General features: G+C 43.6%; 2 protein-coding genes across 2 annotated transcripts; one reads left to right on the top strand and one right to left on the bottom strand.

The window, feature by feature from the left end:
• Positions 1-210: 210 nt before the first annotated feature.
• On the top strand, positions 211-6,787 carry IL12A (interleukin 12A; the record flags this gene model as incomplete). The annotated part of the gene is made up of 7 exons (XM_081029783.1): positions 211-388; positions 1,080-1,234; positions 4,213-4,326; positions 4,691-4,726; positions 4,804-4,845; positions 4,943-5,086; positions 6,632-6,787. The coding sequence occupies exons 1-7, from the start codon at positions 373-375 to the stop codon at positions 6,785-6,787; spliced, it is 663 nt and encodes a 220-aa protein (XP_080885909.1). The 5' UTR covers positions 211-372.
• Positions 6,788-13,223: 6,436 nt separating this feature from the next.
• On the bottom strand, positions 13,224-51,290 carry CARD8 (caspase recruitment domain family member 8; the record flags this gene model as incomplete). Its single annotated transcript, XM_081079342.1, has 17 exons — positions 13,224-14,707; positions 16,446-16,709; positions 19,648-19,725; positions 20,050-20,103; positions 22,401-22,539; positions 27,311-27,445; positions 29,596-29,846; positions 29,956-30,173; positions 30,437-30,486; positions 30,596-30,642; positions 30,811-30,858; positions 31,475-31,519; positions 34,582-34,611; positions 34,933-34,974; positions 38,107-38,151; positions 40,699-40,730; positions 50,914-51,290. 17 exons carry the CDS (start codon positions 51,288-51,290, stop codon positions 14,688-14,690), a joined length of 1,875 nt encoding a protein of 624 aa, XP_080935468.1. The 3' UTR covers positions 13,224-14,687.
• Between the last annotated feature and the right edge of the window lie 20,799 nt (positions 51,291-72,089).

The raw sequence follows: 72,089 nt of genomic DNA, 5'->3' as shown, positions 1-72,089 counted from the left end.
GTGACTAAGGGGGCCGTCAAGGGGGCAGGCGTGCCCGGGAGCCCTGTGTGGCGACTCGGCGCGAATTTCGCTTTCACTTTGGGCCAGGCCGGAGGCGGCGGGGCCGTCCCAAACGACTGCGGCTGGGCACCCGGGGAGTTAATCCGAAAGAGCTGCAAGTCCCACGGGCTGAACTTCAAGTGTCACCGAGGTGATGTAGAGAGAGACAGAGAGAGAAAGCAAGCAAGAGACCAGAGTCCCGGGAAAGTCCTGCCGCGCCTCGGGGCAATTATAAAAATGTGACCCCCTGGGTCGGCCTCCGCAACAGCTCACCTGCCGCATCCGGCCGTCGGCATCCCGCTGCTGGTTCAGTCTGCGCAGAGCCCGCTCAGCATGCGCCCGCCGCGCGGTGAGTAACCGGGCAGCCAGCGGAGCCTCCGGGCTCTGGGGGGGAGGGGCGGCCACGGGGGAAGACGAGGCAGAAACTCGGGACTGCAAGGGGAGACCGAAAACAATCAACAACTTCGTGTGGAGCAGAGAGAAAGGGTGGGGAAAGACTTATAGAGCGCTTACCATGAGCTAAATAGGACCTGTCTCTTTTGATCTTGAAACAGCCCCGTGAGCTACATATCATTATGCCCACTTCGCGACTGAAAAACTGAGGCTCCACGGGATGGTTTCTTGCCCAGGGCCCCTCAGCTACAGCTCTAAGAGGGCAGATCCCAGCTGACTTCAAAGCGGGGCTTTGTCACTCCACTGGGGCGCCTCTCCACTGGGGCGTGGGTTTGGGCCAGTCACTTCACCACTTAGCCTCAGTTTCCCGACAAGTGAAATAGAGACATTTTCTGGGTGAGCTGAGTCCAGCACCCTTGTGTGAGCTATTAGGGTTTCCTCACAGCGAGTTGGCCACTAACCCTGCAATAGAGCACTGCCTTCCAAGAACTTGATTCATTTCTCAGCTGTTCAAGGAAGATTCAAACTGGGTGGAAGGGGGTTGGTGCCCAGAAGAGGTGGATGAGCGGAGATGGCCAGGATGGATGGAAGGTAGAGTCAGGACACATCAGGCAGACAAGCTCAGTCAGCCCTCCATTCCCTTCCAGGCCTCCTCCTTGTGGTCACCCTGGTCCTCCTAAACCACCTGGACCACCTCAGTTTGGCCAGAAACCTGCCCATAGCCACACCAGGCCCAGGAACGTTCCAGTGCCTCTACCACTCCCAAAACCTGCTGAAGGCAGTCGGCAACATGCTTCAGAAGGTGAGTGTTTCAATGTCCTTGCTCCCACTCAGCAGTCTTTCTAGGTAAGGGGTTTCTCTGAACCCGTCACCTGAAGGAACTGCAGGTAAATTGTGGAAGTTAATCAGGAGCTGTCAAGAGAGGAAGAGGGAACTTTACAAATGGCCCAACTATTAGCTAAAGAGGTCTCAATGAAATTGTGTCTCCAGAGAAAGCAAGAGTGGTAATAAATTATAATGGCATTCATTTTGGCTGTGTCTACACAGAGGAAAGTGGATATTTACAGTGTTCCCTGTAGCCTGCCAACAGAGATGGAATTGTGTCAGGCCCACACTGCTTCTCTGACACACTTATCAATCCAGGAAACTGTTATTAGGTGCAGCCTCTGTGCTCCAGGGGCTACAAAGATGAATTAGATTTGCCCTTCACACCGCTCGCCAGCTTCCAGTGTGGTAACTCAGTTCGTTGTTGGAGCGACGCATTTCAGGAAGCCTGTGACGGTCCACATCCAGCCTTCATTTTCTAGGAGAAAAGTTATATAAATTTATTTACAGCTTCATTCATTTTTTAGGTTTCATATTTTAATGCCAAAAAAAAAATCTTTTTTCCTTTTAAAAGTGCTCTAGTAGCTATTGCTTTTGCTGCAATGGCCAAAGACTGATGTTTTAAAAGGTGTCCTTTTGCCTTCCTGTTCTCTAGTAAATCTTTCTTGAATATTTTTAGCTTGCTCTTGTATGAGTATCTTAAAATAAACTCAATGCCACAAGGCCTTCTTAAAGAACTCTTTTATTCCTTCTTGTCTTTCGTAATGTGCTGCCAATTGCTCCTTACAGTTCAATCAATCTTAATTAAAAAGGTGGCCTACCAAACAAAAACTGCCAAGATAAGTACTTTGATTCCTGAAGAAAGGTTCAATATGGGCAAAATTTAGGAGCTCCAACTTAAACAGATGCATTCTGTGAAAAAGTTGACTGTTCTACTCTCAAATGTAGCACTAAAGTTCAAAAGATTGCAGAACTCAATTTGATATTTTCTTAAATATCATTCCTATGTCAAATTGGCCAGAACAAATACCTGGCTACTACAGAAAACAGAGGTGGCAAATGCGCAGGCCATTCACAGGCCATATCCAGCACACAGATTTGTAGAGTTTGACCCATGTCTTTTATATTTTATTTCGAAATTTTTCGTTTGATGCCATCGAAACAGTGGACCTTTCATAAAAGAATCCAAATTTCCAGCTTCTCTTGAAAAGATCTGAAGAACTATAACATGGGCCCACATTTGCAAATCTAGCTTTTTACAACCTGCTCAGAATAGTGGCTGCCCAGGTCTGCTTGAACACCTCCAGGGACAGTGTATTTGTTTTCTACTGATGCTGTAACAAATTACCACAAGCTTAGTGGCTCTAAACAACACAAATTTATTATGTTACAGCCCTGGAGGTCAGAAAGCCAAAATGGGTCCTACTGGGCTAAAATCAAGGTGTCAGCAGAGTTGTATCCCTTTCTGGAGACTCTAAGGGGGATTCTGTTTTCTTGCCTTTTCCCGCTTGTAGAGGCTGCCCACTTTCCTTGGTTTGTAGCCCCCTTTCATCTTCAAAGCCAGCAATGGCCAGCTGAGTCTTTCTCATGCTACATCACTCTGACCTTGATTCTTCTGCCTCCCTCTTTCCCAGTGATTACATGGGACCCACCCAGATAATCAAGATGACCTATTTTAAGGTCAGCTGCTTAGCAACCTTAATTTCCTCTGCAACCTAATATTCCTCTTTCTTTGCTTTTAAACATAACATCTTCTCAGTTTCACGGATTGGGAGGTGGGCATCTTGCGACAGGGGTATTATTGTGCCTACTAGACAGGGATTTTACTACCTGTTCCCAAACATGTTCTACACTCTTAAGCCTTGATTCATGGCTCATGCAGTTCCCGCTGCCTGAAATGTCCCCTGCCCTGCCAGTCAGCATTCTAATCCTCTTCATGCAGATGTCCCATCTCTGGAGAAGCCTTTGCTCCCCTTTCATCCCCTCCTGGGAACCTTCATACCTCCTCAATACTTCTCACCTGCTTATGTGTCTCCTACCCTGTTTCTCCGAAAATAAGACCTATCTGGACAATCAGCTCTAACGTGTCTTTTGGAACAAAAATTAATATAAGACTGGGTATTATATTATAAAAGACTCGGTCTTACAGTAAAATAAGACAAGGTCTTGTATTAATTTTTGCTTCAAAAGACGCATTACAGCTGATTGTCCAACTAGGTCTTATTTTCGGGGAAACAGGGTAGTCATTTGTGCACTTGCCTGTCTCCTCAAATGAACTTGGAATCCTGGGAGACATAACACAGTCCTCTTTTTTGTGATGTTCCTTAATACCTAGCAGACTGCCTGGTACACATCAGGCTTGCTGAATGGAAAAATGATCCCAATCTTCAATTCAAAAGTCATTACTTCTTAAGATAAATTTCATAATTATATTCAACTATGCTTCCCAACATGTTTCTAAGGGGACGTGTGTGTGTGTGTGTGTGTGTGTGTGTGTGCCACAAATTAAATCTCAACTTGTCTTTAGGGTTGCACGTTTGTTATATCCATCAAGTTGTAACCTTAACAGTTCCCCTTTGAAGCTGTAATTGAAAAAGATTGTCATAAAACACGGGCGCTTTGGCAAAAGAAAAAAAAAAACTGTTTTCACCAGAAGCAAGTGTCACAGCGTGGTGTAGATGCTGATTAGCACAGCCCGTTGAAATGATTTATAGTGTTTACATAATGAAAAAAACACATCATCCAGGGAAACATGTCCTAATAGCAAAGGTAGATGAGGGAGGGAGAGTGTAAATGACCTGTTTCCTTTTGTCTTATGAAGAGCCCAAAGTTCCTACAGGTCAAAAGAGTGGAGGTCAAGGGTAACCAGATCTGGCTTTGCTGGTACCCCAAGGTATGGGGAGCCAGGTTCCTTATTCATATTATAAACTGGGTTTCTCCTTGTGTTTTTTACAGGCCAGGCAAACTCTAGAATTTTACTCCTGCACCCCTGAAGAGATCGACCATGAAGCTATCACAAAAGATAAAACCAGTACAGTAGAGGCCTGCTTACCACTGGAATTAACCACGGTATGGATGCTTTCCCTCCAAAACCACATAAGGCAGTTAAAAGCTGTGCATCAAACCTCGTCTTCTTACAAAAATGTACATGTTTCTGGTCTCCACCATCATGGGACTTTGGTCCCATGGTATATTTGAAAACAAGTTAGATTTGAAAAAAAATTATAAAAACAGATAAGGTTTTTCACAATATGAATATACTTAACATTACTGAACTATACACTGAAAAATAATTAAGATTTATTTTGATGGTAAAATTTAAGATGGTAAATTTTATGTTTTTTTTAACCACAATAAGAAAACAAGTATGTGAGAAGTCAGAAAATTTTATATTCAGAATTACTCTTTGATGTATGATTTTTTTTTCCCTTAGAATGAGAGTTGCCTGGTTTCCAGAGAGATCTCTTTTGTAAGTCAAAAAATTAAAAGTTTCAGCCCATTTTCAGCCCATTCCTGTCACTGATGTCTGATTATTCTTTCTTCTAGCATGGGGGTTGCCTGGCTTCCAGAAAGGCCTCTTCTGTGATGGTAAGACACAACACTCTTTCCTTAAATGCAATAGGTGGAGGGGGGTAAGTGTCCAGCCCATCTCAATAGATTCTCTCCTGTTTGTCGCATCACCCAGACCCTGTGCCTCAGTAGTATCTATGAGGACTTGAAGATGTACCAGATGGAGTTCAAGGCCATAAATGCAAAGCTTTTGATGGATCCTATGAGGCAGATTATTCTGGATCAAAACATGCTGGCAGCTATTGATGAGCTAATGCAGGTAAGGCCTTCCTCCTATCAGTGAGAGCAATTTCCTCATGCTGAGACAGCCAGCCAGGGTCCCTGACAAAGAGGAATACTGTCAGTCCTTCCTGGACTGGGAGAGGCCTGAAATCCCCTTCTAAAACCCTTGCAGAGCTACAGCCTTGAGAGCGCCCTCTAGAGAAAGGGCAAAGCTGATCAAGTCTAATTAAGGAAAGCAGCCACCTGTTTGTTGACCAAGTGGTATGCACCAGGCTCCCTGAAAATATTTTCATACATTTTCTTATGTCATCCTCACAACAACTATATGGGGTTTGTACAAAGGAGGAAACCACAGCTTGGAGAGTTAGCCTCTTGTCCACAGTCATACAGCTTGTAAGAGACTGAGCCAGCATTTAACCCCCCGTCAAAAGGATTTCACTACGCTTCTCACTCACCTCTACAGGCTCCAGGATGGGTTTGTGAGGGGCCAGCATGCCTATCTGCAAATATTGTTCGAGAAAACAAACAGTGTTAATGCCTGGATATGACACATTCTGAACCAAACTTATGAATGAAATAAAAGAATGACCTATTACCTGGGGTCCCCCCCCCCCGACAATGTTATTCACAGACAAGAACTTGCTTTGTAAGTTCTGAAGCCCCATAGCACACGATGCTGATACAAAACATAGCAATACTCACTTAAGGAAGAACGGGGTGAGTGCCATGGTTACCAGGGCATGGGATAAAAATATGGTGTCAGAAATCATTGTCTAAAAGGGAATTTATTTTTATTTCACTCATTCATTCATTTTGTGAGTGTGTGGCAAATTACTTGTTTGAAAGGCAGTGAATGCCATCCAAGTATCAGAGAATGTTACCATCTAGAGAGTTGTAGATAATATTTCATTTTGAGGACCAAGTCGGGTAATTTGGGCCCTGGAATCAATTCGAGTAGACTATACCAGGCTATTTGCCCCTCAGTGCCTCAGTTTCTTCCTCTGTAAAATGGGAGGACTTTACCCACCCTACCTTTCATTTAGGCTGTTTGTGAGGAACAAGTGCAAGTACTGATCATTGGGCAAATAGAAGGTCTTGCATTGTGCTGTCAAATCCAAGGGCTCAAACTGGGTGATCCATTGCCAGGTTTATTTAACTGACATAAATCGGTCTCCAGTAAACAGGTCTTTTATTGACAGTGTTTCAATCAATAGCAATCCATCACCTCCCTGTTCTAAAAACGACTTAGCTTCTTAATATAACATAAGAATCAATTAGATATTGCAGCAGATGTCATCTTCACAGAATTGTTCCTTTCTAAAATGCAACTTCCACTGATGATTTTCTAAATAGCTTTAATGGTCTTTCCAGAGCTCACTGAAGATACATGTGCTTAGATAATGAGATTTCTTCTCTCAGGTTCTGCCTGGCCATCTGGCTGGGAGTAGACTGGGCTGGGTTGAGATGTAATGAGGGAGTAGGTTGCAGGCTCTGAGATATGTGTCGGCTTCCCCCATTTTTATAGATGAATGTTTTAATTTTGGAATACCATATATGTCGTGCTCAATATTTATTCTCCTAGGCCCTGAATTCCAACAAGGAGACCGTGTCACAAAAACCCTCCCTTGAAGAACTGGATTTTTATAAGACGAAAGACAAGCTTTGCATCCTTCTTCATGCTTTCAGAATTCGTGCAGTGACTATTGATAGGATGATGAGCTACCTGAATTCTTCCTAAAAAGCCGAGGTCTCTCCCAACCTTCAAGTCATTTTTATAAAAATCTGAACCAAAGAAATTTTAATAGGATGTGGGAAGAACGAGGGAGAGGGAGAGGGTGGCTTTACCTCGTCCTACTACTGTGCTTCCCCCAAAATAAGACCTAACCGGAAAATAAGCCCTAGTATGATTTTTCAGGATGACATCCCCTGACACATGCCCTAATGCATCTTTTGGAGCAAAAATTAATATAAGACCCGGTCTTATTTTCAGGGAAACACAGTAGTTCAGTAATTTGCATGTTGTTTATATTTGTCACCACCCAAAAGTTGAACTATTATAGTCACATGATTCCTTTCATCAAGTATGTTTCACATTTCCTATGGATAAGTTGTTTTCAAGTTTTAATGAGCAAATTGCTAAGGAGGGAAAAATTTCTTCACAGAATGTTTTTCTTTTTAATAGAAGAGCAAGAATTTATAAGCTATTTCTATATCAAAGTATTTGTAGAAACTTTCAAGCATAATTTATTTTAAAATATTTATTTATATAATTTTGTGTTCATCAAGGCATGTGAACTTTTGTTAAGTTGTAAGTTTATAAATTATAAATAACATATTTATTTATGTTATATTTATTAAAATATTTATTTTCAAATGGATTTGAAAAATACCATATGTTCTTCTAAAAATAAAATGACTAAATTAAACTAATTCTCATATTTTTCTAATGTAATTGGAGTACTTTAAGTGTTAACATACACATTGTGGGAAAATTCAAAACGCTGATGCAAGTTGAACAAAATTACCGTGGAGAGAATTCTACAATATTCTTACCCACTTCCTAATTCCTTTAATCCCATCATTTTAAAGAGAGCTAAGACTAGATATGCTTTAATACTAAGGCCATTGAATTACGGTTTTGAGAGTATATTTTATTTTTGTTCACATCTGAATCTAAAAGTAAATTAGGTAAAAATGTTTTTCCCTGTTAGGCACAGCTCCATAACATACTGTGCATTAGACAAATACATTGTAATACCTTCCAACTGGGAAAAACATCATTAAGAGGCATTCTAGTTAAATTATTCTAATTTTCGTGACCCTTTGGGCCCTCGGGAGAAGTTGTTTCTAAATTACAATGAGAAAAACTCTCCATTTGCTTTAAATTATATAGAACTTCTGCCTGAACCACATGGATAATTGCCTTGCTTTGGCTTAAGAGATGTGCTCTTAATTGATAGGGTAGGTAGATAGAAATGAGCAGGAGGAGAGAGACCCAGCCCCAGTTAGAAAGCCCCTTGCTGTGGCTCCTACTTGGGTCAAGACCCCTTGCAGCTGCCCTCACTTAGGGCACCAATGTCTTACTAGCCCAGCAGGATTCCAGGCTTACACACACCCCTAAATCAAAGGGATATGTCATTAGAAGCTTAGAGTGTTGGGACGTTGTTTCCGTGGGCACCACCTCTAGGAGCTTCCATCCCACTCCTCCGATACCTTATCGGAGCAATTTCCTGCAAACACAGCAGTTAGAGGCTTTCCCGTCAAAACAATGTTGAGCAATCACAGCTGTTAGGGACAGACCTCCCGGGCACCCCAGCCAGATGACCCTCCCCCCCACAACCCGGAGGCCTAACTCTATAAAACAAAGCGCCTGACCCCAATAAATGCTCAGTCTTTGGGAACAATCCTGCTGAGCCCACCGGCGTAATAAAGCTGTGTTCTCCCTCATCTCTGCGTGCCGCTTGTCTCTTGGTCCTCGCAGTTTTTCCGCAACAAGAGAGAGAAACCATCCTGCTTATCACAATATGTATCCTGCTTCTCAGGACCATTTTTAATGAGCTTCTCAAATAAATCATGGAAAATTAACAGGTAATAAATCGTGGGAAATTAACAATTAAATCATGGGAAATTAACACACTTACACTCTGAGGCAGCCTTGAGAAGCAGATGAGAGGACAGGCACCTCAGCAGAGAAAGAACAGGGAAGGAGATGGGGAGACAATTCTACCCATAGAGATAAAAACCTTCACACAATGTGAGAGGCTGCTTCCCTCTCTTATGTCAGCCTGTTCCACGTCTCAGAGTGCACTCGCTTTTACTAATCAACTTTTTGCTGTTCTATGCTGCACAAACATAATGAGCCAAATATTAAATTCCATCTTTTTCAATTCTCTAAACCATTGAATTTTGAAAGATTCACCTGACAGAATACCACATAATTTTAGTTCTCTGATCATATTTCCTCCTTAATATGAACAGGCCGCAAGAAACAAACTATTTAGGGTGGCCTCCCCCTTACCTCATGTGAATCCTCCCGCCCCAGACCCCAATTCTTATATCCCTGTGAACTGTGAGGGGAATGTGTTTGGCCACCCCAGGTCCTCATCTGTGTGACACATTTTTCAGATTCTCACTCCACTTCATACCCAATTAGATAGAAATCAGTGGCACCCAGATCTCATCATATATCTCCCTTTTCTTGGGATAGATTCTTCCACAAGTTTGAAAGACCCACAAGTGATTCACAAGACAGGAGTTTCTTGCCTTTAAAGTGCTGGATTTGGGGTTTCAGCAGCTTTGATTGTGGGAAGAGCTCGATGGCTTGATGGGGCTAGGACTGTCCAGTTGCTGCCACTCCTCACAGACTGGCGACTTGTCTCATCTGTGCCCAGAAACAAGGAGAGGCAGGCAGATCATTCATACTATGGGCTGGGTTTATACAGAGGAACACAGGTGTTGCTTTGGTTCTAGAAATTACCATGACACAATGCTTCAAAAGCATGACTGGCACCAGAAACGTCTTCACAACTAATTCTATCCTTCATCACCTGGTTAGTTTTCCAAGTTTTTCTTTTAAGCCTGGGTCTGTAATTTACAAGTTGTATAACACAACCATGTTGTTTTAACCTCTCCCTGTTTCCTCTTCTAAGAAATGAATACTAGAACCCGCCTCAAAGATCAGCACCAGGGTTAAATAAAACAACTCATACAAAGCACTGGCATTGGTCTGGCACATAATACACGCACAATAAACATGAGCAATTTTTGAAAAGTATTATTAGCCTTTGGGTTTGGTGACCGGGCTAAACTGGTTCAAGTCTCTTTGCTACTATTATCTGTGAAATTCAAACAATTGTAGCCCCTATTTCCCAGTGCTTCTGCATGGATTAAATGACACAGTACAGTGCCGGCTTCTAGTCAGTGCTCAACATCAATTGTTTTACATTGTTAAGATTGTTTCCCTAAAGACCTGAGTGACACAGCCCCTCCACAGCCCTTGGCAGGCCCTAGGCATGGGCGTTCACAGGAGGCCATCTGGTGCAATACAGGAGGGCAAAAAGGCAGGGTCCTTGCCTTTACAGAACATAAGGTGGGAAGAAAAGTAACATAGCAAGACCAAGGCCAAATCCCCCCAAAAAATATTCCCGTCCTAGCCTGTTAGAGATTCACTTGATTAACAAATTACTTTTTTTAAAAGGAAATAAACAGTGAAAGTGTTTCGCATACCTGAGAATGACTTAATCAGATAATTAACATGAAAGCCAGCTGCCAGCTGCCCCACTGACGACTCAAGAGCTTTGGAGAACAGGGAAGGTTCTCGGGAGCTAGCCCGACATCCAAAGGTGGATATTGTACAACTCAAGAGATGCAAGGGTCCATATGTTCTTTGCAGCATTATTTACAATAGGCAAGATATGGAGAAAACCTGGGTGTCCATCAATGGATGGATAGAGGTGGTACACATGTACAATGGAATACTACTCAGCCGTAAAAAGGAATGAAATCTTGCCATCTGCAACAACATGGATGGATCTAGAGGTACTGTGCTGAGTGGGTTAAGTCAGACAGAGAAAGACAAATACTATGATTTCACTTATGGAATCTAAAGAACAAAATAAATGAACAAACAAAACAGAAACAAACTCACAGATACAGAGAACATTTTGATGCTTAACAAATGGGAGGGGGGTTGGGAGGATGGGTAAAAAGGGGAGAGGGATTAAGAAGCACAAATTGGTAGTTACCAAATAGTCAGGGATGTAAAGGTTAGCATAAGGAAAATAGCCAGTAACATTGTAATAACTATGTATGGTGCCAGATGGGTACTTGATTTATTGGGGTGATCACTTCATAAGTTATATAAATGTTTAATCACTATATTGTACACCTGAAATATATTATTGTATGTCGACTAATTGAAAAATAAAACATTATTTAAAAAAAGATTTAAAGGGGCTTAAACACCCTAAAGGGGAAAGAAAACATGGGGATAACAAGGGAAGAAAGCCAGCTTAGTCTGGGCCAGCACTGAAGAGATCATGAAACCCCTTGGCCGTGTCACCCTGGGCTATTCAGTTGTCCTTAAAGACTAAACATTTGGTTGTAGATAGCATAATTTTGGTTTCCTAGTTTAAGGCGAAGTGCATTACACTATTGCTATGGGTCTGAATGTGTTACCCTAAAATCCTTATTTTGAAGCTCTGATCCCCAGTGTGATGGTATTTGAAGATGGGACTTTAGGAACTTAATTAAATCATAAACATGGAGTCATCGTGATGGGGTCAGTGCCCTTATCAGAAGAGACTCAGAACTATCTCCCCACTCCCATATGAGGACACAGTGACAAAGTGACCGTCTGCAAACCAGAATGGTTCCACGGAGCCTGTGCACGCAACCACTGCACCCTTTTGCCTCCTGCATTAACGTCCCAGTTAAGTCACGGGACACTTTCATCATGACCATACAAACATCATCCTAGTTTTTATGTATCTCTTCTCTCCCCCACTACACACGAGGAGCTCAAGTATAGGAAATGTCACATTACTCATGCATTTGTGTTCTCACTCCCTGGCACTCAAAAATGGTGGAAAGAGAAACGCAGATCTTCATGGGTTCCCACTCACTATACATTTCTTTTCCTAATCTAGGAATAAAGTTTTTACAGTCTTTAAACATCAAATTATTCCCAATTACAAAAAAATGTTAAAAATTGTAAAGGCACATGCTTGCTTGGTTCAAAACAATTATATATGCTTATATTGGGGGGAGAAATCCAAAAATTCATAAGCCTGTTGATCTAAATAGTTGATGTATCTGTGGTTTAGGATTCTGTGGTTACTATCCTTCAGAAACGATATGCCAACATACCACAGTGGGGAACTGGAACACGGCTTACTACACATTGCAGATGTCTTAGAAATAAACTCCCGGATGACAGTTTAAGAGACCCTAGCAACCCTGTCATCGGCTGGTTCCCCATGCCTAACAGGAATGGCTCAGGGTCCAGCAGAGCTCTTCACAAATCCCTCAGTAGTGCTCAGAACCTCGCCCACACCAGTACCGCTCCACTTTTAAATGCTTGGCCAATGCAGGTTCCAGGTAATATTTCCTTTCACAAATGGCTTCTACAGAGAAGGAAAAGTTAAAAACTCACTGAACTAGTCCAAGCTCCTCCCCGCTGCGGTTACATTTTTATAAGTAACAAAACCACCTTTTAGATTTCCCAACTTGCTTGAAAATAAAACACGGCTAGCCATGCACAGAGCACACCCCCATCGAAAAACGAAACTCATGCTGGAGGTTAAAGCAAACAGCAAGATGGACTTCCACAGAACAAGGATGGCTGACTCCCTCCATGCTAGCTAACGAGGAATCGACATCGCGACTGGAACAAACTGCATCTAGGTCCACTGGAGGGCTCCAGGGCAGAGCTGGAGGTCCCAGTGAAGCAGCGGGCAGAGCTTCAGAACTCAGAATTCAACCCCAGGGACTCTAGCTAAGGATCAGCAGCTACGGAGCCATAATGAGAAATGCTCAAACCACGGTCCGTGGGTTGGAAAAGACACAATCCCAGCAGCACCTCCCCGGTTACCCAGTTGGGGATCACGCCCTTCACCGGCAGTGCGCTGCTTCACCGCAAGAAGGACTCTCAGCACCGGGCAACGGGCTAGGCTAACTGCTGAAACCACCATCCTCCTGAGACACAGTTAAAAATCAGCAAATACGGTGGCCTCTTTAGAAAATGGAGTGAAAACACGCTTCCACATGACAAAGCAAGGGAAGAAACTTTTCCCCTAAAGCAATACAATAAAATAACACAATTAGTCCCGAATGTGCAAGAAAATCCTATTAGAGATGTACACGTGGGGAACTAGTATGAGCCCACTTGGTTCTAAGTAAAAACACACCATCCCATCACAGCAGTGGGGGGGCGGGGGGGCTCTAAAGCATCCCTGTGGTGAGATGGGTTAAGGGAAGGCGCAGGTTGTTCCGAACCTGTGCAAACTCCTGGGAGAACCAGAACTCGGATTTCTACTCACTCGGCTTTGGTCCAAGAACTGGAGTGCTGGTCGCAAAGCAACTAACGGCTAAATAGTGAAGGTAACAGCAGTCGAGGAACATGATGCTTTAAAAAATAATTTGTAAGGAAATAAGAATACAAAGAAGCCACATTTACACTGTACAAATGCAGATTTATTTTTCTTCCCTTCAACCATAGTATGAAAACGGTTGTAAGTTGTTAGGAAACCAGCTTATATACAAAGGATTTCTGCAATTATGCTTTTCTTCAAAAAACAACTTATAAAAAATAATAAACATTTAAAAATTCAAGTCCTTTAAGTAGTTTATACTTCCGAATGTTAAAACTCCATGTGTTTCCTAAAATATAGTACAATTAAAAAGAAAAACGCATAAAGTGACACTGATTTGAATTCCACAGGATCCCTGACAATTAAAAATATGTTCTTCCCTATAAAGTAAATTTGTTCTTCACAGGCAAAACAATAAAGTGTGTTTCTCTGATTAATTCATTGAGATTTATTGTACTCTCCTGCTCATGTTGACAGAAGACCAACGGTAATTTATAGTTTCTTCAAATAAGTTAACAAAACATATCCAAAATGTTAATCACCACATGCATGATTCTGGGAGAGTGACAACATCTATATATACGCCCCTCCAAAAAAAAGACATTTCACCAATTAACAAGAGCCAATGTGGCCCATGATTCCCTGGGGCAAGTCTTCTTCAAGAAGAGATGGCAGTTTTCCCTTGGTCCTGCTAAGGCTATTTCTGAGTGGGTTTTATCTTCCCCCCCCCCAGGAAGTAAATGACCCCAGGGTAAAAGTCAAGAAATGTAGTGTTTGGCCTGGTGATTTTGGAAAGTTGATGAAAACTGCAGCAACTCTGACAATTGATCCAGTTGAATTTGCCCAGTAAGGTGAGAAGATCACCTCTGAGTGTGCATACAAACACGATGGGAGAGGATTACATTCATTTCTAATCACTCTAGGGCTCGATAACATGATTGGTCTAAGGGTTTAACAGGCCACTAGCTAGATAGGTTAGTAATGTGAGAAACAGAAATCATATCCCACATAAACAGATACACTGTAGCCAGAGGCATGTCTGTCTGTCTGTGTGGGAGCTAAAAGAGCAGGAACCTCTCTTCGTTAATGGCAATACAATAAAAGCTAAACTAAATGGGTGCAAGTTTAACTACACCACCATTTAATTGCTAAAAATGTTTCAAACATTTGTTAGGAATTTCATAGTCCACAGACTCCAAAAAGAAAATTACCACATTTCTCACCTGAGTTGAGTCATTTTTAAGCACCCCTTGTAATTATACCTGTTTGGGTGGGGTAGCAGGGTGGGACGGTGTGAGGAGGAGGTGCAAAAAAAAAAAAAAAAATCTTGATATAATAGGGGCATTTTCTTCCTCAAGTTTTCCAAATAGTTCACATTCTCTTTGCCCCTGGATAATATGAGCTATAGAGTGGCTGACTATAAAAAAGTTCCTTCCACAGACCCGTGAAGTTCAAGGTCTCCTCAAGTTTTTAACCAATGAGCAGTGGAAATGGTGTTTTGCAGATACAAGTTCCTGAGGCTTCCTTTTTCAGTTCATCCTCCACATTTCACATGGCCTGTAAGAAACCTAACAAAACAGAGAATCAAACAAATTCAGGGATTCATTGTTGGGGATAAAAGAGGCATGCTTTAAAATAAAATCACTTGTCCATTTCAAAAAGGAACTCCTGGAAGTTGCTGCGTTTTCCTGAACTTCAGAGAAGCCATTCCGATTTAAAGGCTATTGTTAGAAGACACTAAAACGTGCAGCCAATTAACTGGGTACTTTGACTATAAAAGGGTATAAAATACTGGTAAATTGGGGGGAGGGGTAGCTTGTTTGTCTTTAACTCATAGATTTTTTTTTTCCTATTTAATGAAGGGCTTGGACTAATAAGTTTTATGATCTCTTTACTACTAAAATATGTCACAAACCCTTTTCTATTTCTAATGTATCAGCAAGTTAAGTGTCAGTGAGGTCAGGGGCAGATAAAAACAAACAAACAAAATAACTCATTACCAAGGGTTTGAGATTTTTCTGAGCCTTCCTTTGACGGAAGACACTGTGATTCTTTGGTTATCACAGCACAGTGACCGCTGTTGTCAACTGGCAGAAGCACCTACATGCAAATAAGCAGATTTCCACACGTGCACCTCAGTCATTTGCATAACTTCAACATAGCCAAGAATAAGAATCAAAAATTGTACATTGAAACCAGCTATTCTAATTGCTTGAGGCCTCTGCATCCAATGTCTACAGGGTGAGTTCAGAATCCGTCCACGGTGTCTGAAAGCTTCCTGATAGATCACCGAATGCTTTTACTTTTCATATAAACTTCTGGGGCTTTTACACATTTACATCCTTTTTGGAATAAAAAGTCCAAATAGCACTCCAAACAAAAGCTTTTCTCTTGATATTACTGAGGGTTCCGAGATGTAACACTGCATCTGTTAACTACAGTAACGATATATAATCATCAAAGTTTTGAATTGGTTTGACCTCGGGTATAACAATGTGCTAAATCAAACCACAAAAGAAGTGCTTAGAAACAAAGGAAGGAACCCTGTGGTTTTCTGGACTGAGACGAGAAACACTCCCTGTAGCCTCACTGGGATCCGCTTTTTCCCCTTCCCCTCTTTGCCACTTGAGGTTCGCTGGTGCCACCCAGTGGCCTCTCCGAGCACTGCTTCAATATCACAGACGGCGCAGCAGGCTCAATGCCACCACTGTGTTTCCCCGGAAGTAAGACCTAGCTGGACCATCAGCTCTAATGCATCTTTTGGAGCAAAACTTAATATAAGACCCAGTCTTATTTTACTATTTCACTATAAGACTGGGTACAATATAAGACCCGGTCTTCTATTAATTTTTGCTCCAAAAGATGCATTAGAGCTGATGGTCCAGCTAGGTCTTACTTTCGGGGAAACACGGTAGTTGTCTCAAGTACCACGACATTCGTATCTGAGCCTTACTACCTGCCTGAAGCTTTGCATGTGTAACCTCTTTACGTTCTCACAAGAGACCCAGGACACAGAAGTTTTTGCATCCATCTGACAGATGGGAACAGAGAGGCTTGAAGTTAGGTGAAGAATGTGCTTAGTCACAAAGCTAGCCAACACGTGAGCAGGGATCTGAACCCTTCCTCTGACTCCAGGCACAAATCATCATTACTTAGCTCACAGCACTTCACGTACTTACTGCTACATCTGCGTACTTATCTGAACCCAAGCTTATACATAACCAAGCAACACAATCTACAGACATTTGCTCTTCACCAACATACAGCTTGATTCCAAGTAAATGACAAAGATAATTTCCTGCTCACCTTCCAGCACAGCTTGGATTTCAGCGGAGACGCTTTTCAGGCAGTTATATAACTTCTGGACTGTGGCATTACTCTGCTCCTTTTCTTGCCACTTCTTCAGCATCCTAAACTTACAGGCTGTATCAGTTTCCTTCTTCTCCCGGATAGTATCAATATCGCTAATATCCAACTCCAGGTTGACAAGGGCAACTTTTATCCACTCCTTCCCCAACGTCTCAGCAAGGGTAATCAACTGGGGGTCTGTTAAAGGGGTCTTCGCTCCATCTAAAAGCAAATGAGGAATTCAGTAGCTCTTCTCAACACTTCAGTCATTAATAGCAACTTACAATGAACATGGATTCTGCTTCTATTAAAAAGGATACTATGATTTATGTAACTGTTACTACTTTTAAAATATTTTTAAATGCCAAAAAAAATCCCTGCTTTCCAAAACATCTTAAGGATGGCGAGGGGGCGGGGGACTATTTTATATAATTAGCATTAAACTGGGGTATAATGTTCACAACGATAATTCAGGGATGAGACTGGGCAGCACAGATTAGACTGGAATTAAAAAATTCAGACACCAAAAAATAATTTATGTGACTCAAAAGGCGAAAGGCATAGCTTTGCCCTTGCCCACCTCTGCATGTCTACCTAAATGTTAGCACCGCTAAAGTAGGCGGCAGGAGATCTGAACTGCAGTCTCCATTGTGCCATCTCCTAGCTTTAGAGGAAAAGCACATTGCACAGAAAAGTCAGGTATCTGTAATACCTGTTGACCTCTAAGAAAGTGTCATAATCTTGGAAGGGCATATATTTTCCAACGCAAACAACTGTCCCCATAAAAAAACATTAGCCCTATCATTAAACTAGATTTTCAACAATCACTTTTATTAGCTGGTTGTGCTCTGGTGTGGGTGCGCTAGCTGGCTGCAGTTTCTTCAGGTAAAGATCCTCAAGGCGTTACAAATACTGGAGGGGACATTAGAAGGGAGTGAGACGTGAGAAGACTTCCTGCCCCTTCTCCAGGACTGCAGCACCTCTGCTCATCCAAAGCCAACAATGTATTAATGTGAATCTAACGTGTACTCGGACCATTCCCCACCTCGGTTTCCTCTCCAACTTTCTAGACTCAAGAATGGGTTCTGGAAGATGGCCTGCGCCCTCTAGTGGTTTCCTGATACACAGCCGTTCTCTCCTTGCTCTCAAAACCTACTGCCAAGGAAAACTGTGCAGGGAACCTATTAAAAATGCAAGTTCTCAAGACTATCCCAAAACCCACTGTATCAGTCTCTGAGCTGAAATTTTAACAAGATCTCAAAGTGATTCTGTTCAAGTTGAGCGCTGACCATATTTTGAAAAGCAACAGAGTGGGGGATCAAATATATGGTGATAGAAGGAGAACTGACTCTGGGTGGTGAACACACAATGGGATTTATAGATGATGTAATACAGAATTGTACACCTGAAATCTATGTAATTTTACTAACAAATGTCACCCCAATAAATAAATAAATAAATAAATAAATAAATAAATAAATAAATAAAAAGAAAAGCAACAGAGTGATATACCGAGTCTGAAACTACAAGGCTAGTGACTGGCTATCTCAAAGAATGCTGTGGAAATACCTAAACAAAAATAAAGCTGTATTAATTTGTTTATTGTGATCCCATATTGTCAACTCCAAAAAGACTTAATCTTTCTAAGTGTGTTTGATAATTTTAATTCTATTTCTAGCTACTTGGTATTGGCGCTAATTTTAAGTAGCCAAATAATTGCATGAAATAAGAAAAATTTGTTCTATACATCAATTTAATATAAAATTGTGTCCCATTCAGTTATAAGATGAGTAAGTTCTTAGGATCTAATGTACAGCATGGTGATTACAGCTAATAATACTGTATCATATACTTAAAATTTGCTAAGAGTAGATCTTAAGTGTTCTCATCAGCAAAAAAAAAAATAGTAACTATGTGAGGTGATAGATACGTTTGTTAATTAACTTGATTGGTATTTACAATTTCACAATGTATATATACCAAATCATCATGGTGTACTTTAAGTATATACAATTTCATCTGTCAATTATATCTCATTAGAAGTAAAAACAATTGTATCCCAACTTAGTTACGTCTAAAAAATAATTCCAGAGCCTCATTTATTTTGTTGACTTAATAACAAACATTTCTATAGTGATATACAGTAAAATCACACGTCATCCTCAAAGCCTCCTGCTCTATAAAGTGAAGAATACCTTATTTCACTTTAAAGAGTTTATCTGCTTATAGAGATTCATACCTTCTTACAATAATAGTAAAAGATATTTCGATGAAAAGGTTAATTTGGAGACTTACATGAGATCCCTAAAAGCTTGAAACCTTGTCTCATATAATTTGTGCCTGGATTTTTAAACTTAGATTTGTGAATTCTTGCTGGACTTGCATTTTCTTTTTTTAAAACTTTTATTTATCTGTGTTTTTCCAGGACCCATCAGCTCCAAGTCAAGTAGTTGTTTCAATCTAGTTGTGGAGGGCGCAGCTCACAGTGGCCCATGTGGGGATCGAACCGGCAACCTTGTTGTTAAGAGTACCGCGCTCTAACCCACTGAGCTAACCCGCCGCCCCTGTACTTGCATTTTGAGCTACACACTCCATCTTCTGGCTCCCTAGAGTACTGTACATGTTTTAAATCTCTTACTGTATTTTCACAACTATAGAGCCTCGGTCTCTGCCATTTAATTGAAAGAAACTGAACTCTGCCTCCAATACCTGAGCTGGAGGTGCCCCACCTGGATTTAAGCTAAGAACTGAGAAGTCAATGAATGCACACAGGGGCAGGCATGTGGACACGGACAGTCATTCACTCAGTCAGCGTTCATTATCGTCTACATAAAGGCTCCATGCTCAGCGCTATGGGAAAGGTAAAGATGGACCAGTTATGACCCTACCTTTAAGGACTGCAAGGGACCCCCCCCCCCCATCCTTCAATGCTATTAGGACTGAGTGAAGTGTTGGAGGGGGAATCAAGCTGGAAAAGTAGGCCGGGGCAGGCCAAGGAGGACTCTTACACATGCCTGGAGCACAGGGAGGAGGTACGTAGGAGGGCAGGACAACTGGGATGTGGTTCTAGAAAGACCGACCAAAGAGCACGTGTGCTGGATGAACGTCATCGGGGAGACCGGGAAAAGGATTTGCAGCCACTAATGACACTGTTACAAACCTGAGGTGTCCACCTTCATTCTTTTATCACAGACCTCCTCAGCAGGTAGGGTGCTGCTCAGTTTCCGTCGCCTCTTACCTTAAATAAATCAACCAAATCAATCAACAAATTTATGTTTATTGTTTTCTGGTCTCCACTATCTTTATTGTTAAGTTTTTATTAATCCATCACGTTTATTACTTTCTAGCGACCTTCAGTCTGGATTTCCTTTTTAAATCACCATTCAGGTAGAAACACACTGAAAATGGGATTCTAAGGTGATTCGGCAGATTAAGGGCGTGACAGAGCACTTACCGGATTCTTAACAAGACCACCTTTGCGCAGCAACGTAGAAATCACAGCGGAGGGAAGGAATACAAAAGTGAGTTAAAATTTGTTTCGTGTCTAGTTACAAGCACTTACCACTTGTGCTGCTTTTTGAAATGTTCCGACTCTGCTCCTGCTGAACCCAGTCACCTGTTCAAGTACAATGAGCATCAGTTAGAAGAAGTGGCATGAAATTGAATTCAAGAAATCAGTGTGTGAAAAGTGTGCGAAGCTCCAGAGTCTTCGCTACCTCTCGGAAGTGCAAATACGGGTTTGGGGTTTAACTTTAGGTATGTAGGCACATGCACTAGGCTAGACTTTTTGAGATAAATAACAAGTACTCCTTCCAACAGGTCTTGTCGGGAAAGTGTTTCCCAAACATAAGTCCTCTGCACACCACTGTCATGACTTTTGTCACAACCATATGCCAGGTGAAATGTTCTTTACTTAGTGGTTCTTTAAATCTATAGCTACTACACAGAGAACAACACTGGCGTCAATCGCCATATGGACAAGGGAGACATAAAAGTAAGCACCTTTTTAAATATATCTATATGTACTCCACCCAAAACAGCCTCCTATGTTTTCATTCTGTATTTTGGAAAACATTGTGCTTGAGGTTCCTTCTGGACACGTCACTGTGATTCAACACCACCTTCCTTCCTCGTGTGAAATTTAGCCCCGGCTCTACGAGGCACCTACGTCTCACACAGGTCTTCTCTAAGTCCCTTTAGTGAAGGTCCCTTAAGGTTGATGACTAATCTCACTGAACCATTAGCTTAGGCCAAAAATAAATGAATAAATATGGAGACCAGAAACATCTTACAATGCAGAGTACTAGTAAAGAAGTTGTTAAAAAAAAATCAAACATAGCAAGAAGTCTTATGAAGTGGTCTTTAAAACTGCCAAGCGACTTGTTTTTAGTCCAGAAGAACATCTGCTAGGCAGGTTGCTACATGTTAAATACCTCTATTACTAGAGCCTTCGTGGTGACTGAAAAGGAACATCTTTCAAGTTCATTTTATTTGAACAAATTAATGAACACCAAGAAGAACAATACAATCCACAACACAGAGTCCCAGCTAGATTCTTTACAAGTAAATAATTTTAGCTTGGATAAAAGTGCTTGTTTCAAACTGGCTAATTTTAAGGGTATAAGGTTGGGAATAAGAACCAATCATATCTAAAAGGTTCATGCTTAAACTAGGACTGAGAATTCCAAAATAATTAGATCAGGTTTTGTTTCTAGAGTATAAAGACATGACAGGAAAACCAGACTACAGACATAACCCAATGGATACAAAAGAAACGAGCTGAAAAAGTGTTCAAATGTTGTTCAGAAGATAAAGAGATTTTCAGAGCACTTAACAAATCCTCCATGTTACAGCATTTGTGCAGCAAAATAAAAATTCTGGAGGACAAAAGGAATGAAAGAGTGGGTTACAACTCCTTCAACATCCAGTTACTGGCACTTACCACTCGAGCTGCTTTTCGGAATCATACTGTAGTCAACGCTGCACTATGTGTGACACTGGGAACCAGTTAAGGTAGCATAATCCAAAATGCAACTGATGCAAAAATAATTTCTACTACAAATATGTGGCACTGGCAGGAGCGACCTCAGTGCCATTTGCAGATGAGGATACTGCAGCCACACGCGGACGCGGGTGAGAGACTGGTCCCCACTCCCATACGGAGCTGGTTAATTCCAGGGCTGGAACTAGAGTCCATACAACCTCACTCCCAACCCAATGCTTCTGTCTCCCTCTGGCTCCAAAATGTGATCACTGTACACATGTCTGTTATTCGATAAACTTCCTTCAAGTAGAATTGCAGGTCAAACTCAGATCTGCCTGAGGAGCAGGATGGGGGCACAGCTACCTGGTGTCCCCTGAGACTCCTCTCTCCACAGGGGGGCCCCTCCTACCTCTCTCAGAGCAGGAGAGAATGTTAAAGAGGGGCTTGTGAGAGGGCTTCCCAGCACCAAAATGCTAAACAGGGAGAATGCAGTACGACTATAATCAGAGACAGAGGGAGCTACCAGCTGAAGACCCAAGAGGCAGAATCAGGCAAATGAGACATGTAATCAGCCAAAATACAGACTTAAATCCAGGTCACGGAAGAGACTTTGTCACAATACCCCTAATTCACATGAAAATATCTGAGATCCAAACCTCAGAATGGTAAGGGGGAAAACACAATTCTACGGGCCAGACCCACCCACCGTGTGAAGCCTGCCTGCGTGCCTGCACCACCCACTGACCTCCAGCGATCTGCATGTGGGTAACTGAGAACCAGAGCTGCACTTCTGCTCGAGGAGCTGGGGCCTCTGTTTCTCTTCATCAGATTTTTAAATGTTATGATGATAGGACAGACCATTACTCTATTTGCTTACCCATCCCCACCGCCCCACAAACCAGTTTTCGTTCAAGAAACAAAACACTTACATTCTCTCAGTTTCGCTTTCCATACAATTTCATCGGAATCCATTTCAACCAACAGTAATTTAAACTCCACTGGTTGCTCTAAATACACTTCAATATAACTTTTCAATTTTAAAAGTGAACCATCCACAAATTCAATTTCCTTAAAAAAAAAAAAAAGTGATTTTTTTTTTTTAAATGGAAAAGTTGCATTAATTGACAACATAAATATCAAATAAAGAGTGATGACAATTAGGAGGGTTAGTGCTCACTTGAATGCTCACTGACGGTTGGACCATGGAAATCTCATTCCTTAATCACACACCCTCTTATCCTCTTGCTTCTGGCCCCTCCTACTCCAACTTCCTTTTCTGCTTCATTGAGGCTTCCAGTCCCTTGGCCCCATTTTCCAATAGCTTAACTTTCCAGCCCTTTCCTGATTTCAATGTTTCATATTCCCAAATGAGAATGTGTGCTCACCCTTTCCTAAGTGTTTATACACTTCCTCACCATCTTGTGCTTAGATCATTCGACAATCTGGAACAGATTCAACAACATTTGTAGGACAATGCTGGGTGTTTTATGCACTCATTGAACGTGGCGCCACCTTCCCCCAACAAATCTTTTGTTTTGTTTTGTTTTGTTTTTGACTATTTTATGGATAAAGAATCTCAGAGATGTGAATTAACTTGCCCAAGTCCACATCTACGAAGTGGTAGGACTGATTGTGAACCCACACCTTCCGACTCCAGAGTGTGAGCTCTGAACCACCACACACACTGCCTCCTGCCTTCCACCTCCTCTGCTCCTCTCCTGACTGGCTAGCAAACCTGAAGGAAGAAACGCATTTTTAAAAAACACAGGCATACCTCAGTTTATTGCGCTTTGCTTTACTGTGCTACGTGGATCTTACCGTTTTTCTAAGTTGAGGTTTGTGGCAATCCTACATGAAATCTATCAGCACCACTTTTCTAGTGGCATTTGCTCATTTCACATCTCTGACACATTTTGATAATTCCCTCAATATTTCAGACTTTTTCATTATTATATTTGTAATGATGATCTGTGATCAGCGATCTTTATTGTTACTTTTGTAATTGTTTCGGGGCGTCATGAACCATGCCCATACAACAGCTTAATCGATAAACATTGTGTGTGTTCTGACTGCTCCACAGACTGACCGTTCATTCCCCCGTCTCCTTCCCCCGTTCGGGCCTCCCGATTCCCTGAGACACAATAATGTTAAAATCAGCCCAATCAATGGCTCCATGAGTTCAAGTGAAAAGAACAGTCATACATCTCTCACTTTAAATCACAAGCTAGAACTCCTTAAGCTTAGTGAGGAAGGAGTGTCAAATGCTGAGACAGACCAAAAGGCCTCTAACGCCAAACAGTTAGCCTAATCCAAAGCAAGTCCCTAACTCTCATCAATTCTATGAGGCTGAGAGAGGTGAGGAAGCTGCAGAAGACAAGTCTGAAGCTAGCAGGGGTTTAAAGAAAGAAGCCGTCTCCATAATATAAATGTGCAAGGTAAAACAGCACATGCTGCTGTAGAAGCTGCAGCAAGGTATCCAGAAGATTCAGCTAAATGATAAATGAAGGTGGCTGCCCTAAACAAAAGATTTTCAGTGTCGCTGAAACAAGCTTATACTGGAAGGTGCCATCTAGGACTTTCATGGCTAGAGAGGAGAAGTCAATGCCTGGCTTCAAAGCATAGGCTGACTCTCTTGTTAGGGACTAATGCAGCTGGTGATTTTAAGTTGAAGTCAATGCTCTTTTACCACCTTCCAAAAATCCTAAAGCCATTAAGAATCATGCTAAATCTACTCTGACTATGCTCTAGGAACAATAAAGCCATATGACAACACATGGCTTACTGAATATTTTAAGTCCACTGTTGAGACCTACTGCTCAGCAAAAAGATGCCTTTCAAGCTACTACTGCTCCCTTACAACGCACCTGGTCAGCCAAGGGCTCTGACGGAGATGTCTAACGAGATTACTGTGTCCATGCCTGCTAAGACAACATCCATTCTGCAGCCCATGGACCAAGGACTAATTTACTTTCCAAGTCTTATTATTTAAAAAATACATTTCCTAAGGCTAGAGCTGCCATAGATAGTGGTTCCTCTGATGGATGTGGGCAAAGTCCATTGAAAATGTTCTGGAAAGGATACACCATTCTAGATGCCATTAAGAGCATTTGCAATTCATGGAAAGAAGTCAAGTATCAACATTAACAGGAGTTTGGAAGAAGTTGATTCTTCCAACCCTCAGAGTCGTGGGTGACTCTGAGGTGTGCAAGACGTCAGTGAGGAAGTAACTGGAGACGTGGGGGAAACAGCAAGAGAACTAGCACCAAAAGTAGGGCCTAAATATGTGACTGAATGGCTACAATCTCAGGATAAAACTTTAACCGATGAGGAGTTGTTTCTTATGGATGAGCAAAAACGTGGTTTCTTGAGATGGAATCCACTGGTGAAGATGCTGTGAAGATTGTTCAAATGACAAAAAAGGGATTTAGGATATTACATAGCTTAGTTGATAAAGCAGTGGCAGGGTTTGAGAGGATTGTCTCCAATTTTGAAGACGTTCCACTGTGGGTAAAATGCTATCAAACAGCCCTGCATGCTACAGAAAAATTGTTTGTAAAAAGAAGAGTCCATCAATGGGGCAAATTTCATTGTTGTCTTATTTTAAGAAATTGCCACAGCCACCCCAGCCTTCAGAAACCACCACCCTAATCAGTCAGCAGCCGTCAACACTGAGGCAAGACTTTCCACCAACAAAAGTTGCCATTCACTGATGGTTCAGATGATGGTTAGCATTTTTTAGCCAAGAAAGTATTTTGTAATTACAGTATACGTTTTGTTTTTTTAGACATAATGCTACTGCACATGTAACAGGCTACGGTACGGCGTAAACATAACTTTTATATGCACTGGGAAACCAACCAATTTGTGACTCACTTTATCATGATATTCACTTTATTGTGGAACCTTGGACCCGCAATGTCTCCAAGGTCTGCCTGTGTATCGCTGAACTGTACTAGGCATCGCCAGTATAAATCAATGGCCTTCACCAGTCCCTCTCCTTTTCCATTCCAAATCACTAGCATTATCCTCTCAACCTTCAAAGAGTCACCAGGGCCTATAAAGCCTAGACAACATCTACACTGGCCCCACTCTTCCCAAAGTCCTCCACTTTCCAGTTTCCCAGAAGCCATCTCAGTGCCTTGAGCCCAGCTACACATTCCCAAGACCTCACTTAGGCCCTGCAGTTCCTTCTTCCAGGAGCGTTCATCTCTTCCAGTGGATTCTCTCACCCTTCACACCCAAAACAAATGTCACCACACGGAAAGCCTCCCTGAAAAACCACCGCACTTTGGACCCCCCTCGATGGAAATACCACATTATTATATTAAAACTATTTCTTTACAGGACTATAATATTTCTCCCTTTATGCTGGCATCTTTGGAGGGAAAAGATCATGACTTACTTATTTTTTAATTCTTAGGATAATATTCCAGACTGACTTGTTATAGGCACTATTTATTGGTAAATGTCAGTTAAACAAATCATTAATGGTATAAAACCAGTAAGAACACATTGGATTTACATAGTTTTACAAACTTCAGAGCGCCCCCAAACCATTACCTCATATGATCCTTAGAGCAATCCTGGGAGATTATTTCCATTTTAAAGGCCCCAAATTTGGTGAAGAGAGAGCACACAATTAAAGTCCTCTAGCCACCAACATCTTTATATGAAAGAATTCTTGCAACCATCTCGGTCTCTTCCTGGTCACATTCACCCATTCAGTACGTCCTGTTCCCTCTCCTATTGGCTTTTAACCTTGGCAGCACATTCCAGTCACCTTGGAGCTTTAACAAGCCCAATGCCCTGGCCATTCCCGGAACAATTAAGTGAGTATTTCTAGAGGTTGAGATCCCAACCACAGACTTCTTTAAAGCACCTCAGGGAATTCCATTAGGCAGCAAAGGCCAACAATCACTGTTCTAGGCAAACACTTCAAATCCATTCCCACCTCCCAGACAAGGCTGCAGTTTGCTTCTTGTGCCTGCTTTGCACAACTTTCCTCAGCAGCACTGTTGTTAAGGCTCAAATGGTACTGGGTTTGGACGAGACCCTTTGAAAGGGAACAGGTCAGTCTGCGTGCAAAACTTAAGGCTAATCAAACAGATCGCTTCTACGTAGGGCACTAAGACCCTAATACTGTAATAAAATAATGCAACATGAACCACTACAATTAGCTCTCTCTTGCTCCACATTTTAATATAATGGAATGAAAACATGTTTTCAACTTTTCATATGCTATAAGAAACAAACAAACAAACAAACAGAATGAGGTATACAAAAGGAATTTCCACACAGATGTCTAGATAAGCTATGGTACACATTCGGAGCACATAATGAAAATAGGTTTTAAAAATAACTTAGTCATTTCCGAGAAACCAAAATCACTTACAAACGCCATGGTGTATACAGTGAATAGTTTAAATCTAAATGAGAGTATGTTCCCCTTACTGTTCTTCAAATGCCTTCCAGTAAGAAAAGCTGAATATCCCTTGTTAGCAATTCCTTTCCATGAACCTTTAATGCTCTGTGACTTAAAATTAAACGTAAGTTTTTTTATTCCTTTGAAGCTAACACTGTTTGAAGAATTTAATAAAATATTCAGGAATGTTTCAAACCTTTCATAAAGGAATGTGATTAGCTAGTCTATTTTTGCAATGGTTGCAGATAATTCTGAAATTCAATAAGCTACAAGATTAGCAAAGCAGCTGTTTTTTTTTTATAAATAGGAAATTAAAAAATGAGAACAAAATGCATCATTTTTAAACTTTCAAAATACCATATATCTAAGAAATATACATCCCTGCTCCTACTCCAAGTGGATTTTTAAAATCTATACCTCTGGGGTAATATCAGCTTCTGGTTCACTGATCAGCTTGTATCTCTTCCCATTCTGCAGTAACTTCTGGCAAACAGGAGGCTTGTCGATTTTCATGAATTTCTTAGAGGAGTGCTTTACAGACTTGGAAATATCCTAAGGATGAAAACAGGTTTTGGTTTTGAAATTCATCAGCAACAACTGTAAGAACTGTAAGCATCCAAGCGGTGCAGTGCCAGCCTGCATTATCTGCATTCCCTCCTACAAAATGACAGCAATGGAGCAACTGTCACAGTGCTCTAAAGAAACACCACAGAAGCCGCAGTGCCTTCCATCTGCACTGCAGCCTCCTACATCTCCAAACGTCTTTCCAGCCAAAAGCAACACATACGACCTGGGTGGCACCAACAGTTTGCTCCTGAAGGACTTGAGAAAATAAAAGGAGCACCAGCATTATACATTTGTACTAATTACAGGCCCGTCATGGGAACAGAAAACAACTATTTTATCAGACTCAGTTCCAGTTGACTCAGTGTTTGTTTCTACCTAGCACTTTATATGTTTCCATCCTTATTTTCATACGTGTCCCCCTGACATGGCCTTAGAGGGGACACTGATTTTATATGCATTGTGTGTATGCCCCAAAGAGGTTAAAGTAACCTTTGACCCTTGTTCTCTTGGTAAAGCAGCTACACAGCTGACATGAAATTTAGGTTTCCTGAAGGCAAAGTTCAAGGAAATGTTTTCCTGTACGGGAAAAAAAATCAATCCAAGAAGAAGAGTATAAGCATAAAAAACCCACCAGGAAGGACTTCCTGCCTGAGCCAGGCATGCTCCCTATTGTCTAGTGACATTCTCCTCTACCTCTGCTGATACCATCAGCTCCTTAGCCCAGCTCCCCAGCAAGCACGGATAATGCCAATTTACTTTTCAAAAATAAAAAGTTCAAAACATACATACATATAAAGTTCACTAAATAACAGTACTTATTCCAAAGCTATGCTAATTATATTTTAGATGGGATTGTTTTTATACCATTGGAAGACTAGCTTCCCAAGTTGAACATATTAACTTTAATGCGATTACAGGAAGTATATTTTACCTTCTTAGGAAGAAACTAAAAGCCTATCAGTTAATAAAGTTTTTAAACTTTCATAATATATATTGCTGATTATAATCACTATAACTTATTTTTAAAGACAAGTAAACGAACATGACAACCTAACGCATTGTGAGTAGTTTGATGTAAATTCCACAACTCAAATTATAACTCATCGATTTTTACCCTTTATTATAGATCTAATGCTTGTATTTTTAACTTACGTCAAACTCTGATCTCAAATCTCAAAGTACAGTTTTGAGTCACTGTTTTATGTCTTTACTTTGTTCATTTCAGTTCTCTAACCACCTCTAAGCCATTACAACTATACTGACCATGGCTAAAGGTATGAAAGGAGGTTCAATTACAACTATTCTAATTTATATAGGAGTTCAGAAAATGGGCTAAATATCACAGCCTTATTCTACATTCTGGAAAACTGAACCATGATGAATCCAAACCCCAAGAAGAATATCCAAATCCCCCTCTCCTTCCCTCAAGTACAATAGGTGAATCATGAAGATTTGCTGCTACAAAACACAGAAGGCTGAACGCATGAACCACAGGTCAATTTTTATCCAAACCATTGTCCTGAATGAAATGAGTTAACCTGGGAGGCCCATCTTATCTGAGGAGCTTTAGGCCAAGGAGAAATCTCACGTCAGTCACCCTACATTTGACCCAAAGACCTCAGACGTCTCCCCAGTGTTTTTCAGAGCACGTGTTTCTCACACTCTAAAGTGTGGACGGCTCCCCTGGGAATCCTGTCAAGTGCAGGCTCTGATCCTACATGTCGGGAGTGGGACTGAGGTTGGGCTAAAATTGTAAGAAGCTCCCCACTGATGCCAATGGTCCTGGTCCCCGGACCACACTTTAAGTAGCAATGCAGCAGAAGACAGCTGGCCTCGGCTGTCCGTGAGGCAACCATCTCCAAGCCAGGCCTACTTGCCTGGGCCAACCTCATCCCTGGAGAGCTATTTCCCATCTGTTGTCTTCTCGATGCTGTTTACATGTATAGACAACCATGCTCCACGGATCTGAGGACTCGGCACACACCTAGGCGCTGACCTGATAGTCACTGTAGCTAAGCGCCAAGTTAGACCCAGGCTGTGGGGCTATTTAACAGGGACAGGGCCTGCCCCTAAACATGGTGCAATGTTTGAACACAAAGTAGTCAACATCTACCATTCATTTTTATTGGCTTTACCTTGATGAAGGACTCGTTATTGGTTGCTACGTACACGCGAAAAGACAAGGATGGATTCTGGTCAATGACTTTGTACAGAACCACAGCCCCGTGGTGGTATAACGTCTCTTCACTTTGAATAACAGGTCCCACAGGAGAGAGAGAGCTCACGTGCCATTTGACATGGGACGCAGAATGATCCACAGGATATTCTAATGAGGCCCCAGAAGGTTTGACATGTAAGACTTTGAATGTCATATTAACGTCATGGTCTGTTAAAACATGAAAGTGAATTAGTGTTCCAGGTGTTGTGTGGGTTACACAATACTCTCACACAGACACACATGCGCACAATTAAAATTTTAGCAAACAAGTACTTACGACCCAAGCAGAGGGAATGTGGCAATTGAATGGAGGTAAGACAGGTTGGGTCACATTTAACATCAAACAAGGGTCCCCCAACAGCCCAGGGCTTAACAACCAGGTCTGCGTATTTGCTCCAGGACAAAATGCAATACTTGATGTCAACTTTTCTGTTAACCTCAAATACCAGACCAGTTTCCGTGCACTCGTAAATTCCCTCCGTGTCCACCTTCAGTCTGCATTGGACAGATAAGAACACCTGTTCAGTCCTAATGTTTGGTTAGGAGGAGACTTCTTAAAATTATTTATGTTTTTAATTTCATTCAAAAACACTAAGGGAACTCTATAGCATTCTGAAGAAGCGTTACCAAAGAAAACACGTTACATAAAATGTGTGAAATTAGTTATGCTGTTTTGTGTTTCCCCTGCTTGGGGTTATTTTTATGCAGAAAATTAAATGACTGATCATATTAAGTCTCCTGTATTCAAAATTACTTACAAAAATTGTCCCCTGGAAAGAAGTCTGGGGGTCACTTTTTCATTGTTTTTCTGGAGAAAAAGTACACAGATACATAGATAAGTTAAATAATATAAAAGTGAATGTTTTCTTAAATAAAGCAAATTAGATAATCATATTTTATAATTAAAAGATACTTACATTTTCAGCTTTACAGTGTTCACAGTGAGGTTGAAGTTTAATAAATTCTAAATGACAGAAACAAAGTTTTACTTATCTGAATGTCCTTGGCGTTTTCAAATAAAATTTATAAAATAAATATACATGATATGCCCAGATTATAAAACTCAAAGGTGTATGCCCCTCAGCAATAATGATATTTAAAAGAATATTTTGGAAAACGTTTAAATTCATACCTGAATTCAAATGATCTGTGGGCAATTCTTTATCCTCCCATTCTTCAGCTGTAAAAGGTATCATCACACATGTACTGACACATGTCAATCACAGGGTAAATCACCTACTACTTAAACACACACCTTCAGCTTCACAATCAACAAGAACTTTAAACATACAGAGGGTGCCAAAAAAATGTATACATATTTTAAGAAAGGAAAACTATTAAAATTGTAATACTCATTATATATCGATAACAAAAGTCACATTTGACTTCTACAATTACAAGAGGTGCTCCAAGTGGTTACCATCAGCGTCCAGACACTTCTGATTACGAGGAACTACTGCTTGAGTAACGTTGACCAAAGTGTCCACTTGTATACATTTTCTTGGCACCCCTGGTATATTTAAACATCTCCATGAGTCGATTTAATGGCACATGACACATTACCATGTTTGTGAATACCACTGTTAAGTCTAACGCACGAAAATAAGTTTGAATGTGACTCAAGTTTCAATGCACCCCATTTTGGCACATATGTCTGTATGTGATCTTTTCATATAGCAGCCACCACTCTCATCATCCTTCAACCTGCTCCTCAGGTCCTCCTCTAACAGCACAGCATGAGGAGAACGGTATGAATTAGAGAACACAGGAGGGCAAGCACATTGCCTCACTCTTACCCTGAGTGGCAGCTTCCTCGGTGAAAGACTCTCCTAGCTCCCCATCTGTGGAGACAACAAGGGCTTAGAGCACAGGCAACTTCATTAGTTATTCCTCACCTACTGTAAGCCAGCGTCACCTGGAGACCTGCAGCCCCCACTGAGGAGTCATTCACAGGGACCAGGCATCAGGAATTAAGCTGGAGTCATTATCCCCAAGATAACGCTTGGTGGGCATCAGCCCTCCAGGTTATTACAGAGCTAGAGAGAGAGTAGCTTGGAAGTAAGAAAAGGGGTAACATCTGACTTTAGGCATAAACTGGACTCTGACTGTAGGTGTAGTCTGTAGGAGTCTCTGACTGAGCATGCAGACTCCTCCCACACGGCTCAAGGCCCAGTGCGGCCCAGCTCCCCAGCTTCTGTCAGCCGGCCCACACTTACTGCTCTCTGATCACTCCTTGCCATTTCTCCACACCAAAGCACACTCCTAAATCAGGGCCTTGGCACATTCGTTCTCCTCGCACTAATAGTCATGTTGCTTCCTCGCTCACAGCCTTGAGGTGCTCTGCTCAAGTGTCGCCTGATCTGAGAGGCTTTCCTGTTGTCTCCCCTGCCTGCTGCACTCACTCTTCTCTCTTCATTTTCCTTCAGGGCATGCCCTCCTCCCCCACCTGGCACACTACACAGTTAGTGTTTCTGCTTCTTGACTCTCCCCACTAGAATGCAAGCTTTATGAGGACTGTATCTCTAGGGTCTGGTATGTGCTCAATGACTAGTTTCTGAATGCCTAGAATTCCGTACTACAAACACGTATTACGAGAGGCTACAGCAATGAATTTTCCTATTATCTACACTAGCTGTTAGTTGCATGAGCTTCGGCTCTCTAGTTATGTTACTAAGTCCCTCCATGCCTCACTTTCCCCATCTATTAAATGGGGATTAAAATAATGCCGTCCCCACAAAGTTAAGAAAATTAATTACAGGTAGGGATTGTACCTGGCACTCACAAGTGCTCAGTGTGTGTTATCTAACTGTCAATAACTATGATTTTGCTATGGTGATGGGCAGGAATCATTAAAAAATGCAAGAACTCTAAAGTAGACAACAACTCTGTCACTTGGGGTCAGACCAAATATGTCACACACATGGTTTTACATTTTAAAGGTCTGAACAACTTTTGGGAGGGTCGCCCTGGTGAAGAACGGACACCTGTGTAAGGTCCCACGCCATCACCAGTGCCAGGCGGTGCAGACACTCCCCGGGCCAGTGCGGCAGCCCTTGCCACGCAAGCTGCCTAATCCCTCCGGCGATCAGTGCAGCGTTCAAGGACCAGCTCTGCAAGAGAGAACCAGCTTCCCGAAACGGCATTTTTCAAAAGGAAACAGCAAAAGGAAACGAACTATTCAGAACCTTCGACTCAGAATACTATAGATGAAAAGGTTCTGAAATACTGACCCAAGTCCCGCACCCCACAACCCTCTAATCGTCCTTCCTCAGCCACTGTCCTTTAAAGGACCACTAAATTAGAAATTATTTAATGGCTGCACATCTACACTGTATTGCATCCACATCCCATGTTTTTCTATCTTACTGTTTGTCTTGGGAGCGCAGAGAAAGGGAAAGAGATCAGAGAATCCTAACCAGCTGGCAAATGCAGAGTCTCTGACAGGTCTTTCCAGCCAGGGCAGAGAGATGGATCCAATTCTCCCTCAACCTGTAAGCCACAGCTTCTCTTCAAGCCGCAGTGCTGGCCAGCCCACACAGGAGCAAGCTTCCCAGGGGCAGCCCACCTGTTCCTACACCTGACCTGAGAACGGAGGTGAGCGGGAGGGTGCCTGTTCCATCTCTGCCCCAGTGTGGAGGATAACAGGCCTTTCCACAAAACGAGTAACCGTGGGGGAAGGCAGGGCCCCTTGGATGGACCTGGGGCTCCAAGGACAAGCATCCTCAGCCTACAGAAGACACCAGAGCACTTTCACTGCTAAAGGACATCCAATCGAGCCAAGGGCCAGAGCCAGCTGTTCTCTGCCCCACGCATGCCCTGCCTGACCGCACTGACCCCAGCCACCCACCTAATTCTGAGCCTATCTTGAGCCTCACTGACTCCAAACACCTTCCACCTGGGTTGCTGGCCATGGTCCAGGCCTAGCTTCTGGACCTGCCTCTGGTCTCAGGTTCCCTATGGCCACTGACCCAGTTAATAGCCAGACAACAAAGCCGTGACCCCAACACACAGCTTTCTAATTTCATTTCTACCCTAATCCAATCTGCAGAGGCTGGACTTTAGACCACATTTTGAAGGATGAAATAATCCATCAATGTATAAAGAGGACTGGGAGGAGGAGGGCTAGTACGCATTTTTTCCTTATGGGTATCAGAATGGGACGTCAGCACCACAAGGTGATGCAGAGATCACCACAGGTTATCAGTACACAACACGACTGCAAGGAGCTTACACTTGCCTCAGAGACTCCCCACTGGGAAATGCAGAGAGAATTAGATTAAATACAGAAGGACTCCTGAGTGAAGAGACTCCATTTATTTTAAAGTATTATAAAGGAGCCCTCCCACTGCGTTGTATAGTATTCGTGTTCCTGGGCAGATCATGTTCTAAGAACTGGGACAAAATCCGGCAGCAAAATAAAATCAGTTAAAATATAAGCTTAGTCACTCACAAAACTTCAGACAAAAACCATGATCTTATATTTAGAATCAATGTCCTTTCATACTCAAGTTGCTCACAAATAGCCAGAAGAGCAAGCCAGAAACTCGAAACCACAAATGGCACGACACTTTCCGCAGCAAACAGCTTACTCTGCGACAATCTGGGAGCAGTGACCACCACGGAAGGAAGCCAGTGCCACAGTGGCTGCACTACAGATTAGGGTCGGTCTCTCAATCTTTTTTCCTTAGGGAAACCGTCAGAGCAGAACCTCACAGGAGTGTCGGTATCTATGCACGACCGAGAACACAGTGGAGTGAGCCCCAATTTTCAAAATGCTTAGAAGTGTCCTAATGTGTGCCTCAGTTTTTGCACCAAAATGGATTGTGAGCAACTCAAAAATCCCAAAGGCTATCTTCTTTCTTTCAACAACAAAAGATAAAATTCAGAGGAAGGATATACTCACTTGTTTTTTCTGGTTTTGGCTCCTCGTTATCTGCAAAAAAAAAAAAAAAAAAAAGTCTAAATCAGATTCATATGACAACTAAGAGAAAACAGGCTAATGGGAGAATAGGTAAAATGTTTGCCTTTCACCAATAGCAACCATTTCCTGTCTTTCTTCTTCAGCTCATCCTGTTTTGCCACTTCTCTTGCCAACTAGAAATTATTCACCATGTTAAGTACTTTTTTAGTACTTTACAAAACCATGCAAGTAATTAACAGGTCCTCAAGCAATATAAGTGACATGTGCATTACTTTAACATAAAAATAAAGGTTTATATGTTTCACTTGAATTAAAGAGAAACACATTACTTACCAGAGTCACTTTCAGAATTGCTCTCAGAACTGCTGTCCTCTCCTAAATAAAAACATACGCCAGAAATATGTAATGAATAAAATTTAGGAACTACTTTATTTCACTATCCATATTATAAAATGGATCTAAATTCAACTAATTTCTTCTGTTAGTCAATTCTCAACTCCAACACTAGTGTGGTTCACATAAAAGGGGGCTCATTCTTCTTTGGAAATAGATAAAATAAACTTGAGCCATTTAAATATGAGCTCAGATCACACTCTGGCTGCAACAGTCATTTTATATGGGTGTCACCCAAGTCCTACCTGGCCTTGTCTTGCACCTATGGCTCCCATCTTGCCCCTGAACTTGGGCATCTAGAAGGTTCCGAGGAACAATGAACAGTTTTGGGGTGTAGGTGCCATCTCACTGAAGCACAGGACAAACTTAGTCCATGTTGTTCAAGTACTACTGAAAAGAGTGGTCCCCAAGAATGTTCCCCCCACTTCCTAACTCCCAACTCAGCACTTCTACCCACTACAATCCGGCTTCTGTTCTCACAACTAGTTCGGGATCCTTTCCCTGATGTCCCCCAAAGCCCGTTCACCCCCAGGTCCATGACTTCCGCAGGGACAGACAAGGAACCTCCTGCCTGCACAGGCCTCCCCCCACCGTGGCGTCTGTCCTGGTTCCCCTCCTTCCTCTCTAAGTACCCTCCATTTGCCTCTGGGTTCCTCTTACCAGCCACCCCCTACTACTCACCCCCAGGGCCCACTCCCCACCCTCCTTTCTACCTCTAGAGCCCTAGCAGGGTATTTCACCTCCCAAATTTGAGTCCAACCTCCACCTGCAGGGGCACCATGGGCCTCTCCTGGCCCACCACAGAAAAGCCCAGGAGCACTGCTAGGCCAAGTTCATCCCCTGCACCTCCCCTCCTCCCTCGCTCCTCTTCCTATCCTCCCTATGTGGCCTCACCCTTCACTCAGGATCAGGAGTCAATGAGTAAATTCATGGAAAGCTACCAGCATTATTCTCCAATCTTCCCTCACTCGTATAACTTAATGACAACCAGAAACATAGAACTGGCAATAGTTCCATGGAGGAAGGAAAAGGTTTGAGAATAATGATGGGAACAATAGTAATAGCAGCTAATGGGCTCATTGAAGCTTTTTGTAGAGTATTCACCATGTACCAGGCACTGTACATGTATTTACTCATTTAGATGTATTTACTTATTTTGCATATATACCTACATATTCTACATGTATTTATGAAAGTGCTCTACATATCATTTAACGTTAGTTCTCGTAACTGCTCAATACTGTAAGCTAAGGCCAGTTCATTCACTTAGGCGGACACCACCACCACCACCACCTCACCATCCTCCCCCAGGAAGTCTGGAGCTAGGATTTCCACGTGGACAGACTGGCCAGCTTACAATGTTGTCACACTTCCAAGTACACTTATTAGTACTGAAGCAGTTCAACACCCAGGAGATGGATCTGGCTGGTGCGAGAGAAGGGGAACAGGAAGAAGTTCCTGCCGGACAGGACACCTGAATACAGGAGCGGCATTGGTTGTATTTGAACAGGTGCTGAGAAATCAAGGTGATAAGACGTGACTTTGTCCTCCAGGGCTGAAAGCACAGAGCAGCAGTTCCCAACCTTGGCTGCACCGGGAAATACCAGGGGAACTCTCTCAACACACCATGCCTGGGACTCAGCCCTTCCTTACACATCCTGTTTTAACCGGTCTGGGGTGCGGCCTATGCAGCAGTATTTTTTTAACGCCCTCAAATGATTCCAACGTAGCCAGGTTTAAGAACCACTGGTCTAGAATCAACCTATCTTCATCACACCCGTGTTCCCCCAACTCGTACACCAGATGATTGCCATTCCTTCCTCTAAGCCTTTAGAAATGCCTTCTCACTGCCTGGAAATCCTTCCCCCAGACCCCAGCTGCAGAGCTCCCAGGTATCCACTAAGACCCAGCCCAAATGTTACTCCTGCTGAAGATTTCTCTACACCCCACCCAGTGAGATGGGCCTCCTTTGTCGTCGCCCTGTCGCCTTTCTCCCACTGCTAAATAGTGGCTGCTTATTTAGCTACTGGTGTGTGATCCCTGGAGGACTGAAGCCCTGTGTTACCACCTTTATTACCCCCACCTATCCCTACACGGCTGCTCGAGGAATGAATGTGTATTGGATCAATGAATGCGTTGCCCAGCTTTCAAGTACCAAGCAGACCCTACCATGGCCCCTCTTTATTACGTTGGTTCCCTCAGAGAGTCTGGGACCCCTCCAGTGCTATAATTCTGCCTGGACCAGCCCCTGGAGACCCCACCTTCTGCCCCAGGTCCCTGGAAGATGGAGTCTCCTTTGGGGGTGGGTACAAGAGGAGGGTGTGAATCTGGGGCCACCGGTTCAGTTCTGGTCCTAGGACTCCTGGTTCTAGCTCTGCTCCCTAAAGCTCCAGAACCATTTTTCTGCCTTATGGCACAAATTTGAGGACTAAATAAGATATCTGTAAAGAGTGACCAGCCCAGGGCCTTAATAAGTGGTAGCTGTTTTTTACTAATAGGTCACACTCACTCCTAAACTTCTGTGACAGGCATTGGCCAACCCTGTTATTACAAAGCACTAAACCTTCCCATATTTGTGCAAGGGCGAGCTCATTTGTTCTCTGATTCCAGTAATCTGACCTTCTTCAGTCTCTGGAAGGAAGCACTATATGTACGCTCTCCCACATCAAGGCCTCATTACACCTGCAAGTCCCTTGAACTAAAAACAACTCTTTTACTCATCTTTGCCCTGTTACCCCAATTTATCACCTCCTCAAGGAAGCCTCCCAGGGCTACCACAGCCAAATGGATCCCCCCTGGCCGGGCTTAAGACGGACCTGTATGAGGTAAGTGTGGTCGGTCCAGAAAATGGCTGAATTGCCCCATCAGATAAATCCTGTTTCACTAAGTACAGCTTTATCACCAAATTTTAAAGTAATTGATTACACTAGAATAGGTAATCATAAAACTTTAAAATGTATTCAACTCTTTTAAGTAGAAAGATAAAAGTGCCTACCTTTCACTCAGATTGTTTGAAGTAAATCAGAAAAATAAACGGTAATTTATCTTGCTATGAATTGTTTATTTTGTAAAAATTTCACTTGGGCATTTCCCAATATTAATCATATCCCTTACCTGACTTAGAGTCCTTTGAAGTATCTAGGTTGGGGCTAGGGCAATCTAAATTTTGAGAAAGAAATAAAGGTTAAGAGCGTAAATATAAGCACAAAATAAAATATTATGTTCCTTTTTGTAAAAGCCACTAAGCCAATAATAATAGAAACACCCTCTGCTATAAATTGAATCGCCTTTTTAGACCTAAAGCATAAAGCAGCCTTGCATGTCAAACTAATAAAAATGATGGCATATTCTCCGGGGGGAAAAAGATTTCGACCAGGAAACATTAAGCCTTTTCCAGTAGAGGGAGAACAGAAAGCCAACAAACTTTAGAATTACATTTGGTTGGTTCCCTGGTAAACTCTCAATTTTGTGCCGAAGTAGCTGCATTGTTTCTTTGATTGATCAGCTCATCAGCTCCCTAAAAACATCCCTGGCAATTAAGTAACTTGACCCCAAAGAAAAACAGCACCTGGTTTTAGATCTTGTAACCGGAAGGACAGACAATAGTGTTCCTGTAACAAAGAAGCGATGACTTTCCTCGGGCAAACAACTGTCGGACAGTTTGGTGAAGTGACACAAATTCATTGAAGATAAGGCCCTGAACTTGACAGATAAGGTGGGACCAGACCAGGGAAGGCCTTGGGCGCAATTTGAAGACCTGGCATCTGTGATGGTTCTCTTACACGGAGACTCAGAGCTTCAAATGGGAATGGGCCTTGGTCTTCCCCAAGACGCTGCGGGCCATTGGCGGGCACTGATGCTGAGGACAGATCAGACTTCAGAGAGCCTGACACAGAAACCACTGCAGAGGTCCAGCTACAAAGTGATGAGAGGCTAGGCATGAAGACATCATCGATGAAGGAGAAGAGGGGTTTGCAGAAGTTACCAACAATATTAAATAAAACAAGGGCATTTCTGTGTATGGAAGGACTGCTCCATACCGTGTTTCTCCAAACATAAGACCTGGCCGGACAATCAGCCCTAATGCGTCTTTTGGAGCAAAAATTAATATAAGACCAGGTCTTATTTTAATATAGTATAAGACTGGGTCTTATATATTATAATATAATGCCCAGTCTTATTTTACTATAACACCGGGTATAATATAATATAATACCGGGTCTTATATCAACTTTTGCTCCAAAGGACGCATTAGAGCTCGGCCAGGTCTTATTTTCAGGGAAACATAGCAGTTACCATGGTCCGTGCCTGTACTGATGCCATGCCAACAAGACTGCCCCAGACAACAGGGCCTGAGAGTCTTCCATTTCTCTCCTATCTGGGCTGCTGAACGACAGGGGCTTAGTTACTAGCTGATGAATTCCCCTGGGCACGGGCAGTGACTACTGGCCCTTCAATTTCATGAACACTGACTTAGTGTACACTGTGTGACGGGCACTCTGCAGAAATTAGGAGACAACGCATGCCACAGAAGACAGCTTATGGGTTAATGCAATTGTGAGGGCAAGGGGCAGCTGTGCATTAGACAGCTCACTACAATATGCAATATGAAGTAAGGCCAGCAGTTTGCTGGTCCAAGAGAGAAACTGAGAGCAGTCACTGAAGATGAGGGACTCAGGATGAATTCATAAATTTGGTTGAGCTCAAACAAGTCTTGAAAGTAAAACGTGAAGGGAGAGAGAGGCATCTCGGGCAGACAGCAACAGAGGCAAAAGCAAAGGGGTACATTACTGTGGGTGGGAGGTCCAGCTCTGCACTGTGACGCAGAATCTGACCAGTCTCGATAGACACGGGACATCCCCAGACGCTGCACATTCCAGCCCAACGTCACAGAGCCTTTATTGGATTTTAATGGCAATACTTTATTAGGCCGGTTGCTATTCTGCACTGAAAAAAATGAACTACAGGAGGGATACAGAACGTGCAAAAGCAAGACAGTGGCCCGACAATGGCCTAAAGAGTTTCTAAGTCAGTCTGCACGTAGTCCAGTGACACAGGTGAGGTTAACGCCTAACGTGGCCCCACAACCCTCCTCCAGAATGGCTCTCAGCCGCACAGCCTGAGGGACCGGGACAAAGCAAGAAATACAGTCCCACACACATTTTACATACTTTCGAGAAACACCAGAGCAGTTTCCACACCAAACTCAGAGCTAGTCTATTCATTTAATAAGAGTTTTTAATTGACCCAGATTTATGTCCTGCTATTTTCATTACATATATAAAATTGACGATAGCACTCAAGTATCAAAGACAACAACTAGTTATTATGCATGAAAAATTTATAGAATTCAGTTGATAATGCTTCTCTAAACTTACTTTATTGAATTTAAAATAAAGTTAAAAAGAAATTACACCCAGAGTTTAAAAGTTGTAAAAAGCTACAAAGGTCCAAATTCTTTACATTTTACCTTTTTAAATATCTGTTGAAAAATACTTTTAAAATTCTAAAAAAAGTCATTATTCCATCATCCTAACATGATTATTTTAATATATTTCTATTTCTGTAAGTCAGCGAATGAATGAATGCAACAAAGCAACTGCAGCCAATAAGTAGAATTAATAAATCATTTTCTAAAACTGCAAATATTTCATATAGTACAGATTACATTTTTCAGTAACTCTACATTGACCTAGGGTGCCGTACCTTTTTCTTCTGAAGAGGCACTGTGATCCTCACTAGAACAAAGGGAAAAAAAAAACAATTTTAGAAACTGATACTAATCTTATACACGATAATTATGCAAATCTTCAAAATGATCATTATGTTGTATTTCTCCAGACACATTGCAGATTAAAGAACTCTTTCCCTGCTCTCTGCTCTTCCTGCCCTTGTCACTCTCCATGGCCTGCTCGGAACTGCACAGGTAAAGGGAGCTTCCCAAGCGTGCCCTGAACTCCTTCTTGTGCTGCCACACCCCCAGGACCTGCCAATACACCTTCACAGGGTCACAGCATGGCCACATCCGTGGGCAGCCATTGGCCTTCCTCTGTCAAGTCTCCTGTAACACAACCCTAATCGCCCATCCTGCGCGGGCCTCCAGCCCCTCCCCCTTCCCCTGGCTCCCTCTGAGAGCCTCCTGCCCCCTTCTTCTCCCAGGTCTTCTCACTGCTTCTCTGGCCTCTGATAGCTCCACTTAACTAAGTGGCCCCTCTCTTAACCTATGTTCCACCCTCACCACTGCGTGAACTCTCTCCGCCCTTCTCAAGCCAGTCTCACAAAAGACCTCAGGCTCCACATTCCCACTCCGTTCTCTCCTAGACTCAAAGCCATCTGGCTTCTCATCTCCCCTGTGACCCAAACCACTCTAGCTAGAGCCACCAATGACTCCTGCTCAGCAGACCGAATGGGCTTAGTGACCACTTCTTCATTAGATGAAGCGGGTACCAGGTCTTCCATGGCTTCCAGTCCCTTCTCACCTGGTCTGCTCCCTTCTCCCACCACACGTATCAGTGACCTCTCCTCTGTCCACGTGCTGGATCTCCTGCCTCCATCTGCTCCAGCCTCCTGGACTGATGTGACCCAGAAGCACGCCCTGCACCCTCCTCTTACCCCTTCTCACTGCCGTGGAGCTCACCTTCATGCCAAGGCTTCAGATCCCACATCTTTCCCTCGTTCACAGGCCTCTTTTCCGGTGCCTGGTACCTGGGGGTCACTTCAGCACTTAGCTAATCATTGCTTTCCCTCTCCATGAAAACCTGCTCCTCCTGACCTGCCTTTAAAGAGAATCACATCACCGGGTCACCTAACTGGAACCTCCAGGTCACCAGCAGCTCCTGCTCCCTCTTCCTCATCAAGCAGCTAATCCAAGTCCTACTGAGCTCCTGCTGGACATCTCTCATAGCCGTCCCTCCCGCAGCATACACTGTGTCTGCCTCAGTTCAAGCGCGCTCGCTCTCTCTCTCTCTCTCTCTCTCACACACACACACACACACACACACACACACACACACACACACACAGAGGCTCTCATTAGTTGGTTGATTATAATTTCTCCTAATTATCATACCTGCCTGCAGGTACTTGGCTCATCCCTCACGTGACCATCACCATGGTCTAAGGACGTCTTTGCTTATACCCTTCTGTGGCTTCTCACTGCTTCCTGACCAAAGCCCGAGTTCCTTGGCATGGCATGCTCCCTTGTCTCCCACCCTGCCTGCTCCCCCAGAAAGAAAGATCTACAGTGTCACAAGCATACCCTGCATAACACACACACACACACGTCCCTCTCTCTGCATCCCTCTCCTGGGGTCACTGCCTGCAGCCTTGCAGGTCATGAACCCCAACTCTGGGTGCACCATGGACATGTACTATAACATTGGGGTACCGCCTGGGGTTATGTGTGCATATAAGTGACAGCTATGTCCTCCCCCTTCGTGCCCAAGCTCCACTCATCCTTTAAAAGTAGCATCTCTCAAGGTGTGGTCTGAGGACCCCTAGAACTCTATAAGGTGCCCTGTAAAAATAGTTTTTCTGGGCCCACTGAATCAGAATCTTTGATGAATAAACAAAAAGGCAGGAAGGAAACAACAATGGTGTTATCTGCATTTATGGGTGTTGAAAAAAAATCTTTATTTTCTCATTTAATCATCCCACTAAGCCAATGAAGGCCATTTTACAAATGCAGAGGCTGAGGCTCAGAGAGGTTAATTAACTTCCTCAGGGTCACACAGAGTCCAGGTACTTGCCTAGTACCATGTCTTCTCCTTACTGCCCACCACTTCACCCCCAAATCCCAATCCTGGTAGAAGTAAACAGAGGAAGAAAACAGCAAAGGCAGCAGACCAAGTGCTCGCCCTTTCCCTTCCATTCTTCAGCCGTGTTGGTCGGGAACCCCTAGATTTTGTAAAGCTCCTTGACTGAAGATTTTATATGGTAAATTTTCCCAAGGATTTGGTATTTCCCAAGTTCCATGGTTCTAGGAAATACATGTATTCTCGTTTTCAGACCTAAATCTTCTTGTTTTTAATCATAAATTTCTCAAAAAGTCAGAGTGGTAGTGAACCTGAAATTAGGAAATGCTTCAAGAAACTAAAATCTGGTTCCTGATGAAATGCATAAAAGAACAACCCACCATTACATTTTTTTCTCTAGACTCGTACCATTTATAACGCCATTACTATGCCTTTCAATTGTAAAATAATTACTATGAGAACATAAATTGAAAGTCATTCTTATTTTACAAAATATGTCTGCTTAAAACCCCCTTTTTTAGATGATGTAATACAGAATTGTACACCTGAAATCTATGTAATTTCACTAACAATTGTCACCCCAATAAATTTTTTTAAAAAACCCACGTTTTGGGCCGGCCCAGTGGCTCAGGTGGTTGGAGCACCGTGCACCTAACACTGAGGTCACCGGTTCAATTCCCACATGGCCCAGTGAGCTGCTCCCTCTACAGCTAAGATTGTGAACAACAGCTCTCCCTGGAGCTGGGCTGCCCTGAGCAGTCGAAGGTCGTAAGCTGCTGTGTGTTGCTGTGTGCTGCGTGGGCTACCGTGTGCTGCCAGGAGAGGCTGGTGGCCAGTGTGAGCGGTCGGCAGCCAGCGAGAGCTGCCGTGAGCGGCTGACCAATGACCGGCGACCGACCGGCCGACCAATGAACGGCCCACCAATGACCGGCCTCAGTCGGGGAGCGCAAGGCTCATAATACCAGCATGGGCCAGGGAGCTGTGTCCTACACAACTAGACTGAGAAACAACAGCTTGAAATGGAGGGGGAAGGTGGGAACGGAAGAAGGGGGGGAAAAAAACAAAACAACCCACTTTTGTGTCCTCAACGACAAAACTGCATTTTTCTCTTAACTGGCACTTTCATAATCCCCTTTTACAGCTGCTTATCTCTATTTCCAGACATGTATACATCTGCTTAGATATTAGACCTTCTGCTGAAACTCAGAAACCTCTGTATAAAACCTTTATTTTTCTCTATGAAGTAGATGAGAGTGAATGGTGTCCAAGACAAGATTAATGATGCTGCGGGGAGACGGCCAGCTCTCTGCACAAAAGCACCTGCGTTTAGGGAGCTGGGGCCAGGCTTAGACCCAATGAGGAGGAGTCCACCCACAAGGCGGCCCCACCCCTGTACAGCCAGGGGGAGGAAGCGGGCCCTACAGGACCCACGGGACCCTTGCCACTCAGTGGATGCTAGTCCCCCACATTTTCTTCCTTTCTGCTTTTCCCATGTGGATTGTTATAAAGAAAACCACAGCAACCATGGAGAGAGAGCACCCGTTCAGTGTAATTTAGGGATTAGAGATCAGTAGGGGCGGGGCAGGGACATTTAATTGCTAGCACTTAAAACTCCTTCATTTTGATCTGGACTTAATCACTATCTTCCCGCCTATCGGCTTCCAGGCCCCGCCTTACCACAGGCCCCTTTCCCTTAGGAGAGGGAAACCCTGCGTCTGGGCACAGTAACACTGCTGAGCTACAACAGGAGTGAAAAACAGGGCTGAAGACTTCAAAGGAGTAATATTAAATGAGGGTATTTATTGCATGTTTGTTGGAAAAAAGGTGGATTATATTAAAATAGGTGCAAATGAGTCAAACAACAAAATCATTTTTAGAGTCAAGTCATGGCTGCTGCGAAATGAAGCCTCAAGCCAACTGTGCAGTCAGGTAGGCAGAGTCCATTTGCACTCGGGAAGTGCCTGCAGGACCAAGGACTGCCGTGCCCACGTGCAGAGGGATTAAGGCACTTGGCCAAACCCACACAGGCTGGTAAAGGGAGGAGCTGGAACTAGAATTCAGAAATTCTGACCTCAGCAGGCACCCTTTCTCCCACCTCAGCACCCCAGCTTAACTTGTGCAGCCTAGACAGGTTAGTATTTGGTGTCAGAATGATTTCACTCAAATCTGGCTCAATGAGTAATAATTCCCCAGTTAAAGGTGTTTAGCAATCCTTAAAGTAAAAATAAAACTGTAAGATGGTCATAGCTAATATTTATAAAACATTTACTGTGTGCCTGAAATTAAGCCAAGGACTTGGCATGCATCATTTCATTCATCGCAACAACCCTTTTAGTGCCTGACAGTGAACCACTATTATCCCTATTTTACAAATGAAGAAATAAGGCTCAGAAATCTTGGGTAACTTATCCAAGAACCCTGGTCCATCAGACTGCAGATCCCAAGCTTTTATCAGTACATTTTACAACAGGGAGCCTAAAATTCTGCCACGCAGACAGCAAAACACCTCCTTACCAGTCTCTCTTTCTAAGGTTCCTACTGCCTGTGAAGGTAATTCTCAACTATAGTTACATTATAGTAACTAATATAAAGTTAGCAGGCATAATTAAATCCATGATGGGCCCCAAATCCTCCTTTAATTAACTTTTCACTTTTAAACCAAGTAGCGTTTTACTTCTTTTAGCCACTACACACCTTCTAGGAAATAGGCCATGAGAAGTAAATGGGTTTAAAAAAAAAGTGGAAAAGAGTTTACGTTAGTCACAAACCAGATAGACATACTTCCCAGACATACTCTCAATGAAGGCAATACTCTCTATAATACAGATCTCTCTTCATCAACCCAAATTAACACCCATTTATCATATGACAGGCGGGGGGGGGCATATAAAAGTCACACACAACACATACACCTTGTCCCCAAGGGCACACTAATGGAAAAGACAGACCAGAAAAAAAAATAAATGTATATGATACGGGAAGAGCAAAATTAAAAACAAATGTAAGCTACAGCATTAGCGTAGAGCAGGCTATGATGACCTGGGAAGAACTGAGCTCTTAGTGTCAAGAAACAGGCACTAACTAAAAGGCCAGTTAAACCACAATGCTAAGGCCATCTTGCACTTTCAGAGTGCAACCACACCCCAAACACATCCTCTGTCAGACTTAGAAAAAGTTGAAACCAGAAGGAGCCTACCAGGTCTTAGAAGTCTGATGTTTTATTTTACAGAGGGGGAGATGGGACTCTAGGAGAGGTTAAGTGAATAACCACCCAAAATCACATAGGAAGTTATAAGCAGAGACCATCTGACAACTCGTCTCAGTCTCTTGGTTTCCGTATCAGTCCGTTCACTTAACGTGTGTGGATTACGCACTAGGCGCCAGGGAACACAGCAACTGGGTCTGTGTCTGTGCCTTCCAGTCTGTGCCTTCAAGAAACCCCAGTGCGATGGGGAAGACTCTTCCTGTATCTAAAACAGGAAGCGCTTTGAGAGAAGACAAGAGAGCTTGTCTACGATTGAGGAATTGGGGAGGGCTCCAGGAGAAGCCACATGGAAGCTGAGCCACAGAGGACAGGCAGGAATGGAGAAGAAAGGAAGAACTGGGGGGCGGGGAGGAGGGTGGGATTCTGTCCCAGGCAGGAAGGAGTTGATCGAGGTCCAGGAACAGAAGGAAAGCAAGTGTGGTCAGGCCGAGAGAGGCAAGACAGATGAGGAGAAACCCTAATGCTGTGACCAAACAGAGGGCAGCGACCAGGATGCCGAGTGGGCATCCACTCAGTCTGCTGAGTCGTCTCTAGGAGGAACTGAAACTTGAGAGCAGAGGAGGAAGTCAATAGCAGTCCCACGATCTGCTGTCATCAACATTATAAATGGGGGCTGCCTGACCTTGTGTGACCCCGATAATCTGCAGGTTTAGACACTGCCTGTATTGAGCCCAAAAGGCCCAAGCACTTTCCTAAAGAAAACCTCACTCCTCCAGGCCACAAACGTCAGTGCACCCTGCTCAAGAAGTTGTAGACTTGATGAGAAATCCTTCTCGAGAGGCTAGGTGACTTGAAAACATCCTCCAGGGAAATGGACTTCATTCAGAATCGAGCTCTGGAAGCCAACAACAGAACCACCTCCATACTGGCCAGGACAGAAGGATTCCTCAGTACCCAGACCTCTGGAACTAGGCCCTGAGGTGGTACATCAGGGGCTCGAAGGTGAGAAGCTGGTGGGGGGATAGAAGAGACGTGAGCAGCTTGAGCTGCCAGCTATCGATCCTCTCAGGGAATAATTCCCAAGGCAGGCTGGTTTCCCATCATTGCCCACTTTCTTTTCTTCTAAGCACCTCAAAGATCACCACTTCGTCAACTTGACCACGACAGAAGCAATCCCATGGCTTTTTTCTCATATGTCCAGGTCCCTGAATGAGAGCACCTTTCAAATGCTTCTGAAGGGACTTAGCCCTGGCAAAGATGGGAAATCCACAGGGCTGGCTCTCCAGGCTGGCTCCTTCACACCAGTATACCCCTCTCTTCCTTTCCTTTTTTGTTACACCAGTAGGAAAAAATAATGGTGAAACTTGGTAGCTCTTTGATATCCAAAAAGCTAAAGGATTCATTGTATCATTACTTGTAATAGGCAAAAACTGGAAACTCCTCTCTGATCAAGAGGAGAATGGATGAATAAAATGTGATAGTCATATAATGGAACACTATAAACCATGAAAACCAAAGAACTGCTACACATAACCATGTGGATTTATCTCACACGTAATGTTGCACAAAAGAAGTCAGCCACAAAAGGGCATATATACTGTGTGATTCTATGTTTATAAAGCTTACAAACAAGCAAAACTAATCTCTGGTTCCTTTGGGGAGAAGGGCTGTAACAATAAGAGGAATATGAGGAGGAGGGGGCTTCCAGCATGTCATGTCCTATTTCTCCACCTGGGTGGTGGTTATACTAGATGTGTTCACTTTGTGATAATTCATCAAGCTGCATGCTTAAGATGCCGGTGTTTTCTGTGTGACTGTATATACACACATACACAGAGGAAGGGTTTTTAACACCTTGGGAAAGGAAAAGTAAAGTACTTAGGGCTTTAGCTTTGTGGTCCTTGGTTGTAAATGAAGAATGACCCTGGGTAGTAGGGGGGCAAGGTGAAGAGACTGATTGCATCGGGGATATGGCCTAAAGGACACCTGCTGTGCAGTGGCAGGAATTAGGGGGGCAGTTTTAGGGTTACTCCTTTCTTCCTTCTTGTAACTGTCAATGAGATCTCTGCATAACATACTCCCAAGGGAAGTGGGGCCAGGAAGGAAAAGGGCTGGGGCTAGGCTGGCAGGGAGGAGGGAGGCAGCTGGAATCTATCCAGCAGTGACGCAACAAGGAGGGAAGAGAGGAGGAGGGAAGAGAAAGAAACCCTAAGTGCCCAGGGTGAGCACGGAGGAGCGACAGCCCGGGCTAGAATTGTATAGGGTGGGGGGATTCTCACCACTTAGCCCAGGAGAAGGGATCCAGTCTCCACTCCATCCCCTCCAGCAACAGGAGGAAAGCAAGTGTGGTCGGGCAGAAAGAGGCACAAGAGATGAGGAGGGACAGGGAAGTAGAGAAATCCTAACTCGGTGACCACCTGAGGGCACCCATGAGTGGCGATCACTCAGTCATCATCTCTAGGAGAAAATGAAACTTGAGAGCAGTCAATAGCAGTCCCAGAATCTGCTATCATCAACATCATACATGGGGGCTGCCTTTGTGCGACCCCGATATTCAGGCAGGTTTAGACACTGCCTGTCTTGAGCCAATACTGTCTGACATACAACTGGATTAAAGATTTTATTGCACTGCTCTGCTATGCTTTGTTTATAAGTTGGTCACCTTTGGGAACTAAGTGTGTGAGTGTGTGTGTGTGTGTGTGTGTGTGTGTGCATGCGCACAGCAAGGTTTCAAAATCCCCAGCATCCAACACATTATTTGGCACATAGTTTTCACTGGGAAAAAAAAATGTGTTCATTGGACAAATAAATGACAGAAAGAATATGGTAGTTAGATATAAGGTAGAGACTCTGTTTCTCAATAGTTAAGAAATCTGTACTAACAGCTTAAAGGGCCAAAAATATAGGAAGGACTAAGTATCAGAGTGACTTATTGTGCAACTACTAAAAATTACAAGAGTAGCAAACATCTATCAGGTGCTTTCCAGTTTACTAAGAATTGCACCTCGCCCTGACACAGGATTATATGGACTGAAAAGTGAAAACAACACATTAGCAACAATCTCCCTGGAGGCGAGACGATGAGATAGATGAAGGAGTTTTGATGGAAAGGGTGTAATACTAGGAAGGGCTGGTGATTCTGAGCAGCCTGCAGAGTTTGGTTAGCTGTTTGTGTAAATAACTGTGCTAATTTCACATACTACATTTCAATTCACTTCCTGTCTCTATTGTTTTGGGGGGGAAATTTTTACTTTAAGCCACAATTTCATTCCAAGTTCTCTTTAACATCATTCACAAGTCTTGCTGTTGAGTGAAACCTTTGAGAAGTGTTTCTGATCTTCAAAGTGGACTCAGTTCATGTTCCAGTGTAGTTTTACTCATGATCCTAATGTCAAGAAATCCAAATAAATAAATAAATAAATAAATAAATAAATAAATAAACAAACAAACAAACGACTTTTCTAAACTGTCTTCCTGATTGCAACAGTGCTTTAAAGAAAGAACAGGGGGGAAAAAAAAACACCTCCCTCCACCCTGAGAGAAGCTGGGCCAAATGTTTAACGATCCACCAAAAACTGAAATGTGGACACTTTAAACCTTGGCATTCTCTTCTTCCTCTAGTTGTTCCTATAGAAACTTTGTTTTGCAGTCTGTGACTGTCCCGAAAGTAAATTCTGCGCAGACTCTGAATCTTGGCTGTGTTTCTGCACTGCTTTGGGTGGACTTCCTGCAAAGCACTCTTACTGCAATGAGAGGATTACCAAAAGGATACATTTCACAAACCAATCATCACGTGTCTTTTGCTGAAACACCACATCCAATGGTAAAAGCCTGCTTTTGCAGATCACAGTGGGTACTACCTCTGGAGAACCCAACAGCCTACGATTTGTGTCCCCAAACCACCTCTTAATAAACATTCCCATGTAAAAAGCATCAGCTTTTAAAGGTCTGCGGGGCTCCGATGACCAACAGAGCTACTGGCTACCTTTACAGTAATAGCAGAAAGCCTTCAAGCAAACTTCTTTGTGTCAGACATTGTTAGTGCCAAATGGGGGGTGAGGGGCTGACAGGAAGGGTGGGGGGCTCCACGCATGGGCAAAGGGGATGTGAAGGGAACTAACCGTGACCTCCACTGAAACAATCTGAAAGCCTGTGGCCAAATCGCCGCCAGTATTCAGAAACACACGGAGCACCCGCCTGGGAAACCTCCCAAGTCCTCCAGGTGCAGAGGGCGCAGAGGCTCCGGGGAGCTGAAGCCCGAGAATTGGGGGCAGATGAGGACAGCAGAGGCTGGGCCTCGGGGCGGGGAGTCACCCGCGGAGGCGGGAAGGGCGCCAGGCCACCGCGGGGAGCCAAGGAGGTTCCGCAGCGCGCGCGACCCGCTCTCCTCCGCCGGGCGCCGGCCGCCGCCGCCGCCACCACCAGAATGTGAACAACTCGCGCTCACCTGCCGCCCCCGCCGCCGCCGCGGCGCAGCCGGGTTGCAGGCGCGAGGGAAGCCACCGCTGCGGGGGGCAGCAGCGCCGCCTGTAGGCCCGGCCTCCGGGCCCGGGGCGCGGGGCCTCCCGAGCTGCGCGCCGCCGCCTCCCTCGCGGGCACCTGCGCGACTACCGCGCCGCCCGCCCTAGCCGGGTGCGACCGCCCAGCCCCCTGCCGCCGATAGGGTGTCGTCGGGGGACGGGGGGCGCATCGCCTCCGCATATCCCATCCCCCACGCGGGGCAGGTGCCGCCGTCGAAGGGCGCTTTGTTTGTGTGACTGGAGAGCGGATGCCGGGGTGGCAGTGGAGCCCTCGCCCCGCCCAGGGTCGGGATGGCAAAGCCCCTTACGCACGCGGCGATGTTGGGCCCAGCCCCCCCTGTCCATCTCTGCGCTTTTCCCTTCCGACTACTTCCCCCACCCCGCACCGCCCCCACCCCCACCCCCACCCCCACCCCACCCCGAGCCCTGCGGCTACGCTCACCTGCTCCCCGTGACCCCCGCGCCACGGCTCATGGTCGCTCGGTGGCTGGGAGGGAGCCCCACGCCCGCCCGGGGCTCGGCGCTCGGCTCGCTCCGCGGCTGCTGCAGGAGGAGCTCGCGTGCGGAGCGCTGCCCTGCGCATCCGGAGGCGGCCGCCGCTGCCGAGGCTGAGGTGGGAGGAGGGAGGAGGGCGAGCGAGAGCGGCCGGGGGAAGGGATTGGGCGGGAGGGGGCGCCGGGCGCGCATCTGCAGCCGCCGGCAGAGGCGGCCCTGGCTCCCGTAACGGAAACGCGAGTTCGGCGGCCACCCCGCGCGTGCACACCGGCGTGCACACTCGTACAACGGCCGCGCTTGCCTGCTTGTCAGAGCCCTCGCCATGTGGGAACTCGGCTTGACGACACTAATGCTGAGGCTTCTGGTGAGGAGAAGGGCCCCGCCGTTCTGGAGGGGACAGAAAAGTCACCTTGATTGGAGTTGGATACTCCTGTACCTGGAGAGTTTCACTGGGGACCCCGAGACATCCCCTCCTTCAAGGGGTCCCCAGATTCGCTTCTGTAAACCCCCTGAAATTTTATGCCAGATTCTGTATCTAAATATAAGTGCTAGAGTGAGGGACCACAGCCTTCATTGGATTAAACAGCTGTCTGGCCCTTCTTACCCCAAACTGGAAGCTTGGTTCCCAAACTTTGCTACACGTTAAATCACCCAGGGAGTTTTGTTTTTTTGTTTTTTTTTGTGATGCCTTGAGTGTTATCCGAGATCAATTTAATCAGTGGAGTGGGACTCCGGCATCAGTATTTTTAAAGATCCCAGGTGATTCCAATGTGCAGAAAAGTGCCAGAACCTCTTCTTAGGCTGTTGGTGACCCTCACTTACAGTTTGTTACCCGATTTTTCAGCATAATTGCTCTGTGTCGAGAGCAACCCAGCTATCAGTGGAGAGGTAGGGTTCATGTTCACATGGTTTGTGGGGAGTCAGGCTAGCATGTTCCTCACTCACCTGAACTTGGGCTTCCAAATGAGGGCGGAATTCCAGCTCTGCCCTTTCCTAGTTATAGGAATTTGAACAAGTCATTTTTTTCAACTTCAGCTTCCTTGCAAAACAAAAGGGGAGAGGTGGTTCTTAGGAACTGGTATTTTTTAAATGGAGATATAATTGACATATAACTTACTAGTTTCTGGTGTACAATATAATAACTATATATCTACACATTGTGAAATGGTCACAGTGAGTCTCATTAACATCCATCATCACAATTACTTTTTTTTTCTGTGATGAGAATTTTTAAGATCTACTCTCAACAACTTTCAAATACACAATACAGTGCTATCAACTGTAAGCAATTGGTATTTTTTCTAAGCTCTCCAGGTGGCCCAATCCAGCACCTGTTGGCAGACCCTAGTTTGGGATTTACTGGCTCTATCTCCCTTTCCTTCTCCACCATTCACTTCTCAACCAATTGTAATATGGTTGCCAACCCACTCCCCATTCTTGTTAAGGTCACCGCTTACCTTGCTGCTGCTAGACAGAGGTACCCTTTTCCATATGCCCTTGACTCTCGACCATTTTCTCCTTCCTGAAATTCTCCTTTGGTTTCCAGGAGACCCACACAGTATGACAAGCAACTGAACCCCACGAGTACCGAGGCTCTTGATCCAACATCCTGTGGGGAACTAAAACCTGAAAACAACCATACAAGTGGTCTTGGAAGTGGATCTTTCAGCCCCAGTTGAGTCTTGATGATTGCAAGCCGTGGTGGACAGCTTGGCTACAATCTCATGAAAGACTTTGAGCAACAAACACCCAGCTAAGCCACTTCCAGATTCCTGACATACACAAACTATACAATAATAAATGTTTGTTGTTTTTAAGCTGCTAAATTTGGGGGTAATTTGTTAGGCAGCTATAAATAATACGGGAAACAACATCCTTAGTGCAGTGGAATCACGTCATTTGCACTTTTAATTTTCATAAATTCAACCATACTTAGTCTGCAAAAGAGGAAGAGAGAACAGTTTCAACAGTGTTGCCAATTCCGCCTGCTATTCCAGTGACAGGAGATGATCAGACGTAAGAGGCGGGTCTGGTTTTATCAGTCGGTTTCAGTCCCAGTTCTGGGCATCTCTCATAGAGGAGAAAGTCTTGATACTGGCTGTGCTGCTCATTTTTTTAAATATCCAAGTTTTGTACACAGTGGGAAAAATGAGTCTAATTTTGACTTGGGATACACACACACACACACACACACACACACACACACACGTATATGTAAAATGAGTCTCGAAATCCCTTAACTCATCAGAACCTGAGCCCAGGACTCCGCCAAACCAAGAATAATACCCAGACCTGTGTTAAGAGGGAGCCCAGCCCTGCACTCTTGCTTCACAGAGCCCCACCATGGCCCTTCTCCATCCACAACTCCCACGGGGTGAGGAGTCAGTGAGGGCAAAGGTATATCCCTCCCAGAGCCTGTGTCTGTCCCCACACACACACACTTTTAGACCAAACTCAGGGAATGAGAGACCCCAAATTCTCTGTCCAAATGGCCCTGAACCCATTTCTAGGGCTTGCATAGGTCTTTCCCCAGGCCAACTTTCCAAGGGTGGAACATACCACTGGAGTGCAACCGGGCCAAGGTGACACCAAGGGGCAGCTGTTCAAAGCGATATATGGATGGAGCTTGTACATGGGAGCTAAATGGTCCTCACGTGTGCACAAAGCCCCTGGCCATGGGGACAGCGGCGGCAGCAATAAATATTATGTTAAAGAACATGAGGAGGTGGCCTATGGACACCAAGCCAGCTCTCCTAAAGCTGCCTCACACTGGTGTTGGACTCAGAACTCTAGCTTGACCTGGCTCTTCATGTCATTTTATAGGAATATTTTTCAAGGCAGGAGGACAGAATATATTTTATTTAACAGTGTGTTAGCTTGATTTATAGCTTTTAAATAGTCAGACATATTACATATAGATATCATTTGTACTCTAGCCCAGGGTCCCACAAATGACCAGGAAGACCTGGCCAACAACTAACTTCTTTATCTTTGTTTTACTTTTTAGTTTTGGCCTCTCTTTGCCTGAGGAAGTGAAGACCAAGGCATCATTTGAGTGGGAGAGGAGGGCAATGGGATAAAGTGATATTTTTCCATCTCCTTTTATTTAAATATCTTTGGTTAAATCCATGAACATGGTGTATCTTCTCTCTCTGAAGCTCAGTGGGTCTTGTTCTTGGAAATACCTGTGGGTGGAGCCCATGATTGGATTCTGAGTGCTGCGGTGGTTGTTCAATCCTTTCCCTGGGTAATTACTCCTCTCAGTTGGGCGTGTCTTTTCCAGACCATTTTCCCTGAATCTTAATATTATAGAAAACATTGTGTGTGTGTGTGTGTGTGTGTGTGTGTGTGTGTGTGTTTGCCTCAAAGACTGTATGCACATATGCACTAATGTTTTGCTTGTTTTTATTCTACAATATATTTCAAATGTCTATCTTCAGAACAAATTTTACTGTTTACATATTTCGCACTATTCCATTTATAAAACACTTTACTTACCTTATTTTGATACTAAATACACTACCTGAAATTTGTATGGGAGTCATGCATATTTTTAGATTAAAAATGTAATTAAAAAGATTAAAAATTAATCTTAATTTTTGAAGAATGTGGTGTTAGTGGAGATTTGAAGACAGGATATCCTGAAGACATCTTGGAGAATTCCTTAAATACTGTAATATCAAAGTGAGAATTGCTTATCCAAGCCGTGAATAAGAGAATACCAGCCATTTCCTGATTTAAATATGGCAAAGACTACCCAGGTTTCTCTCCATGTCTGTTTTCTCTGTGTTGCAGACTCGTCTCTTCTGTATCAGGCCTGGAAAGACAGGTACAGCCAAAAAATCAACACTAAGAAGTTCTTTGGATGCTGACATTAGTCAGTGGAAATCTTTAATTATGTATTTAAGCAACTCTTAGTTTTCTTCCTAAAGGTCATTTGATGTATTCTCTGGTTTCTGAGCTACCTTAGAGCTTGCGGTGTTTGTTTTCTAGAATGAGGACATCCAATTTTTTGTTTGAGGTACTTCTCATGGCATCCTAGGGCTTGCTGTGCATCTGCTTCTCCAACCAACAAAACTCGTGCTCCACGGAGAATGTTGCTTCTTGCTCTGCTCTCAGTCAGAGCTCATCATGGTACACAATCGTTACAGCGAAACACACCACCCCTGGCAACAAAGACCTTTGCCCAGAATTGACAGACTCCTGACAAGGAAGCTAAATCATTTATCTAGAAGAATCTTTATCTAGTTGTGATGGACTGAATGTATATATCCCAACAAAAGTCTTCTGTTAAAACCCAAACCCCCAAAGTGATGGTATTAGGAGGTGGGGTCTTGAGAAGGTAAATAGGTTTACATGGGATCATGATCATAGGGCCCCCAAAATGGGATTAGTGTCCTTATAAGAAGAGGATGAGACACCAGAGCTCCTTCTCCATCTGTGAGGAGAAAGCTGCCATCTACAAGCCAGAAAGAGGGCTCTCACCAAGAACAGAACCTGCCAGCTCCTTGAACCTCCCATCCTCCAGAACCGTGAGAAATAAATGTTTGTTGATTAAGCCACCCAGGCTATGGTATTTTGTTATGGCAAACCAAGATGACTTAGACACTAGTCTTTAGGCTTTTATTGTCGACAAATGTTACTATATTTTTGGAGGACTGCTATGCTTCTGCCTTTATCTAGCTCAACTTTTATCTCTTTGTTTTATTTACTTAAAGAGACAGGGAGTGTGTGAGGAAGGGATTCCAGGAAAGTAAATTTAGCCAGGAAGTTATTATTCCTGCCTCCCACACCCCTTATACCTCCATTCTAGTCATGCAACTGAAGATGTAACTGCCTCATAGAGTGATTTCCAAATCTGGTTTTATGATACAGCACTGTGCCTCCACTTAACTCTAGGGCTGTTACAGAACAATAAAATATCGCTCAACACAATTTGAATTCACCTTAATTTTTAAAATTGAATATCATCTCTTTTTTTTCTAGAATACAATGGATAGTTATAATTCCAGAAAAGCTGGAAATTTTCCTTTGTGTGTTTTGGTATTGTTTTATTTATAAACACTGCCTTCCCATTTTTGATGACACACTATGTAAGTATCACTAAGTTAGTTTGAGCTGAAAACAAATATAGTTAAGATTGCCACACATCACTTTTGAGGGGTGCAAATGTCTATTAATATTAACGTTGTTTTGTACACCTGAAACTAATAAAATAAAAATAAAAGACTCGCTACACAAAGTGGGGTCCATGGACCAACAGCACCAGCATCACCTGGGAGCTTGACTGAAATGCAGAATCTCAGACCCAACCAGACCTTCTTGGTCTCAGACCTACATTTCACACAACCTGGTGATTTGTGTGTACCTTACAGTTTGAGAGGTGCAGGTTTAAAAGATACTGGGCAGTTCACAGACTCTCCAGGAAGGCCAGAGAGCCAAATTTGGGATGTCGCTGTCTGGAAACCCCCCCCCCCTTCAAAGCACTCCACAGGGGGGCTCAGTGAGGACCGCAGCCTGTAGTACCAGAAATCAGCGGTGGACTTCACCACTGGAGCCACGTGGGCCCAGCCCCTTCTTCATTTCTCTAGCTTCCAATCCAAGGCATGAGGGAGATGCTGGAGGTTGCTGGGGCCCAAGTCACAGCCTGTCCCTCAGCTTAGGGGAGGCTAAGAAAAGGAGTGGCCTTTTTCCATTTAAGTAATGAGAGGAGGGGTAGGCCTCCAAAGGGTGGGCCAGGGGTGAGAGGGGAGTCTTCAAAACATAGGCAAAGGGGTTCAGCTGCTGGGTGGCCAAAAAGAATGACAGGCGTCCATTCCCTACATACGTCTTTTTGGAAGAATGCTGGAGTCCAGCTCTGCCATGACCTGCCCAGTCACCTTTACCAAGTCCAGGGACATCTCACAGCCTCTGTTTCCTCATCTTTAATATTACTTTTCAATGATGGTTTCTATTTACATAGAACTTTACAGTTTGCAAAGCATTCCCATGCATACGTATGTTTTCATTTGAGCCACAAGACAACTCTGTGATAAAGAAAGTAGCGTTAGCTCCATTTTACAGATTGGAAGAGAGGCACATAATAACTTGCCTAACAGAGCTTCTTGTACTGGATCCTTGTAACCAGTCAAATGAGTCAGTGTATGTGGAAGTACACTGAACACTATAATGTGTTATTTCAATAAAAGATGTTCCTTATTACTGTAGCAATACTCCTAAAATACATATGGTTCTAACTGAATTGAATCACCTACTGTGGTGCTGTGAGTCCCAGGATTTGCAGCGCCCTGCTTGCCTTGTGGTATGGTAAAACTATTACCAGGGAAAGTTAATAATTAATATCAGTGGTGAGGTGTATATTAATGAGCAATAAAGAAATGCCACAGAAACCCAGAAGGAATTGGTCCAACCAAAATTATTTCATTGTTTATAGTCTTCTGCAGAAAGTAAATGGGAAACTCTTAAATGTTTCTTATGAACTATTTTGAAGAACTAAAATGACAACCGTTTCAATTGTTTGTTATTTCTCCTCATACTTTGTAAGTTCTACTCCAGTGTTAGGAAGTTAAAAGGCTGCTAAAGGACCAGGACAAAGGTAAAGGCCAGAACTCCAGTCTTCTGTTCTCAAAAATCAATGTTTATTTTGGGTTTCTAAAATAATGAGTCTCTTCAATTTTTTCTTCTGGAAAGACTCAATAGTTTATCCTTTTATCTCTCTTTTAACAGTAGATCATACCCTATGATTCTTTTATCACTTGTTATGTATTCCATTAACTCTAGTTCTTTTTTTGTTATTGATGTTACATCAAGTGAAAGACTTTTTAACAGGATTTCAAATTGGGTGAGGTCTCAAGGTCAAATGTTTGCAAAGCCTGCTCAAGGGAATAAATTCTCAGCTAAAGCAGTGGAGAAAGGATTAGTATATTTTATTACTGTATGAAGTAGTCCTTGCTCTACAAATGTATGATGACAAATATTATCACTACCCCATCTAAATGGAAATATCTTTATCTCTATTCATTTATTTGCCTTTTTTGTGGGGAGAAGGATCCTTTTCTATTTTGAATATTCTATATTGGTAATAACAGCAATTGTGCCTACTATATACAAAGGACTATATGCTAAGCATCTTAAATATACTATCTCAAATCCCCTTTGGTACTATCAACATATCAACAATATTATCAACATTATATGGTTGATTATACAGTTGACTATTTATAATCATAATAATCACTAATTTTTGCTACTTTTTATAATGCAATTGGCAATAGTGTTAAGCTCTTTCACATGTATTGCCTTGCTTAGTCCTCACACCTGCCTTATGAGGTAATTACTGTTATCATTCCCATTTTACAGATAAGGAAACTGAGTGTGGATGAAAAATGGGGTTCTATGGAAAGTAACCTCACAGGATTTATACGATCGTGAATCTCTAACTGGGAAGGTTATGGTGGGTAGTCACATCCCAGGCCTGTAATGTCTTTACTAAAAGGCTTATCTTTGCCTTAATCGAGTCATGTCCATTGTTTCTGTGCATCTAGGTTAACATACCTTTGAAAAGCTCCCTTTCAGACTCCTCCTACTATAATAATAACTGACCACCCTTTCAGACCTCTCCTTCTAAAGTGGACCACTCTCAAGAGAGCACATCATCTTAACTATCCTGTAATCCAATCCCCACCTTGCTTTCTTCCACCTCCATGTAATCTTCACATTCCCTTCTTAATTTCAAATGCAGAAAAGAAACTGCACAACTGTTATTCTCCTGAGCATTTGAGATCTTGCGCTCTGGCATATGTTGTCAGTTTGGCTCAAATAAACTTTTGTAAAAATTCTCTACAGGTTTGGATATTTCTTTTTTTTTTTTTGGTTTTTGAGAGCCCACTGGCCCATGTGGGAATCGAACCGGCAGCCTTCGGAGTTAGGAGCATAGAGCTCTAACCACCTGCACCACCCGGCCAGCCTGGATATTTCTTAACTTGACATGAGGGACAGACTGATTAAGAACTTTGCCTGTGGTCACTCAATAAGTTTTGGAGTTAACATCCATCCCCACCTATGTAGGGTCATTGCCACAGCCATTTTGCTTCCAGAGAGCAGGTTCCCTCTGAGTTCCGCTAAATTCTTCTAAACGTGGTTGCCTTTGAAAGCCTAGCTTAGAATAGGCTCTAGAGCAGGGGTGTCCAAACTGCGGCCAGCTGGCCAACTGTGGCCCGCAATCTATTTTTTATTGGTCCGCAGCAAATTCCAAAAATATATTTAGTTTACTTAAATAAACCAGGTAAGGCAATATGTGCTTCATCTCTAGTGAGTGGCCCAGCTGTTTGTATATTTTACTGCATATGGCCCTTGGTGAAAAATGTTGAAAAAAGTTTGGACACCCCTGCTCTAGAGTCAGACAGTTCAAAGCCAAGTGAATTAGTTTGGCAATAACCATCAAGACTTCTACCACTTTTACCACCAAGTCTACTTTCCACTGGGAAGAAAGAAAGAACCAAAGAACACGCCCCTTTCTTATTAAGTTACTGAGCTTTATCCTATCTGTATTTCAAGGAACTGTGGGAGCTAATATGAGATATTTTCAGATTCTTGGACAACTGAGGTTTCATGTCCCAGGCAGAAATGGTGACCCCACTAGAGTATATGTATGTTAACCTATGTTATTTAGATATATCTAGATACAACATCTAGATATTAACCTAGAGCAGTGACACTCAGCTTTAGTTTTGTAAAATTTTAGGTTATATGCAATTATTTCTAAGGATTCAACAAATTCTTCAAAATAAACTTAACTAAAATAAATGTTTATGCATGCAGTATACACAATATTCTGATATTTTATGCAACATTTATTGAGATCTGAACATGTACTAGGCACCCTGTGGGCAGTGGGGGTACAGTGACAAGTGAAGGTGGACATGGGCCCGGCCTTCATGGAGCGGACAGTCTCACAGGGGAGAGAGCCCGGCCTTCATGGAGCGGACAGTCTCACAGGGGAGACAGACTCTAATCACAGAATTGCAGAATTGCATAAGCCAATATTAAAACTGCAACTCTGGTGTTATGAATAATAGGTAGATGGTGCTCTGTGTTAAGCCATATTTAGGCCCGGAGCAGAATCCTTATCTTGAAAGCCAGGGTTCTGTGATCAGCTGGCTTTGGTGGGCCTGGGCTGTCGGGACAGGAACCTGGGGCCGGGGTGTGGAGCTGGAGGGCTTGGCCATGCCCTGAAACCCTTTGTCAGCAAAAACACCCTGAAGCATTGAAGGGGGAACAGCCTCATGTTACCCCCTCCTATAAAACTCCATACTCCTCTTTGCTCGGGGAGGTTATGGTCTTTTCTGCCTGACCTCCCGCAGCTCAAACATGCCAAATAAATTCTAATAGACCAATTTTGGTCTCCCACAACTCGCTCTGAAAATGTACAATGGGGGGAAATGTCTACATGGGGAGATGGGGAAAGTTTTCCTAAGGAAAGTCATGCCCTTTTGTCTTCTGAAGCATGAGGAGGAATTGATGAAGAGCATAGAGGACATGTTTTGATGCAATCTGGAGACAATCCAGGTTTTGCGGGCCTGAAAAGGATAAAATCTGGGAAGCCCTCTTCCAGAAAAAATGTACAAACAGATACAAATGTACAAATGTACAAACATACAAATGTACAAACATAACCATACAAACACATTTAAGAGCCCAATGCAAGTGAGGGGATCTGAGGCCTAAGCTTCATCAGCTGTAAGTAGCCCCCTTGAAATGGGGTCTCATTTCACTGTCAGGAATGGACACAACAAAGCATTTGAGAGTCTTAGACTGGGCCCTTCCCCTACTTCCTACTCTGTGAATTTGGGAAGTAACCTCTCCAGTCTGGTTTTCCTCATTTGCTACACAGGGATTAAAAACACCTTCAAAATAGCATGTGTAAGCACCTGGAACAAGGTGTGATAACCGGTAGCATTGTTATTAAAGAATTTGGAAATAATTTGTTATTAAATAATTTGGAAAGAATTTGGAAAGACTGCTTCCATGAGATGCAGGTGTACTCAAATGTGGGCAGTGGTCCCTTTGGGTGGTGGCTCTATTAGGTAGAAGTTAGAAAATGGAAGAGGAGGAGGGGTGGGAGGGTGTCCATAGTGCAGACAGAAAAAGCTCATAACTGGCTTTGATTAACTGCCTCCAGCGACGGTATCTATTTTTACAACAGATGACTAGAGGTGGTCTCCAGCAAGATAAGGATCTGAGTCAACAGACCTCCACCCATCTTAGGAGGTCACACCTTCCTGTGGAAGAGCATACACCATCTTTTCCTGCTAAATCAAGATTTCACTCCCTCACCCCACCTAGCAACCTATAAGTCCTCAAGACAAGGACTTTCTCTCTCTCTCTCTCTCTCTCTCTCTCTCTCTCTCTCTCTCTCTTTCTCCCTCTCCCTCCCTCCCTCTCCCACAAACTAAAGCTAATAAACCCTGCTTGCATACTAATCAGCTGACCTTTGATTGCTGACCTTAGAAGAACTAAGACTCCTATAACAGTTCAAAGACACCCCCCCCCACCCCGCCCTCCCATTCACAGTGTGACCTCTCCTATCATGAGGTGGCTACTCCAGACCCAGAGAAAGATCTCTCACCAACCAAAACCTCATGCACGTGGTGAAAACTGTGATGGGTTTTGAATGAGCAAAGGAAGTTCCTGCCAGTGGAGACAAGTACTCTAATCCCTCTCAGAGTTGGGGTCCACTGAGAACTCTTTGGCCGGTCTCTGTAGTAACCTTAATTTTTAATTAAAATGCTGACAAGAGTTTGGGGCAGCTTTTCTAAACGGGGTAATCAGGGTCAGAACCCAGCGAGGGTGACCAACCATCTCAATTGGCCTGCAACTCTCCTAGTGTTAGCATTGAAAGTGCCACATTCTGAGGAAAACCTATCCCAGGAAAAATGGAAGGTTTTTCACCCAGCAGAGGGCAGCCTGTGAATCCTTATCACTATGCTGTTTCTTCTGGTGAAGGTGGGTGTGGCAGACATTAGTATTGCCCACCCACTTCCTGTTCCCCTCTATTTCCCAGCCAGAGGGAGAATTGTATTTCTCTGCGCCTTTGAAGTTAAGTGATATCATGTGACTTGCTTTGTGCAAGAAGACATGAGTGGAAAAGATGCTGCGACTACTGGGTAGAAGCATTTAAGATCTGGTATATAATTCTCCATCATCCCTTCCTTCTGTCCTAGTACTGACAATGTCATTAGATAATGGAGCCATTGTCAGCCTGAGTTCCTGAGTAAGGACGACATGGAGCCCCCTACCAACCCTCGAAGTCTTGTCCTGTGAGTATGCAAAAAACTGTTCTCTTAAACCACCCGAGATTTGGGTGTCGGTTTTTACTGCAGCATAACCAAGTTCATCCTGACCGAGACCGGAATTAAAATCGAAGCCCTGCTTAGAATCGAGTAATAACATGGTTATAATGATCTTCTTATGGATGATAATAATAAACCCTTTGTACATATCCCAGTACAGTGCTGACAGGAGAGGAAACGAGTGTCACTTTCCCAAGCTATCTGCCAGAAGAAAGTCCCTCAACTAACCTGAAGACCTAGTGAACAAAACTCCCTGGGCCTCAGGTTACTCGAGCAGATGTTTCCTTCGTGACTTCACAGGATTAGACAGGTGCCCAACCCCTTCAGAGAAAAGGAGGCTCTGCCACGAGTGTGTTAAACTAAAGATTAAAGATTTAACATGCACGCTAATAGTAACAAGGTTAAACTAGATATTTTATATATACAAGTGTTTAAACCAGCTTATGGAGGTATAATTTACATACCATAAAATAATTGTAAGTGTATACTTTCATGATTTTTAGTGAATTTACCAAGGTATGCAACCATCATTTTCATCTATTAGAACAATTCCATCAGCGCAAAACAACCCCTCCTGTCCATTCACAGTTAGACCCGTTTCCCATCTCCAGCCCAAGGCTACCACTAATCTACTGTCTCCTCAATAAGTTCGCCTTTTCTGGACACTCTATAAATGGAACCATACACTATGTGGTCTTTTGTGTCTGGCTTCTTTCACTTCACATAATGTTTTTGAGGGTCATCCATGTTTTAGCATGTATCACTATATATACCTTATTTCCCCCAAAATAAGACCTAGCCAGACCATCAGCTCCAATGCATCTTTTGGAGCAAAAATTAGTATAAGACTCAGTATTATATTACATTATATCATATTATATTATACCCAGTCTTATATTAATTTTTGGTCCAAAAGACGCATTAGAGCTGATGGTCTGGCTAGGTCTTATATTCAGGGAAACATGGTATATATATTTTTACATATAGTTATATATTGGTATTGATTATATATATATAGATTATATATATATATACATATATATTTCTGAAGAGGCAGAGTATGGTGGAGAAATCATAGGCTTCAGAAACTATCAGATTTGTAAAAAAAAAAATAGAACAGGAAACTGTGGGACTTGTGTTGAATCCCAGCCCCCAGGAACCTCTCAAAATGTCAGTGCCATTACTCCCCACTCCCTTAAAGGTGTAACAGGTTCCCTTTACCTGAGTACATGAGTACAGATAGCCCTTAACATTCCCTACCATTTTCTTCCTCAAGGTTTATATGGAAAGGTGACTGTACATTACCAACAGGATCGCCTTGTCCAGCAATATAGAGCCAGGGCAAAACACCAGAAACCTCACGGTAGCCATCTCCCGCTCACCCACTCAACCTTTCCTCAGCCTGGCAGACAGAGCAGCCAGAGGTGTGCACCTGGCATGGTCCCTTTTCCTTCCTCAGGCCTATCTTTCCAGAGATGCTGATGAGCCCCTGACTACAGTGCCCTAAAAGAGGCAGCAGGAGGGGGACAAGAAGGCAGGAGAGAAAAGGGGCAGGATAACTCATAATCAGATAAAGAAATAGTAAACAATCCTGCAGATACAGCCGAAACAGCCTTAAAGGAAACATCCTGGGTCCTTAAGATACAGACGCCTCTATACCTATACACAGAGCTTTTTATTTCCTTACTATAAACTTTATATATCCTGCCTGCTCCCACAGTGCATTCAATATTTACTCTGCTAAAAGATAATAAAAATATAATTAAGACATCATGATATTGCAAAAACTATTTAAGTCCTGAGCTAAGGAACACTACCAGGGGAAATGCTTCTGAAATGCCCCACTCCAGTGTTTCCCAGCCCTGGCTGCACATTAGAACCACCCAGGGAGCCTTAAAAATATACACACCCACGCCACACCCCAACCATATTATTATAGTTTCCAGAGACTGCACAACAAATGATCACAAACCCGTGGCTTAAAACAACAGAAATCTGTTCTCTCGCAGTTCTGGAGGGTAGAAGTTTGGGATCAGGGTGCCAGTCAGGCCACACTTCCTCTGAAGGCTCCAAGGCAGAACCCTTCCCGTCTCCTCAGTTTCTGGTGGCTGCATAGTTACCATCTCTGCCGCCATCTTCACATGGCCTTCACCTCTTCTCCATGTGTCTCTGCGCTAAGTGTCTCCTTTTTCTTGTTTATTTATCTTTTTTTTCAGCAAGTTATTTTTTTAATTTGCTATTTTTTTGAGTGTCTCTTCTAAGGACATTCGTCCTTGGATTTAGAACCCCCTGGGACAATCCAGGATCGTCTCATCTCAAGATCTTTAACTTAATTATATCTGCAGAGACCCCTTCTCCAAATAAGGTTGCATTCACAGACTCTGGAAATGGAACATACTTTTTTGGGAGCAACCATTCAACCCACTATAACTGCTGGAGAATGAATGTCTATGTCTCCTTGCCCCCAAATTCATATGCTGAAACCTAATCCCCAATGTGATGGTATTTGGAGGTGGGGCCTTTGAAAGGTGATTAGGTCATGTTGGTGGAGCCCTCATAAATGGGATTAGCGTCCTTATAAAAGAGGCCCCAGAGAGCTCTCTCACCCCTTCTGCCATGTGAGGACACAGCAAGAAGGAATCAGGCTCTTACCAGAAACGGAATCTGCTGGCACCTTGATCTTGGACCTGCCAGTTTCCTGAACGGTGAGAAATGCATTTCTGTTCTTTATAAGCCATTTGGTCTATGATACTCTGTTGTAGCAACCCAAACTGACTAAGACAGAAATAAACCAATTAAATCAGGCTCTTTAAGGTGGAACTTGGGCATTAGTATTTTTTAAAGCTCCTTGGGTAATTCTAACATGCAGCTAAGTTGAAGAATCAGTGATCTATTTCAACTGCCACCTCCTTCCCAGTAGAGGTCCTTGGGTGGGAACAGACAAGAGACCCAAAGAGGAGCCCAGAATATGTTCCTGGCCCCCAACACACATCTGAAGCTGAGCAAGATTGAGTGGACTGCCCAATCTCAAAGGGTGAAAAAGAGGGGTATGGCTGGAAAGGGAATCCACATGGAATAGTGTTAGAAATGCCCATTGGCATGGAGAAGGTCTTGATTTTAAGGTTTAGAATCTATTCAGAGGAGAGAGTATTGTTAAAGGTCCTTGAGGTCAGATAGGCCTGATTTCAAATACTGGCTCTCTCATTCTCTTGCTGTGTGACCTTGGACAAGCTACATAACTTCTCTGCACTTGAATTGTCTCACCTCTTAAAATGAGGTGAGACAGCAGTTGTACTGCCATCAATTATTGGAGATAAAGGTCACCAGTGGAATTTTGACATGCTAGCCCCATTTCCCAAAGAGTTGGCTCATTGGATAGATTTTAAAAATGCAAAATAATGAGAGACAAATTAAAATACAATCCCTTGGTTATTTTCACCTGTAATAACTAAAATGAAAGCAAAAGGAAAGTGATGGGGCAGATCCTAGAATAGTGCCGTACTTGGATTTGGGCATTCGAAGCTATGGTTTCTAGTTTCAGGGCCACTACCAAAGAGCCAAATTATACTGGAACAACAGAGAACACCTCTACAACCTGCGGTCACCTAGAAAGTACTCCAGGTGGTGCAAGAGAGGGGGTCGAGGATGTGCAAAACCAAGGAACTACTAAACCAGGCAATACAGTGTGAAGGAGCTATCTCATTTTGTAGATTGATATCATTCGCTTCCTGAAGAACATTTACGAAACTGGGCTATGAGAACGAATGACTCAGGAGCAGTCTTCTTGATCTGGAACACTGCAGAGTAAAAGAACATGTTGGGTTGATGCAGGACCCTCAGCTTACTGTTGAACAACCAGAGATGGCTGTACATAATCCAGACACATAGCAGGTTGTTTCTGAAGGGACAGATGGCGTGGTGGATTGGACAAAAACCACTGTAACGTTTGTTTACCCTGAGAAGGTAAACTGATGGTTTCCCTCCTTAAATCCTAAGTGGAACTCCCCAGATGAGACAGCTCACGCTGGACTGGCTTTATGATGATCAGAATGTTCGTCCACTTAATATGCCCCTTACCAAGGTCAATGTGATTAAGGGAGCCCCTTTTGCATAAGCACCCCATATAAACTTATTGCTGCAAAATCAAGCAATAGTTCAAGAAACCATATCAGGATTGTTATCTCAGCCTACCCTTAGACTAAGAAAATTAGACCCCTTCACAAAAGAATGCATTCACAAAAGAAAAGAGTGGAGGAGGAAGGAAGGTAGTCATGGGACTAGTCTCAACAGGGCAGAAATCTTTAAAAGTTATTAAGAAATAGGATGAATATGGAGGACACTGACGGGGTTGAAACAAAGATCTTAATTTAATGCCGCACTGTTAGAGGCTGAATGCACTGATAGGAGCTCCTGCTGATGCCCCAACACTGAAGGGCCCTAAACAGATCCACTCGATTTACTCTAGTTTGGAAGAATTTTAAAAGCTGGAAGGCAAAGAGGACAATGAGAAACCTGACCTCCAGTCAGGGTAATACTATCAATTCTGCACCTGATTTCCAATGTGTGTTGGGGTCAGGGGGTTTGCCGACACCACAGAGCAATCCTCACACACAAGCATGGTGTCCTTCGATTCAACTCAATTCTGACGCTGTCTCCCTGGGGAGAGCATCCGATCGTACAGGTGAAGGGCTCGGTCCTACAGGACTGTCCCTCTTCCCTATCACCTTCAGATGCCAGTTGCAAGTCCAGGTTGTTTCCTGTGCCTCTGACGTACCAGCTATAGATGGGAGGTTCCCACAACCCCATCTTGGGTTCTGTTAAGTTGCTAGAGCAGCTCACAGGGCTCAGGAACATTGCACTTACTAGAGTAAGTTCTACTATAGTAAGATTTACTGTGCAAGGATGTCACTCAGGACTGTCCAGGAGGAAGAGATGCACAGGCCAGGTGTGTGAGGAGGATGAGGGGCTGGCGTGCGCTGAGTGTGCCGTTCCACCTGATCTCCACCTGTGTACCAACCCAGAAGCATTCTGAACCCCGTCCTTTCTTGATGGAGGCTTTATTCCATCACACGGTTGAATACATCATTGGCCATTGGTGATTGAACACAAAGCCCCTCTTCCCTCCTAGGAGATGGGGGAGTGGAGACTGAAAGTTCCAACCCTCTAATCACGTGGTTGGCTCCCCTGGCAACCATTTCTACCCTTAGGTGCTTTCCAAAAGTCACTCTATTAACATCATAAAACACTTTATTGGCTCTTATCACTTAGGAAATTCCAAGGTTTGTAGGAGTTCTGTGCCAGGAATGCGAGGAAGACCAAATATCTATTTCTTTTTATAAATCACAATATCCCAGGGTCAGTCAGGCAAATTAATCAGGATGAAGACCGAGGAAAGGGCCAGAGTCCCTTGGCCTGATCCCTAGCTGGGGACTCCGGGCCATGTGCGCATGTGTGGGTAAAATGGCCAGGGGGTGGACAAAAACTTTTCCGGGACTTCTTGATGCAGGATCCTAATGTGATGTGATTTAAAAACCGATTGGCGAGGTCCTAATGGGGACTACAGTTAGCTTGGGAGCATGTGGGGGTGCAGCAGTGATGGCACAAAGGTGACGGAAATGAAAAGAATGTGTGAACAGACTTTATGGGAAGTAGTTGTTTCTCCGTTACCTGAATAAATTATCGGGATGGGTATTATGTCTGCCCAGGGAACGCTTCCTATACCTTACACTGTAAAACGGAAGGCATGTAAGTTTGCCCTTCAGATATTAACTGGACATACTAAATTAGAACTGACAGATTTGCTAGGGCCTACACAGGTTGTCAATTTGACATGGTATTAGATACCTAGTCAACAAAAAGAGATTTCCACTTTAATTAATGACATGTTCGGAGCTGGAGTGCTGGTGCCAACAAATTCTCCATACCTTCGCTCTGTGTGGCCCATGGAAACGGTGGATGGCTGGTGGACGCTAACAATCGATTGTCAAGGCTTGAAGAAACTAGTGCCACCTCTAACAGTCGCGGTCTCTCATATGGTTTCCGCCCTGCAAAATCTACAAGCCAGAGGAGATGGGGACTCAGAGATGAATCGTGCAGATGCTTTTGTCTTGATCACAACCTCAGAATAGAGCTGACCACAGTTCGCCTTCGTGTGGGAAGATTCCCAATTTACATTTACTGCATTGCCCCAGGGTTATTTGAACTCACCAGTTTACTGCCTTAATTTGGTCTGATATTCACTACATTGATGATGTCAGGATAATATCAGAAGCTGAGGAGCAAGCCAGGACGACTTAAAAGCAGTGGTCACTCACATCACAGACAGGCTGGTTGACATATCCGGCAAAGATCCCAGAGCTCACCCAAACATGAAATTCTCAGGCGTGACCTGCGCCGGAGCCATCCCTGATATGCCACAGAGGACTGGAAAGAAACAATCTTCCTCACCATCCCTGGAACTAAGAGAGCAGCACTGCGCCTATTGGGTTATTTAAATTTGAAGGAGTATTCCACACCGGGGAATGTTTCTTGCTCCTATCCTAAAACTACCTGAGAGAAAGCTGTATTTGAATGGGAGCCTTAACAACAGCACCAAGCAGTGGCTCAATCACTATTGGACCCTTATGATCCATACTCAGATCTGATTGTAAGTATTTGCCACTTACATGTAACGCAGACTAGAGCTAATGGCAATGCCCCAGGAATGCTGCCCACTGGGGACCACTGGGATTTGGGGCCAGAAAATGACCGGATGCAGCAGAAGGCATATGGCATTTGAGAGACAATTAATTGAAACTTCCTCTATGACTGAAGGATATAAAATAATCTGAAACCTGAAATACGCATAATATCTTAGTGATGTTTGAGAAATACTCCAATAGGGAAGCCAGTGAAGAGAAGTGCCCAAGGAAATGGTTTATTCAGGAACAGGCTACTGGAGGAATTCAAGGAGGCTGTCATCATGTTCATGAGCAAGTAGCCTCATTTCCTCTAGCCTTGACTTTGGAACCATCTGAGGAGCTGCCAGATCTGACTCACGTGGGTGGTGTCTTATGAACTGCTTTCGACTGACCAGCAAAAACTGTTTGGTCCCCGGATGACAGTTCTAAAGTGGAGAGGCAGCATCCTGTTGGAAGGCTGTGAACTGTGACCACCTGAAGGGAAAACTCTACTTGAGGAAGATGAGAACAAATCAGCTCAGGGGGCTGGATTGCATCTGTTTTCCTTGCAGAGATAGAGGAAGGGAACAATTAGAGCCCGAAGTCAGGTGTACTCTGACCCTTGGACTGTGGCAGTGCTTGGCCACCTGCTCAGGCAGAAAGACAGTGGAAACTGGATTATTAAGTGGATATCCATATGGGACATGGCCCTGTGGAAATCACTATGGGAATTTAAGGGATGCATTAAACAGGACATGTCAATGCTCATCAGAAGAACCTCCTTCCCAGATTGGAAGGAGATTGGAATGAGTGAGGGGATATCTGGGAGCACTCACTTGAGGTGTGCGACTGGGCCCTGGATCTAGGGCAGCTGCAGCAATGAAGAAATGTGATGATCGTTCGCATGTTCCTCTTGTATCTCCAGAGGCACAAAATGCCAACTAGAGCTCTCCTGCCTGCAGGACAGAGGCAGCAGGTGGCTGTGGGCAGATTGCCAGGGAGAAGACCCCGATGCATGGTTTGCATGTAGACATTGGGCCGCTGCCAGGAGCTCTGAGAGGCTATCCACGGGTCCTGACAGAAATAGACACTTACTTTGGACTGGGCTTGGCATACCCAGTAGTAACACAAATGCTCAAAACACTAGGAAAGGACTGGACCCGAAGATGCTGTACTATTTGGACTTCTGAGGTACAAATCATCAGCCTAAGGAACACACTTTACGGCCCACAGTGCCCAAGAGTAGGCAAGGAGTTATCACATCAACTGGGCAAATCATGTCAGAGTAGCAGTTTGATAGAGAATTAGCAAGGGGCAGTGAAACATTTACTGTCTAAAAAATTGGGGGAGATAAAAGCATGAAGGGCTGGTTTACATAATTCGTGAGTGCCTGCTCACACTCAACATGAGGGGGGCCAGGGAGGGCTCCCCATTCAATAGATTCCTCTACTTTTTTGGTGGGGGGAGGGTGTTGGAGGAGAGGGAGTGGGAATGATGCTAGTATTACTATGCAGTTATTTCCCACATCACCTCAACTTTATTTTCCTAACGGATGGTTCTGGGACTGGGGCTACACTGTGGGTCCTGGAAACAGGATGAAGCAGAGATGATTCCTAAGCAAAAAGCTGTAACTATGCCTTTAAATCTTATGTCAAAATCCGAAGGGCCTGTGCCTTCACTTCATCTGGCAAAATCAGGGTGACAGTGAGTGCAGCTGTGCGGCCCAGGGGTTGTGATAGCCCGCTAGCTGTGTACCTGTGTAACTTACTCTACATGAACAGGAGTAGACTGAGGGGAGATGCTTGTACCCTGGTATTGCTGCTTGGACCAGTACAGTGACTGAACCTAACATTCCTTCAAAAGGTAAAAAACGTTTGGGTAAAAATCGATGACTCATGGAGAGAAGGAGAAACAGTACCTGGGGGGTAAAGGAATGAGTAAATGAATTACGCAAAAGGAGAAATCCAATTATGCATTGGTGCCTCTAGAGAGGCTCAAAGCCACAGAAGGATATTGTCTCTTAGCTCCATTATATCAGATGCCTGATGGGGTAAAGTCATGTTTGCCAAGACCACCTCTGCTTTTGAAATCTGACAAGGTCAAGTGGAAATCTGCAAACCTGACTGGCATTGCTATGGGAAACATTTTAGTCATAGGACAGTTATGATAAACTGAACCAATTGTTAATGACTGAATGGAATGTTCTAGTATCCTTTGTCTCTTATTTTTCAGATTACATCTACTACTAAAGGATATCATTAACTTAGGAATTTCCAGGATACACTTTTTACTGGGCCATCAGACCACGTAGTGTACAGCTTCTGGCCAACTGATTACTGTGTAACCATAAAACTTGATGATCAAATGCTAATAAAGGTCTCCAGTTATAATGGTCGAAATCCAGCAGAGGCACTCCCAGTATGTCACAGTGTACTATGTGCAAATACATATTACTCTTGTTTTTGTGGATGGAGAGTTTTAAACAGAACAGGGAAAGACAATGAGTTTCCGCTGGGAATAAAGCAGTGGTCATCACGTGGTAGATCAGAGTTTCCCCTGGAGGATGGCCCCACCCTGAGATGAAGAAGGCTATGAGAGGCCTGATGGCATACTCAGACTAAACTTCATCTAGGTGCGACTACCTACCACTCATCTCACCTTAACATGGGAGACCCAACATTCTTGAGTACAAAACATGGATCTTAACCCAGGCCATTAATACACAGTGACAACAACATGCATGGGGGCGCCAACGCTGACCCGTAAAACAGAGAAGGGCCTTAGGGGAGACAGGTACCAGCTCAGGCATTGTGGGACAAGCTGAATTTGCTTTTAATGAGGAGCGGTATGCAGAAGATGGACCACAGAGTTTTCCTGTTAGTAGCATGAAAGGTGCCTATGTAAAAGCCTGTTGTGTAGAACACAGTGACAAAGGTCATCCAAGTCACTGATAGCCAAAGACATTTTAAATGAATGCCCACAGCAACTTCAGATTAAAAATCCCACTTTTTATTGGGCAAGTAGCCAAAGAAATGTACCCTGTAAATGTATAAAACCAGTATCCAATTAAATTCACTTATTGTTTTGTACGAGTCTGCGTCAAGAACATTCTT

The sequence above is a fragment of the Rhinolophus hipposideros genome (genome assembly GCF_964194185.1).
Source record: "Rhinolophus hipposideros genome assembly, chromosome: 2".
Lineage (NCBI taxonomy): Eukaryota > Metazoa > Chordata > Mammalia > Chiroptera > Rhinolophidae > Rhinolophus > Rhinolophus hipposideros.
Note: the sequence above shows the minus strand (reverse complement) of the source record. Positions and strands in the feature narration are given on the sequence as shown.